General features: G+C 37.6%; 1 non-coding gene across 1 annotated transcript; it reads left to right on the top strand.

The window, feature by feature from the left end:
- Positions 1–50383: 50383 nt before the first annotated feature.
- Positions 50384–50444, top strand: LOC138985868 (U7 small nuclear RNA). The gene has a single exon (XR_011462832.1). It is a non-coding gene; the product is annotated as a U7 small nuclear RNA (small nuclear RNA).
- Positions 50445–72089: the final 21645 nt, after the last annotated feature.

The following is a 72089-nucleotide window of genomic DNA, read 5'->3' as shown; positions in this document are numbered from 1 at the left end:
CCTAAAAGCATCCAGGGTTAGGAGCAGAGCAGAGGGAGTCCTTTCTTACACTGATAGTCCTTAGCTCCTGGAGAATGACTAAGCATTCCCTTTGGAGCGATGACTACGGCTTATAGAAATGTGTGTAAAGTTAAACTTCCAAGATGAACAAAGTAGTTTTGTAATTACATTCAAGAAAAGAAAAGAGGCACTTGCGCCATATGACAGTATCTGGGAGGGCATATTCTTGTCCCCAGCCTTACCAGGCCATGAGGACCAGTGGTAAAGGGACTAATCAATATTTTTCCTGGCTGGTGGCACGGACAGTTTTTGGTTTCTCTCAGATAGGAACATATTCTTGGCTTGAAGGAAAAATTTCCCTGAAGTTTTGAATTTCATTCTCTTGGATTTGTAAAGATGAGGAATTTGTGACTGTGTTTTAACTGGAAGTCTGAGGGACATTAAAAATAACTCTGACCTAATAACATAGGTGCAAACTAAAGCCTCACGTTTACTAGATGGACAAGGCCACTGCCTACATTTTAAAATGATGGGGAAATTTAAGGGACAGCAGAAAGAAGACAGTACTGGGGAGTGCAAGAATAAGACATTAATAATTTTGATGAAAATTTGGGATTGATGCTTCCAAACTTAAAAGTTCATGTGGGAACAAAGAGCAGAGTAATTAGGAGATTTTGTGAAAACATGTAACGAAACAAACAGTTATGGGGAGTACCACTCATCCACTCACTCATTCTCTAGACATTTAATAATAAACTACTATGTCTCATACGGAGAAGGCAATGGCACCCCACTCCCGTACTCTTGCCTGGAAAATCCCATGGACTGAAGAGCCTGGTAGGCTGCAGTCCATGGGGTCTCGAAGAGTCGGGCACGACTGAGCAACTTCCCTTTCCCTTTCCCTTTCCTATATCTCAGGCACTGTCCTAGGTACTGCAGCTACAGACAAATTCAGGAAAAAGTGTCCTCATGGTATATAGTGAGCTAGTGACATTTGACAATAGGAAAGGTATGCAGGAGCCAGGTTACAACGGACATAGAGATTTAGGTTAAGTCATTTGTATGTTATTCTATGTGTAGTAATGTAGCATCAATTCACCTACAAATATTAGGATTCCCCAACTTAACTGACATTTCAAAGGAGGAAGACTCATTACCTTACATAGTGCATTCCAGAAGTAGGGCAGCTCCAGAAATGGTTAATTTAACACTTTGACAAACCCCTCCAAGAGCCAGGTATTTCACACTTCTCTGTTCTGTCATCGTCAGCACAGTGTTTTGTCTTCATGATTGCAAAATGGCTACCTAAGTTATATTCAGCAATTTGCAGATATGATTTAATGGTAATAATGAAGAGAAACCAAATAATAATGAATTAAAGAGACAGAAACTTACTTCTTTTTATGTAAAAGAAATCTGGAGTTAGAGTTGGTTCAGTGTCTCCATAAAGTTATCAGACTCAGGTTTCTCTTGGCTCTTTATCGCCATCATCTCTAGGATAAGACTGCACACTCAGAGACAAGTATGACTGTTGGAGCTCCAGCTACTTTATCCACATTCGAAGCAGTAACATGCAATAAGGAAGAAAGAAAATAGGTATACCTCATGTCATTTAAGGGGAGTTTCCAGAAGTACACTAAAAATCTCTATTCAATCTCATTGACTAAAGGAAATGGCAACCCACTCCAGTGTTCTTGCCTGGAGAATCCCAGGGACAGGGGAGCCTGGTAGGCTGCTGTCTATGGGGTCACACAGGGTTGGACACGACTGAAGTGACTTAGCAGCAGCAGCAGTATTAATCACAATGCCATACGTAACACCAAGAAAATCTGCGACAATGGTGGTCTGTGGTATTACAGTAGGATAGCATATCTCTAGTCAAAACCACAATGAGGTACCATTTCATGCCAGTCAGAATGGCTGCCATCCAAAAGTCTACAAACAGTAAATGCTGGAGAGGGTGTGGAGAAAAGGGAACCCTCTTACACTGTTGGTGGGAATGCAAACTAGCACAGCCACTATGGAGAACAGTGTGGAAATGCCTTAAAAAACTGGAAATAGAACTGCCATATGACCCAGCAATCCCACTGCTGGGCATACACACTGAGGAAACCAGAATTGAAAGAGACACGTGTACCCCAATGTTCATCACAGCACTGTTTATAATAGCCAGGACATGGAAGCAACCTAGATGTCCATCAGCAGATGAATGGATAAGAAAGCAGTGGTACATATACACAATGGAGTATTACTCAGCCATTAAAAAGAATACATTTGAACCAGTTCTAATGAGGTGGATGAAACTGGAGCCTATTATACAGAGTAAAGTAAGCCAGAAAGAAAAACACCAATACAGTATACTAATGCATATATATGGAATTGAGAAAGATGGTAACGACAACCCTGTATGCGAGACAGCAAAAGAGACACAGATGTATAAAGCAGTCTTTTGGACTCTGTGGGAGAGGGAGGGGGAGGATGATTTGGGAGAATGGCATTAAAACATGTATAATATCATATAAGAAACGAATCGCCCATCCAGATTCCATGCAGGATACAGGAAGCTTGGGGCTGGTGCACTGGGATGACCCAGAGGGATGGTATGGGGAGGAGGAGGTGGGAGGGGGTTCAGGATGGGGAACACGTGTACACCCATGGCAGATGCATGTTGATGTATGGCAAAACCAATACAATATTGTAAAGTTAAAAAAAATAATAATAATAAAAATTTTTTTAATTAGAAATTTATTAACAATAAAAGGAAGATGAATATTGAGGAAAAATAGGAAGTCTCTGGCACTTAGAATCATCTGCTATTCCTTATGTCTCAATTTGAGAGCAAGGAACATTTGCAAAAGCATCTTAAAGATAGCTTAGTTATGGAGGTTTTGAATTTAAGAGAGAGGTTTGTGGCTCAGATGGTAAAGACTCTGCCTGTAATGCAGGAGACCCAGGTTTGATCCTTGGGTCAGGAAGATCCCCTGGAAAAGGGAATGGCTACCCACTCCAGTATTCTTGCCAGGAGAATCCCATGCACAGAGGAGCTGGTAGGTTGCAGTTCAAGGGGTCCCAAAGACTCAGACATGACTGAGCGACTAACTCTTCATTTTGGAATGTAAAACCTGGTATTACAGTCCAGTTCTGCTATATATAAGCTTGATAAATTTATGCAAGTTAGTTTACCTCTCTGAGGTTCAATTTATAATATATAAAAGAGGATTCTAAGCTCTTAAGTTTATTGAGAATATTAAATGAAATTGTGTATTGCAACAGATGGTAAAGTGGAAAGTGCATTTCACTACTGGGACCATCCTAGTGACCAATAAAGTTCGTCAGTTGTTTTGATCTTTTGTTTGAAGATCAATGCTTGTGGATAAATTCTGTGACCAGATAGTAGAGAAGGGGCTTTGGCCTCACCAGCTCCTCAGTAGGCTATGTGTATGTGCGTGAGAACTTAGCTTTGAAACCATAGAACACATAGATTCTTTCTCCTGTAGCAACCATCAGTTTTTATCATTTGCCATTTTCCATCAAGGAAGACTCTAGGATATTTTAGAAATGTCTTAAGTAGGGACTCAGCTGCAAAATATAAACTTTCAGAACATATGGTGAGGAATACAACTAATGCGAAAGTTCCAAAAAGAAGATGAAAATACTAAAGGACTAAAAATACTTTCTTCAAACAACCTTTTTCAGTACATCAGTACAGCTGCTTCTTTGTTAAACCAGCTGTTAACTAACCCCCAAGGGTACTTCTCACAGGGGGCTTATTTTGTTGTTGTTTTGTTGTTTTTAAATGATTTAATTCTTATAGCTCAAACTGCATTCTGTTCTTAATGGTTTTACATTTCCCCCTCTGAAAGACAAGGAAAAAAGAGTGGAGAAATGAAAGAAATTAAAGGCTGGAGGAAGATTGATAAAGGGTGTGCATATCCAGTTCAAAGCATGGTAGGAGGGAGGGAGGAACTGGCAGAATAGCTGAGAAAATGAGGATGTGAAAAATGTAAGTAGTTCCTGATGAAGAAGAGCTACAGACCTAGCATGTTAGGATATGCTCAATACACAGAATATTAAATAACTTCTACACCGTACTGGCCAAAATACAGGAAAGCAACTGAATGTGGCATTGAAGATAATGTTCTTGGGAGAATAGTGGATTATAGAAACCCCAGTTCCTCTACTTACCAGTGGTGGGAACTTAGCCTTAGAAAAGTTACTTGGTGTCTTTGAACCTTAATATCCTCATTCTAAAGCAAATAATAATAATAATGTCACACATCAACATGCATTGTAAAGCAAAAAATAATAATAATAATTAAAAAAAATAATAATGTCTACCACATGGGATGATTCTCCATTAACTCAGGCAATGTGAATAAAAGCATTTATGATACTGCCTGGCACATCAGAGACCACAATGAATTTATTGAAAATTATTACAATTTTCTTTTTTCAGAAAAAGTTTATACTTGTTAAGAAAAAAAATCAATACACAAGAAACAGACTAAAATATACAAGAAAATATTCCCTTTCATCATGGACTCTTTCTATAAGAAAAAATGTCTTATAGCCATATTCTGTCCTCAAATGGGTCAACCTTTTTTTTTTTCCCCCCATACTCAAAACAGATTGTGTAATATTATTCAACCTTAAGAAGGAAGGAAATTTTGTCATATGCTATTACATGGATAAACCATGAGGATATTATGTTAAATGAAATAAACAATCAAAAAAGACAAATACTCCATAATTCCACTCATATGAGATATCTAATGACTCAAACTTATGGAAACAGAAAATAGACTAGTAGTTTTCAGGGACTTGAGGGAAAGGAAAGGGAGAGTTGTTGTTCAATGAGTACAGAGTTGCAATCATGCAAGAAGAAAAAGTTCAAGAGGTTTATTGTATAACAATGCACATATAGTTAACAGTATTATAATGTACCCTTAGAATCTGTTAGGGTAAATTTATACTATGTGATTTTTACTGCATTCATATACTATAGCAAGGACACACAGTAACCTTGAAGTAATTGTGCTGAGCAAAATGAGCCAGTTACATGGGGGCACATTCTATGTGGGGCCACTGGTGGCCTGCCGTCTATGGGGTCTCACAGAGTTGGACACGACTGAAGCGACTTAGCAGTAGCAGCAGAGTAAATTCATAGAGATAGAGAGTAGAATGGTAATTACCAGAGGGTGAGCGGAGGGAGGGATGAGGAGTCACTGTTGGATGAGTATGGAGTTTCAATTTGGAAAGATGAAACATTTCTAGAGCTAGATGGTGATTATGGTTGCCCAATAATGTGAATGCACTTGTTCGGTTGCTCAGTCGTGTCTGACTCTTTGCGACCCCATGGACTGTAGCACTCCAGGATTCCTTGTCCTCTACTATCTCCTCAAGTTTGCTTAATGCAATTGAACTGTACACTTAAAATGGTTAAGTGGTAAATTTCAAGTTATACGTTCTCAACCACAATTAAAACAGACAAACAAATTGACTTTTCTATAATGGGGTTTACCAGTATCTCTTTACAATTGAATTTGTCTGACAGTCATATGACGATAGGAACACTTAGCTGCCGTATTCAAGGGCTCAAGAGGGAATGAGGCCCTTCTTTCCCATGCAATGTGTGACATGCTATGTGCTGTTTTTCTTAGACAAAAATTTTCTGTGGAAGTCTCCTTGCCTGATTTAGCTTATGTAAGAACAAGAATCAAGGGTGTTTTTCCTTTCAGAAAAAATATATAATGTGGATACTTAAACTCAGGACTTTAAGAAGATGGCAAAAGGATTTACTGACAATGTTTCAAACCATTCTCTTCATCTCATAACCAATTTGTTAAATACACTCAGAGATGGCACATTTTAAAAGATAATATTTATTCATAGTTCTTCCCCAATAAAGAATTGGTGTCAATCCCTTAACAGAGAGGCAAAAGAGATGATTCTTGTCCAGATTTTACTCTCCTTTCTACAAACTCAGTGTTACTTTATTCTGTCTCATGAACAGAATAAAGAGTGTCACATATGGCTTCAGGGCTATTATTTATGAGTTCTTGAACTTATGTAGGTACTTGATTAAAGCAGAATCATTTTGTTCTGAGATTTTTTTGAACCAATTTCTATAGAAGGCTTTGCTTCCCCCCAAATAATCAATACTGTCCTGACTATACAATCTTTTTACACCCCTACCTGCTCTTCTGTGATGACCAACTTCTTGACTCTTTAAATGGGAGATGAATTTGAAACTGATTTTGGTGGAAAAGGTCACTTCTTGTTTAGATTAAAAGCTGGAAACTTGTACTCAGCATGGAGTACTTTCTAGTAAAATCTTTGTGTGTTATCTGGCCCCTGAATAAGCTGAAGTAATAAAGAAAGGTGGACCATTTGAGGACAGGATATGGCTATAAGACTTTTTTCCTTACAGAGTACATGATGAAAGAGAAAATTTTCTCATTTACTTTGTCTATTTCTTATATATTGATTTTGTAATAATTCAGAGCATTACAATTTGATTTCCAATGTACTATATCACTTTGATTGTATAAGGTGGGAGATCTTCTGAAGTGGAAGTTTATGAAAGATAAAGAGGCTCCTTCTTTAAATGTTTTCCCATGCAAAAATTTAAAATAAATAGCTTAAAAAACTGCAAAGCACTCATGAATGATAAGCACAAAGAATACATTTTAAAATTGTCTAAGTGAGCTCATGAGAAAGCAAGGGAAATCCCCAGGGGGCACAAACTAAGAGAAAGAAAGGCATTAAATTAATACTAATACTAAGATTGACTTGTGATTGGCTGGTGTTTGCAAAACCTATAACAAGGGTCTGGGTTTTCAGGAGCCACACAAAGATGTAAGATAGGGTTGAGTTCATATAAGGTAGAAAAATTGTTACTAAGACTCTTGGATAAAGCTGTGACCCTGTAACAGTAAACTCTGGGAGTTCGTGATGGACAGGGAGGCCTGGCGTGTTGCAGTCCATGGGGTCGCAAAGAGTTGGACATGACTGAGTGACTGAACTGAAGGGTAGGCCCTTAGTGAACAGAAGAATCAGAGAAAAGAAATCTACACATTTCAAAAGGAGATAGCATAAAACTCTTCTATTTCAGCATGGTCTTTGATAGAAAATATTCCTGTAACCATAAGCTTGTCCTCATACATAATTGAATGCCAATTTATTCTCCCTCTGTAGACAAGAATACTTTAACCTAAAAAATTAATTTAAAGTGTCCAGAGCTAACAGCAAACCAAGGAACTTGGCAAAGAAAATGCAAATCATGATTCAGGCTCATACCCATGAGGCAGGCCATCCGTAATTCTTTAAAAAAAAGTTTGACTAAGTAAAAGGATATAATTACAAATTACTTAATACAGTTAGAGCAAACCACCATGAGTGAGGGACAACAAATAAAATGATTAAACTTCCTAGTTTAATGTTCTGATTCAAGCATTAAAAGTAAAAGATAGTGTTTATGTTCAGCAATGGCATAGTAGTAGTGATCAGATAAATATTCCAGGATAATAACTATAAACTGGACAAAATACATAAATCAAACACCTGGAGGCACTTAAGACTGACAATAAACAGGTATAAATTGAAAGCAAATTAACACTTGGGATGGGCTTTCCTGGTGGCTCAGTGGTAAATAATCTGCCTGCAATGCAGGAGATGTGGGTTAGATCCCTGGGTTGGGAAGATCCCCTGGAGGAGGAAATGTCAACCCACTCCAGTATTCTTGATGGGAAAATCCCCCCAACAGATGAACCTCATGGGCTGTCTGTGAGGTTACAAAGACTTGGACATGACTGAGCATGCACACACACACACATTTGGAATATAGGAACAAAATTCTCTGAGATACTCAATGGCTTTTAGTCAAAGGGCTGGCCCCATTTATATCCAAGTAGTATAAATAAAACATGGATAAAAACTGGAAAGATTGTTGTCTTGGAGAGCTAGAAAATAGAAGTTGGGGGTGGCCACACCAGCTTTTAAGTGAGAAGGGGAATCCAGGAAAAGACAAAGTAATAGCAGAGAAGCCCAAAAATCTACATAAATACCCTGTGTAAATATCTGGCTAACTCCTGAGCTGCTCATGAACACACCAGAAACCAAGCAACAAAGCTGAGAACTAAAAAAAAAAAAAAAAAAATGGAGCAAGACACGAAAGCGACCTTAATGTCCATCAGCAGAAGAATGAATAAGATGTGGTATATATTCACAATGGAATACTACTCAGCCATACAAAGAATGAAATTATGCCATCTGTAGCAACATGGATGAACCTAGAAATTATCATACTAAGTGAAGCAAACCAGACAGAGAATGCAAATATCAAATGATATCACTTATATGTGGGATCTAAAAAAACTGATACTAGTGAACTTATTTACAAAATAGAAATATACTCACAGACCTAGAAAACAAACTTACAGTTATCAAAGAGGAAGGAGAGAGAGGGATGAATGAGGAGTGTGGGATTAAAATATACACACTATTATAGGACTATATTTAGAACAGATGACCAACAAGGACCTAGTGTATATCAAAGCGACTACACTCAATATCTTGCAGTTACCTATAATGGTAGAAAATGTAAAAAAAAAGAATATATATGTGTATAACTGAATCACTTTGCTGTACACCTGAAACTAACACAAAGTTGTAAATCACCTATATTTCATTAAAAAAATTTTTTTAAATGGGCAGAAGACCTGAATAGAGATTTTTCCAAAGAAGATATACAGATGGCCAATAGACACATGAACAATATTCAACATTGCTAATAATCCGAGAAATGTAAATCAAAACCAGAATGTGATATTACCTCACACCTGAGAGAATGGCTATCATCAAAAAGGCCACGAACAAAAAATGTTGACGAGAATATGGAGATAAAGGGAACCTTTGTACACTGTTGTTGGGAATGCAATTTTGTGCACCCACCATGGAAAACAGTACATAGGTTGCTCAAAAAACTAAAAATAAAATTATCATATGATCCAGCAATTCCAGTCCCGGGTATATATCCAAAGAAAGTGAAAATATTAAATTGAAAAGATACATGTACCATAATGTTCATAGCGGCACTGTTTATAATAGCCAAAATATGGAAGTAACCTAAATGTCCATCAGGAGATCAATGGATAAAGATGACATGGTATATATACAATGGAGTACTATTTAGCCATAGAAAGTGAAATTTTGTCATTTTTAACATGGACAGATCTGTACGGTATTATGCTTAGTAAAATAAGTCAGACAGAGAAAGTAACGTACTGTATGCTATTATCTCTATGTGAAATCTGAAAAATGAAACAAACGAATATAATTAAACAGAAAGAGACTTACAGATGTAGAGAATAAACTAGTGGTTATATAAAGGTAAGGGATTAAGGGGTACAACCACTGCATATAAAATAAATAAGCTACAAGGATATATTGTAGTGCACAGGGAAAATGGCCAATATTTTATAACTTTAAATGGAGTGTAATTTATAAAAAATATTAAATTATCCAATTAAAAAATCCAGTCCCTTTTAAGTGCTCAAAAGGGCAGGCAGCAAGATGGTCTTAGCTTCTGAATAACTGGCTGTAAAGAAGCCATAATTTTCTAATTCAACCAAATGTCACAATTTTGCCCCAAGTGGATATGTCTTGATTTGTTAAAAAACAAACTTGACTCTATTAAAAATATTAAATCATTTTGTTATACAACTTAAACTAATATTATAAATCATCTATACCCAATAAAAAATAAATAAGTAAATGAAAAAAATTAAGTAGATATTATTGCAAGTTGTCAGTTTTGTTATAAAATGTATGTAATATCATAATAGTATTGTCAATGTTTATAATTAGTTGCATTAGTTTCACTTTCTTACATAGTTTAAATAATTTTGTTAGTTAAAGTTGATGGTATACTTAATATAGTAGGACTTCCCATGGGGCTCAGATGGCAAAGTGCCTGCCTGCAATGCGGGAGACCCGGGTTTGATCCCTGGGTTGAGAAGATCCCCTGGAGAAGGAAATGGCCACTCACTCCAACACTCTTGCTTGTAAAATTCCATGGACAGAGGAGCCTGGTAGGCTACAGTCCATGGGGTCGCAAAGATTCAGACATGACTGAGTGACTTCATTTTCATACTTAGTATATGAGCAACATTTCTTTATATAAAAATATAGCTAGCTTACATTATACAATTATAATTATATAGTATAAATTGCTTACAAAATTTTGACAGTTTCATATTTCTATTGATCAGAGTGCAAATGCAAATATGAATTGTATCTGAACCACAACTGATTCCAAGTAGATTTCTACCAAAGAATAATATTTTTTTTTCAAAGAATAATATTTTTACAATGACTTGTGATCCACCAAAATCTATTATTTGGATACTTATTACAAAAAACTTTTATCTTCAGTTATTGTAAGTTGAACTTACAATAGCATGTATAATAATATCAAATGTTTTACTTTTGGCAGAGTAACCTTTTAAAAGCTTTATTTTTGATTTCAAAAGTTGTTGTTAAAAACCGAATGATTAGTACTGATTTAATACTGGCATCATTTAACTGTTAGGAAAATCATTGTTTTAAAAAAGCCAATGTAGTAACTAATATCACCTCAATTTTCTTAGACATTTAAGAACCCTTGATTTGAAAATGAGCAAAATTAACTTTAAAAAAAGCGTGAATTTGTTTACATAAAATGTGATGTTTCACAGTGGACAGCTGCTTGTGGTAAATCACCATCTTCAAGGACAGCCTCATTAAAACACTTCCATGTTGATGTATAGCAAAACCAATACACTACTGTAAAGTAATTAGCCTCCAATTAAAATAAATAAATTTATATTAAAAAAAAATCTACCAACAGTTAAAGTTAGTGCTATGCTTCTTCAGCAGACGTGTCTCTTCTGATTTTCACAAGCTATCAGATATTTCAGAAGGTATCTGATTTGCTATTATACCATGATATTGGGTAAATATCAATAAATATTTTATACATGGTCATCATCACCTTTCTTGAGAATGAAAAACAAAACTCAATCCTTATATTTTTATTAAATGTACACTTCTTTTTTGACTCATTGTTGTGTAAAGGGTTTATTATAAAATAAATACACATAACCAAAAAATAAATAGGTATAGCTTTATACCATATATCAAGTGGTAAACTGCTGTAGGAAGGTCAGACTACTATCTTTACACTCCTGGCAGAACTTCTCAGCCTCTTCCCATAAAGACTTCTTGTATATCTGACCTTCAGCTTCCCCTGTTAACTACTGACCTTGCCAACTGTGGCTTGGTACCTTTATGCTTCTTTCTGACCCACAGCTGGCCAGTAGGGGAATCTGCATTCTTTACATCTCTCACTACCACTCAGGACTAGAAACACTTACCCCAGATGCTAGTACCTGACAGTACTTTGTTTTTATTAGAGAATGCTCCACTTGCATTCTTGCCTAAAAAATTCCATGGACAGAGGAGCATGGTGGGCTACAGTCCAAGGAGCTGCAAAGAGTCAGACACGACTGAGCAACTGACCACACACATCACCACATGCATTGCATTTCCTTTCATCTGGACAGGTGAGAGAAAAAAGCCAATACTGAGCCTACTGTACTAAATGGAAACTTCTGGATGCTCATAAGGTATATCTTTAAAAATGTAAAAGTGTAGCTATAATATTTCACCTCAATTTAAAGTGTTAGCTATGTTTCTTTAGAAAGAGTAAAAATAATTCTTTCATTACGCTTCAAGTATGAAATTTAAAACCTGGTAGTTTCTTAATGGTTTCACAAATGCTTATTCCTACCTTGTCAATTCTATTATTAGAAGCACTTTTCTACATGCAAAACTAACTAGTAATTTGGCACACTTTTTGTACTTCGGTCATTGACTAATCAGTAATAGTAGAAATTCTAGCATCACTTAAATATTCCTTTCTTTTGCCAAGTAAACAGTCACTTTTTCATCACTGTGTATTTTGATTAATTTCTTAATTTAGGAACATGTTTCTGAAGAGCTCTCTCATTCACAGATTCTAAATCCATTCTGAACATATTAACGTTGCCTGTGAGTCTTCCCTAAATTCTTATCTCCATAACTTTCTTTCTCAGTCCCACTCTGCGGCCATTTGATTTCTACCTCTCTCAAAATGCTCAAGTTTCTCTTTATCTTAAATGTAAAAGGCGAACACAGGAACTGAAAACAAATAATTTCTGAGACTGCATGACAGTGACAACATACTAGCTTTTAAAATATGCTTTATGCCTGATTTTCTGCTGCTGCTGCCGCTAAGTCGCTTCAGTTGTGTCCGACTCTGTGCGACCCCACAGACAGCAGCCCACCAGGCTCCCCCATCCCTGGGATTCTCCAGGCGAGAACACTGGAGTGGGTTGTCATTTCCTCCTCCAATGCATGAAAGTGAAAAGTCAAAGTGAAGTTGCTCAGTCATGTCCGACTCTTCTCAACCCCATGGACTGCAGCCTACCAGGCTCCTCCATCCATGGGATTTTCCAGGCAAGGGTACTGGGGTGGGGTGCCATCGCCTTCTCCAGCTTGATTTTTTACTTCTCCTTTATTGCAGTGTGGAGGTTTTCATTTATTTAGCTTTTCATTTTATTTTTAGCTTTTCCCTCAGACACAAGGTAAATTTGATTTTAACTTTTGCCTTTATTTTTGTAAAATTTGATCCCATATTTGATGGATAATTTGGGGTTAGGTACATTCAGTTGTGGTCTTATATTCCACGTTGATAATCAAATTTGTATTTTAAAATTTAATGTAGAAGATGCCCATATACCCTTAATTGGTATATTTCCCTGGTCCTGCTGCTGCTGCTGCTGCTGCTAAGTCACTTCAGTTGTGTCCGACTCTGTGCGATCCCATAGACGGCAGCCCACCAGGCTCCCCCGTCCCTGGGATTCTCCAGGCAAGAACACTGGAGTGGGCTGCCATTTCCTTCTCTAATACATGAAAATGAAAAGGGAAAGTGAAGTTGCTCAGTTGTGTCCGACTCTTAGTGACTCCATGGACTGCAGCCTACCAGGCTCCTCCGTCCATGGGATTTTCCAGGCAAGAGTACTGGAGTGGGGTGCCATCACCTTTTCCGTCCCTGGTCCTAGGCACTGTGAAACAAGTATTCTCTTACTTTCCAACAGATACACATATGGTTTGATCATCACTGCTCAATCCCTCTGACTGATAGAGATCAGATCATTAAACAAAGATTCTTTTGGTGCTTCCTTCTCTATAAGGAAAAAAAAAAAATCCTAAATTGCTCTGATGTGATTTGCATTTAGAGCCTCTATACATAGCTTTCTCTGAAATTCAGCTGTAACCAACCACATTTTCCTCCTTTCCAGTTAAGCACCTCCAAGCATTTTACTAAGAAAGATTAAAGCTTTTGAAAATATAAACAGACTAGTGTTTTTTTTTTTTTTAAGTAAGTAAATTCAAATTGGAATTTTTGAAGACTTTCTATGGAACAAATGGGCTGAATAATCTAGTGAAATCGCAATCTGAATTTCTCCAAAGACCCTTAAAACTTAAATATTAATACCAGTAACTTTTATCTGAGACATGTGTTTAATAAGTCTGAAAATATATTATTGAGAATACAGTACTGTACCAAAGAGAAATGCCTCAGAGGTTAAGAGATTATTTTTTTTTTCTTCTGATTTAAACAATATGTTAGGGAATGGTTGTATAAAACTTGGAAACAGATCTGGAAAAAGCTTGGAAACACAGGAAGAAAAAAGATGGTGGTGATTATATGGTGGTAGTTATGGTTTCTCTACTTAGTTATGTATGGATGTGAGAGTTGGACCATAAAGAAGGCTGAGTATCAAAAAATGGTGGTGCTGGAGAACACTCTTGAGAGTCCTTTGGACAACAAGGAGATCAAACCAGTCAATCCTAAAGGAATCAACTCTGAATATTCATTGGAAGGACTGATGCTGAAGCTCCAATACTTTGGCCACCTGATGCAAACTGCTGACTCATTGGAAAAGACCCTGATGCTGGGAAAGACTGAGGACAGGGGGAGAAGTGGGAAACAGAGGATGAGATGGTCGGATGGCATCATTGACTCAATGGACATGAGTTTGAGCAAACTCTGGGAGATAGTGAAGGACAGGGAAGGCTGGCGTGCTGCAGTCCATAGGGTTGCATATAGTCAGATATGACTTAGAGACTAGACAACAACATCATATCATGCAGAAACGCAGATCATATGTAGATACTCTTCTCCATCTCTGAGCCTTGTTTTCCTCATCAGAAACAAGAGGAGAGTATTCTGCATGTAGAGTGATATACAGCTGCAATAAAGTATCATAAATGCTGTATGCCAAGATCATTAAAAATTTTGTGCAGAAACAAACAAACAAACAAAAAATGAGATCAATGCTACATCAAGAAAGAGGCCAAAATATCAGCCATAAACCAGGTAGAATGCCCTGTGAGTAGCTACCTGTGCCTACTTTTGTAGAGTATCCTTTCGGGAATTCTCTCTTGGCTTTTTCTCTGATCTATTGACTTTAAATCTTGGTTCTTTTTTTCCGTAATTTCCTCTCATGCCACCAAGAAGGTGACACATCAGGAACATGTCTCACAGGACAATATCAAAAGACAGCTGGTCTGAACTCTCTCTGTCCTAATATTTAGGGAGAAAAGGCCCATTCCTTCTTAAATAATCACAGTTAGACTTCCCTCAAGAGCCAAGGTTTGGGAGTGGATCAAAGACACAGAAGGAAAGGAGGGCTCTAAGCATAAAAGACAGATTAAGTCAGCAGGTCAAGAACTTCTATTTGAGAATTTAAGACCAAAGGGGTTCCAAACAGGAGTTTGGGGATGAATCCTGCTTTAATAATAGAGTACCATGTCCTGGGAACTCCCTCCTGTATATCTTTCTCATGAAACTACAGCAGCTAGAGTCTCAGGGTACCACTCAAACCCACCATCTTCACCCACAAAGCCTGTTGTACCTTATCATGGCTGAAAAATGGTACAAATGGTATAAATTTAAATCCAGGACTCTGAAATCAGAGTATCATATGATAGAGAAAGAATCTAATGATGAGTTTCTTCCTAGTCCCAGAGGAAGAGCAGGCCCTAGGACATATTTTAGTAAAGAATCTGCCACCCATGGAGCTTTGAAGGTGGCTCAGTGGGTAAAGAATCTGCCTGCAATGAAGGAGATACAGGAGACTTGGGTTTGATCCCTAAGTTGGTGAGATCCCCTGGAGGAAGGAATGGCAACCCACTCCAGTATTCTTCCCAGAAGAATCCCATGGACAGAATAGCCTGGTGGGCTACAGTCTATAGAGTTCTGAAGCAACTGAGTGCGCATGAACTACCTTGTATATTATCCTATTTTTCTCTTATATGGTCATTCTACCTCTTATAATCCTTCAGGAACCTCATGCCATCATAATGCCTTAAGACATTATAAACTAATACAATTATGTAAAGTTTAAAAATAAAATAAAATTAGAAAAAAAAAAAAAACCCAGTGTTCAAAAAACTAAAAAAAAAAGAAAAAAGACATTATGATACTGCGAGCTCCCAACTTGGCCTGCCCTACTTTTCAAAAGTCTGCAAGTTACTAATTTTCTATCTCCTACCTCCACCCCAAACCCTCATGTTTTCTATACAGCTGCTCAGACAGGGGTATGAAGGAAAGCAGATGATTAAGCCAATTCACAGAAAGATTTGAATGACTGATCTTTCACACACCCCCAGATATTTGCATTTTTGGAAGAGAAAGCTTGTTAACTCAAATAAATCTATCATCAGTGAAATTTTTAGATGACTTATCAAAGAGAAGAGAAAAAATAAATCAGGCTTTGACAGGAAAGGCAAGAGGAGGAGAAATGAATCTCAGTTTTGGTCTTACTGGGGTCTCACAAAACTCAACGTGCCAAGTTTAATAACAGTGGTTCTCGTGTAGCAATATAATTGCAGATGAAAATGTATGCATACACACACACGTGTGTATGTGTGTGTATTTGTGTGTGTGTAAGGGAAACAAGTTTATGATAGGGACAACAGTAGTGAATTACATGTAGATTGAGACCTGGCAACCACTGATGTCTGATGGTCGTTAAAAATAATTCTAGCATTCACACGAAAGGTCCTAAGTATGAAATAGATGTTTGTTTTGGATTGGCTCTAATGGCATCAGTCAGTAAGAGACTGACTGCACTGGGAAACATTTAGAATGACTACTGGTTAACCTTTGCTGAGCAACAAACACCCCAAAATATAGAAACTTAAAGCAATAATCATTTATCTTCTCATGATTCTGTGAGTCAGCAATTTAGGATGGGCTCAGCTGGAAGGTTCTTACATTGGCTTTGCCTGGACTCTCCTATGAGACAGCTGTTAAACAGGGTCTGAATGGCCTCACTAAATATGGCTTGCAGTAAATCAGTTTTTGGTTGGATGTCTCTCCACATATCTTTCACTCTCTTCCACATATCTTCTCCATGAGGCTGACTTAGACCCATTCACATGAAAATAGCACTCCAAGAAGGCAAGATGAAAACTTCAGAGCTGTTTGTGCCTAAGGCTCAGAATACACACCATGTCACTTGCTCACTTCCATCATATTCTATTGACCAAAGCAAGTAACAAGCCCAGCCAGAATCTAGGGCTAAGGAAATAGCCCCACTTTCTGAAGAGGACCACTGCAAAGAGCTACATTTTAATCAACTTATCAAGTCTTAAGAGTAGCACAAAAGATTTTAAATAATTTTCTATCTGAGGTGTTTTCTTTTTTCTTTCACTCTCTCCTTACTTAAGTCCAATGAGACTATTATTTTTGTTTTGGAGAAAAATCATACCGTGAGAGCTCATGTTCCATTTATAAACAAGGCCTATGAGAACAGAAATGTTAAGCTGCTGATTATTCTGTTTTAGGAAAAGTGAACAAAGGTAGATCTTACAGTTTTTAGAACATTTCAAAAATGACATGTAATCTTTTTCTTTTTCCCAATAAATGGCCTCTAGTGGCACTGTTTGGAAGAATTATAACACTAGAAAATTCACTGTATAGGTTCTCAAGTTTTTATTTTGAAGAGTTTTTATTTTATTTGTTAGAGCAGATGTGCTAAGATATTTAATTCACACATTTCCAAAATATTGACTTTTTAAAAGGGTGTGTTTAGCTTTTATCCCTTGAGACTTAGATTTATGTTTCCTGCCACTCATAATAAGAACTTAAAAGCTATTTTTTTTCTTCTGATTGAACATCTTATTTCCACTTTGTAAGCTAAAAGGAAAAACATTTAAGGAGACTATTTTCTTAGTTTGTAACGAGAACATTTATGACAGGCATTGATTTCTTGTGGTAAGTGTCTGGTCATGGTTTATGACAGAATGGAACAGGTGCTATTATATTTGGAGAAGCTGATATGGGAGTCTCAATATTGAGCTCTGTAAGTCACATAGCCTGTAAAGTAAGATGATCAAGGATTCTGTCTGAACCATCTTGGCACTAGATCCAAGCCAGCAATTTTGAAGAAGAACAAATATCTATTTTGAACATCACGTTCCAAGCAATGGAGAAAGTAGGTGTGATGGGAACAAGGTGCATGGTAAGGAAACAGAGGGAAGGAGCAACCTCTGGGCACAAGAGGGTCCTTGCACTTTCAGACTCTCTGATGTTGAACTCCAGGCTGCATCTCCATCTGTTCTTGTACTTTCTAAAATTCAATGTCTTTGGAGTAAGAGCTCTGATAGAAGATGTGGCAGTTTCTATTCCCCATAAGGTAAGACTTGTGATTATAATATAGTCTCCAAGGAATCTTTCACTCTATTTTGCTTCCAGATGAATTTTTATGTCTTGTCTTGTTTTTGCTCATTTCTATTTCAGCATTTTAGAACAATTGAACATACTTAATTTTGCAAAAAAGAAAAATTAACATTGTTTCTATGACTTGATTGGATTATAAAGGAAATCAGCCTGGCCACCTATTTTAGATCATTGATTCTTCCTGCAAGGATAATAAACATATAGTGTACCATTTGTAAGCCATATCTCAATGAAACAAAACCAAGGCAAAAAGAGTTTTCTACATTACATTTGATTTTTTTCTTACACAATTTAGCCCATTTGACAGAAACCATGAGCTCAAGAAATGTGAGTTCCTGCTGCCATTAAATGTATTTGTTTCTAATGTATGTTGCTACTAAGATAATTATATTGTCCAATGAAATTTCTATGACTCATTAGATATTATATACTCTAAAAAACTCTTTGCCAGGAGTGTGACTCTTTATAATAACTCAAATAAGATATTAAGCAATTAATAGATATCATTTTTTTAGGAGAAGTCCTAAAAAGTATTACAGCAAACAATGAGATTAAGTATATGCCATATAAAAACTGTTTTATCCTGATTTTAAGTTTTATTGTTTACATATTTCCCACTATGGATGATAATGACACACACATTCACCTCCTTTACTTTCTTTCCTTCATTTTTAAATTGCTATAGCTATGTAACTATTACAGCTAATCCTTTGGCATATTATGCTTACATCTCCTTTCTTATAAATTGGATTTTTTCTAGCTTTATTAAGGTATAATTGACAAATTAAAAGCTGTAAATACTTGAGGTATAAAATGTGGTGTTCTAAGTGACTGTGGTTGTAAAATGCAACTTTCAGTTAAAAATGAGTAAGTTCCAGTGGTCTAATATACAGCATGGTAACTATAGTTAATGTATTGTATACTTGAAATTTGCTGAGAGTAGATCTTAAGTGTCCTCACCACATACAGACCTAGAATGGTAACTATGTGAAATGATACGTTAACTAGCTTGATTGTGGTAATCATTATACAAGAAATTTTCCCTCCCCTGCTTCTATCCCTAATTTACTTTTTCTTCTAGTCCCTCTTCTATTTTTCATATTCAGTAAGGACCTCATACTACTAAATCCAGTGTTCATTTTTTCATCCTTGTGTTATTTGACTTATAAGCAGCAGTTGATATCACTGATCACATCTTCTTTTGGAAATTCATTTTCTTGGTTTCTGGGATGCATTTTCTCCTGGACTTTTATTCTCAGACCCCTTTGCTAACTCAAGTATTTCTGCTTAAACTCTACTTGAACTTCCCAAGTTCAGTCCTGGAATTCCTTTCTTGTCTATCTATCTCCACTTTCTCTACATGCTGCTGCTGCTAAGTCGCTTCAGTCGTGTCTGACTCTGTGTGACCCCATAGATGGCAGCCCACCGGCTCCCCCGTCCCTGGGGTTCTCCAGGCAAGAACACTGGCGTGGGTTGATATTTCCTTCTCCAATGCATAAAAGTGAAAACTGAAAGTGAAATCGCTCAGTTGTGTCCGACTCTTAGCGACCTCATGGACTGCAGCCTACCAGGCTCCTCCGTCCATGGGATTTTCCAGGCAAGAGTACTGGAGTGGGGTGCCATTGCCTTCTCTACATAGTCTTACTCATATTCATGATATTAAGTGCCAGCTATGCTCTGGCTTACAAAGAGCTGTGAAAAGAAGAGAAGCGAAAAGCAAAGGAGAAAAGGAAAGATATAAACATCTGAATGCAGAGTTCCAAAGAATAGCAAGAACAGATACGAAAGCCTTCTTCAGCGATCAATGCAAAGAAATAGAGGAAAACAACAGAATGGGAAAGACTAGGGATCTCTTCAAGAAAATCAGAGATACCAAAGGAATATTTCATGCAAAGATGAGCTCGATAAAGGACAGAAATGGTATGGACCTAACAGAAGCAGAAGATATTAAGAAGAGATGGCAAGAATACACAGAAGAACTGTACAAAAAAGATCTTCACGACCCAGATAATCATGATGGTGTGATCACTGACCTAGAGCCAGACATCCTGGAATGTGAAGTCAAGTGGGCCTTAGAAAGAATCACTACGAACAAAGCTAGTGGAGGTGACGGAATTCCAGTTGAGCTATTCCAAATCCTGAAAGATGATGCTGTGAAAGTGCTGCACTCAATATGCCAGCAAATTTGGAAAACTCAGCAGTGGCCACAGGACTGGAAAAGGGCAGTTTTCATTCCAATCCCAAAGAAAGACAATGCCAAAGAATGCTCAAACTACCGCACAATTGCATTCATCTCACACGCTAGTAAAGTAATGCTCAAAATTCTCCAAGCCAGGCTTCAGCAATATGTGAACCGTGAACTTCCTGATGTTCAAGCTGGTTTTAGAAAAGGCAGAGGAACCAGAGATCAAATTGCCCACATCCACTGGATCATGGAAAAAGCAAGAGAGTTCCAGAAAAACATCTATTTCTGCTTTATTGACTATGCCAAAGCCTTTGACTGTGTGGATCACAATAAACTGTAGAAAATTCTTCAAGAGATGGGAATACCAGACCACCTGATCTGCCTCTTGAGAAATTCGTATGCAGGTCAGGAAGCAACAGTTAGAACTGGACATGGAACAACAGACTGGTTCCAAATAGGAAAAGGAGTTTGCCAAGGCTGTATATTGTCACCCTGTTTATTTAACTTATATGCAGAGTACATCATGAGAAACACTGGACGAGAAGAAACACAAGCTGGAATCAAGATTGCCGGGAGAAATATCAATAACCTCAGATATGCAGATGACACCACCCTTATGGTAGAAAGTTAAGAGGAACTCAAAAGCCTCTTGATGAAAGTGAAAGAGGAGAGTGAAAAAGTTGGCTTAAAGCTCAACGTTCAGAAAACGAAGATCATGGCGTCCGGTCCCACCACTTCATGGGAAATAGATGGGGAAACAGTGGAAACAGTGTCAGACTTTATTTTTCTGGGCTCCAAAATCACTACAGATGGTGACTGCAGCCCTGAAATTAAAAGATGCTTACTCCTTGGAAGGAAAGTTATGACCAACCTAGATAGCATATTCAAAAGCAGAGACATTACTTTGCCAACAAAAGTTCGTTTAGTCAAGGCTATGGTTTTTCCTGTGGTCATGTATGGATGTGAGAGTTGGACTGTGAAGAAGGCTGAGCACCGAAGAATTGACGCTTTGAACTGTGGTGTTGGAGAAGACTTTTGAGAGTCCCTTGGACTGCAAGGAGATCCAACCAGTCCATTCTGAAGGAGATCAGCCCTGGGATTTCTTTGGAAGGAATGATGCTAAAGCTGAAACTCCAGTACTTTGGCCATCTCATGCGAAGAGTTGACTCACTGGAAAAGACTCTGATGCTGGGAGGGATTGGGGGCAGGAGGAGAAGGGGACGACAGAGGATGCGATGGCTGGATGGCATCACTGACTCGATGGACGTGAGTCTGAGTGAACTCCGGGAGTTGGTGATGGACAGGGAGGCCTGGTGTGCTGTGATTCATGGGGTTGCAAAGAGTTGGACATGACTGAGCAACTGATCTGATCTGATGCTCTGTCTTTGAAATTTTTACTGCCAGTCTTCATATAATTCTGGAATTAGATTGGAATAGCCAATTATCTACATACAATTTCCATTAGGATGTCTAATAGCAATCTTAAACCTCACAAGATCAAAACAGAACTATTGACTTTGACTCCAACCTCTTCCTCAGTCTGCTTTTCCCAATTCAAAACAGTAAGATCATTCTCCCAATTTACTCAAACCAAAAATCTGGGTACCATTATTTCCCACCTCAAATTAATCCGATAGCAAACCCCACTTATTTTATCTCCAACATGTATTCAGAATCCATCCAGTCTTCTCATCTCAACTCTTCTACCCAAGTCCTATCTACTATCCCTCTTCTAAACTTCCACGTTAGCCTTTCCCCCATATTCCATGACTTAATATGGGTTTTGTTGTTTATATTTTAACTTAATACTAGATAAATTTTTAAACATATACAAAACTATGGAAAATATTATAATGCATCGATCCCTAATGAAAACTTCATTTAGTTTCAATAGTTAACATCCTGCTAGTTTTGTTTCATCTATCATCTACCATTTCTCCTCCTCCAATCAATGAAATACTTTAGATGAAAGCATGGACATCATTTAATTTCACTATAAATAATCCAGTATTAGTAGCAGAAAGTGACTTATGTTGTTAACATAACATCAGTAGACAACCAACCAAAAAGAAAAAAAACTCCAATAATTTTGTTACATCATCCAATATTCAGTCCACTTGAAAATTTTCCTAGATTTTAGGAAAATTTTCAGCAAGGCTTGAAAGACTTTTGGACTAATAAGCTCAATAGAAAAAAAAATGACAAAAAGCACAAAGGTTTTAAGCCACAAAATGTCAAAAATGCCTTCTTATGGTTGTTCCATTTGAATAATACTCCAAACAAGGTCTACACTGCATATGCCTTTTTTAATCTGTAAAATCCTTGTTTATTTCATGTCATCCATTTGTCAAAGAAAGCAATTTACACATTCTGGATTGGCTGGTTGCATCTTCATAGTTCTTTAAACATATTTGCCTCTTCACATTTTTCCTTAGATTGTTAGACCTCGAGACTTGATTATTTTCAGGTCCAATTTTATTCTGTTAAAGATAATTTCACTTTGTAAGTGATATGCTGTGTGCTTCTAATTGCACCATATCAGGAGTATCTAACATCTGGTTGCCCCAGTTTAAGTGATAATGAGATTAATCTATGGGCTCAGGTGATGTCAGATTGGCCCATTCATTATATAATTCTCAAACAACTTTTTGCTCTTCTGTTCTAGAAACCATGGTGACCACTGTCTAGATCCATTATTTCAATATAGGTCACAAAAGGCGATTTTAAAAAATTCTGTCCTTCTACCTGCAGACACTGGCTGAAACATAAAGAACATATCATCAGCAGCTATTTTCTTACCCTGAAGCCCACTTTATACAGGAAAGACAGAATTTATGTTAGATCTCTGCCCTTAGTTTACCAGTTTTCAGGATAATGAGCCAGTGCTTTGGAAACTTACAAAAATTTTAAAATTACTGTTTAGTTCTGTTTTTATTGTCCTTATGAATTTTCATGTATTTGATGAGTATGAGTCCACAAAATAGTCTTCAAATTATTCACCCCATTACAAAGATATTCTTACGATATTTTCACTACACTGCAGTCAGTGTGATCTTTGAAAAACCCAGATCACATGACACCATCTGTCACTTAATACCTTCCAGTGTCTCCTCATTACATTAGAATATTCCCCAAATGGTTTAGTAACGTCTTCATAATCTGGCCCTGCCTCCTCCTCTGATTTCAGTCCACACACATCTCCTTCACCATCGCCGCTGTCCTGCTTCTCAGAGGCCTGTCATCCAGGGGCAGTGCTCTGTCTACTCCCTCTGTCAGCGGTGCTGCTATTCCTGGGCTTTGCATATGTCCTTCTACAGCTGGTCAGTTATTTTACACCAAATCTCCCACCAGGCTTTTATTCTTGGTTTTTAATGTTACTAATTTATTACTTTATTGTGTTTGTTTTTATTTTACTCTCTCCTCTGAAATATACATCCTACTGAGAACAAAGATCTTGCCTATCTGGTCCATCACTGAATCTTCAGTGCCTAAAACAAGATTAGCACTAGCAGACTTTCACTGCCTCTGTGAATATAACTGAATAAGTGCATGAAGGGCTCACCCAATTTAAGACTGAATCTCCCCAGGAAGAGTGCCCTTGAGATAAACATATACACTACAGACTTCTTGGTGGAAGATATAGCTCTCATATTGCTGAGATGACTGTAGTTTCTCTCACCCTAGGATGGCAGGTTTCAACTTACAAATAAATAAAGGAGAAAAAAAATCCTTTGAGCAATTTTCATTGAAAGAAAAATTAAAAGTCAACACAATTTACTTTAAAATCTTTGTTAGTCTTTCGCAGCAGAAGTATGAACTTCAGTTAATAGTAGTAGGATTTGATTTAAGTTTTCCAGTTCAAAATTTGTTTCATATTGTTGACAGTGTCATACAACTTATGAAAAGTATATTATATTGTGGAGTAACACACACAGATATTCTTTTGGTGTTTCTTATTTTTGACCACATAAAATTTTGTATGCAAGACCGAAAGACTTTTGGACTAATAAGCTCAGTAGAAAAAAAATATGACAAAATACACAAAGTTTCTAAGCTACAAGAAGTACTAGGCTCTAATTGCTAAACTTTTGAATAATATACTATCAATAATTTTTTTGAGGTAACTATAAAGTCTCATTTCATATATTGATATTATTCCATCTCAATTACATGCCACTTTAATGTCAAAAATCTGGGTGTAACTCTAGTCAGTATAGATTTTTGAAATTGTACACATATTTAATTTCTGATTTCAAAATATTGCTAAAAATTTTATGGTAACCTATAACCTATAATATTTTAAAAAATTAAAAGCATATGAAATGATTTTTATTGTTTTAATTAAAAATATGAACATAAACATCAACCTTTAAATATTAAATATATTTTAATAAAAAAAAGTATTTGTGTTTTCTACTGCAACAACTATTGAAATATAATTTTGCCCAGTTATTTATTTTTGAGGAAGCAATAGATTCTAAATATTAATAACTTATTTTCATTAAAATACACCAAAGCAAAGTGAAAAAGTTATAATTTGGAAGAAGACTTTACAATACAACTAACTAATAAAAGATTAGACTAGTATCCCAAACATATATTAAAAAATTAACTTTTTAAAGTAAAATGGGCAATGAGGTATATTAAGAGCAGATTTTTTCACAGAGAAGAAAACATGAACAGTAAACCAGCACATAAATACCTGTTGGCTCTCAGTAGCAACCAGAGGAAAATAAGACCACAATGATCACAATTTGGATGCACTCTATCAGCAAAATATTAGAAATTTGATGATACCAAGTATTAGTGAATATGTAAATCAAAGAGAATGCATAATCAACTGTTCATGAGTATGTAAAAATGATATACCAACTGTGAAAGACAACCAGGTATTATCTTAAAAGGCTGAAAATGTTCATACAGCCTTCCACAAACATCCCATTCCTAGTTGAACACATTACAGAACCTCTTGATGATCGATATGAGACATGTAAAAGAATAATCAGAGCAACTTGTAATTTTTTTGAAAAGCAGAGATTCAAACCATAAATGCCCAGTAAAAAGAAAACATATATTTGAAACATACATACATACCTACACACACACACACACACATATATATGAATAAAAGAATTATGTCTATTCATGATAACATGGATAAATCTCAGAGCCACCATACTTAAGGAAAATCTCAGGTCTCAAAAGACTATCAGATCAGATCAGTCGCTCAGTCGTGTCCGACTCTTTGCGACCCCATGAATCGCAGCACACCAGGCCTCCCTGTCCATCACCAACTCCGAAAGTATATATACTTATAAAGTTTAAAGCAAGCAAAAACAAACAATATATTGCTTATGAGTATGCAGAGTAAAATGAATTTTAAACAAGGGAATTCAGGATTATGGTTACTTCTGAGTGATTGACAAGACAACATAGGCTATAGGTAGTTTCAGTTACATTAGTAATAGTCTAAGAATGGTGATGAATTCATAGCCACCATTTTATTATTTTACTTCAAATTTATGATGTTATGTTCTGTTGCTAGCTAACTGGGTTGATTAGGACCAACTTTTCATGAGAAAAACTACAGAAGCTGTCCATAATGTGCATACCATCTGATCTAAGTTATTGGAGAGCTACAAAGAAGGTGAGAATTTTCAGGCCATAGCCTGTAAAAATAGTGAAACTAAGAGAAGTATTTACATATTTAGAATACCACTTACTTGCTGGGTGATTCTGGATGCTACAAAAAGCAGTGAATGAAAAGGTGAAAAGCTGAGCACAGTTTTTTATTAGTCTGTGGAACTAGGGGGAAAAAAAAAAAGAAAGCGAGACTCAAGGAGAAGAAATGTCACAGGTTAATGTTCCTATTTCAAAATCTGATTCTGAAGGGTACACTCTGCAGTTTATAATGAATAGCAAATAGAATGGCTCTCAGAAGGACTGAAGCACATCTTTAAATTATCTCAAATCAGTTCATATGGCTTCCTTCTACCCTAGCTGCCTACCAGAAGCAAAATATATTGTTTCTGGAGGAAAATACTATCAGACATAACTTTAAATTATTTCTGTAATTTTTTACATGCACCTTTAAGCCCTTAGTAAAAAATAGTGAGACTTACAAGTACACAGAATTGATAAAAAGTCAAAGGAGACATAAAAATTAGAACTAGAGACCCAAAAGATAAAGATACTTAAAATTTTAAGGCACATACTTAATAAAAACACAAAACTATGCTTAATATGATCAAAAAATTAAAATACAAGTAGAGAATTTAAAAAAAAACCAAAAAAATAAATAGTATATAGCTAAGGAAAAAAAAAACAAAACTGAAACTGAGAACTCATAGAGTGAGTGTAAAAGCATATTGGACACAGAAGAAGAATAAAATGGAAGGTAGGACTGATAAAAATCTAGCCTGAAATATGAAGAGGAAAAATCTGGAAAATACAAGAAACAAACAAACAAAACCCACCACACTGCCTTAATAGGAGCATTGGTAAGATTAACAGTGATTTCTCAACAGAAATAATGAAGACAAAAGATAGTGGAATAGCATTAATGTCTTCAAAGTAAACAGCGACGATGCCTGGTAACCTAGAATTCTGAATCAACAAATATAACCTTTAAAAGTGAAAGAAATATAAAGAAATTTTAAACAAGCAGAAGCTCAGGTTTTATAATCAAACTGATACTAAAGAAAATATTAAAGTGTATTCTTCAAACAGAAGACAAATTATTCAGAATGAAAACAAAGTTCTACAAGAATAAAAGAACAAAGAAGAGGATAAATATGTGGTAAAAATAAAATGAATGTTGACTACATAATACAATAATAATACAATGCATGTGAGATTTAATATATAAGTTAAAACCAGGCAATAATAGCACAAAATCCAGTGGTTAGCTGGGTGAAAAGAATTAAATTGTTCTTTGATCTTTGTATTTTTCTGGAAGATGGTAAATTTCTAATTTTATGAAACATTAATAAATCACAGACATATGCCATAATCTCTATGGTAACTACCAAAAGAATAGTAAAATAATGTATAATTATAAGAAAGGACCATAACAGAAACAGACACACACATAAAATCAGGAATAAAACTATAAGTAAGAATAAAAGAAATCATAAAACAGGAGAGATAAATAGAAAATGAATATTTAGATGACAAATTTAAACTCTAGTACAAAAAATATGTAATAAATATTTTGTTTAAAAATAGCAATTATCAACTTGAATAAAAGCAAATATATACTTTATAAAAGACATAAATATAAGACTACACAAAGATTTAACAGAACAAAAAAGTTATAAAAATTACCAAAATAACATCTATTGTGGCATGATATGATAAATTTACTTTAAAGCAATAAATAATATTAGAAATAAAAATGGATTTTTCATAATGAAAAGTCAATACACTAGGAAGATGTAATAATGACAGGGCCTCAATACCTATGAAATAAAAACTTACAGGAGTAAAAATGAACAAAGTTGATAAACTTCTGGAAAGATTGACAAAGAACAAAAGAAGAGATAAATAGCTAATTCAGGAATAAAAATGATAGAGGACACTCAGATTACTTATGATACTGGATTTGAAAATATAAAGTGGAGACAAGAGGAAACAGAATATCTGAATAGTCATGTAAGCTATTAAAAGAATTGAATCATTTCAATTCTTTAAAGAAATAGTAAAAGAACTTGTAAAAGGATTAGTGAAAATCTCCTAACAAAGAAAACCCCCAGTCCACATGATCTCATTGATAGATTCTACCAAACATTTACAGAATAACACAATTTTGCCCAAACTCTTCCAGGTAATAGAAAAATAGGTAACATGTTCCAACTCACTCTATGACACCAGTACCTTCAGAGAATTAATTTCTATAATTAAAATTATATATATAATATAATACATACATACATATATATATATATATATATATGAAGGCAATGGCAACCCACTCCAGTACTCTTGCCTGGAAAACCCCATGGACGGAGGAGCCTGGTAGGCTGCAGTCCATGGGGTCGTGCAGAGTCGGACACGACTGAGTGACTTCACTTTCACTTTCCAGTTTCATGCACTGGAGAAGGAAATGGCAACCCACTCCAGTGTTCTTGCCTGGAGAATCCCAGGGACGGGGGAGCCTGGTGGGCTGCCGTCTATGGGGTCGCACAGAGTCGGACACGACTGAAGTGACTTAGCAGCTTAGCAGCATGTGTATATATATATATATATATATACACACACACACATATATATACACGCACACACACACACGCTTATTTAGGTAAAAGACATTTCTGGAAGGAGTCACAAGAAACTACAAACAAGTAGTTTGCCTTCAAGAGAAGAGCTGAAACACAGTGTAGGAGACAGATTTACTCTTCATTATATACTTCTCGGTAATATTTGAATGTACATGTATAGATGCATATGTTTATAACAGACACATTTAATTTTTAAAAATCAAAGGGTAAAAAAAGGAAAAAAGGGGATTGCCAGTTTTCAGACTAGGACATAAGCCTCTTGGAAGTCACTACTTCATCCTAACAACAAATAAAAAGCTGAAAAGTCAACAGCTCTCTCAGATCTGTAACAGAAGAGAGGTCATAGGCCCAATCTCTGCCTCTGAAATTGAAGACTGGAAGGCAAATTCAGAGAATCATAATTTACCAGATTAGAAACCTCCACAGGAGCTAGAACTGGGGTAGGGAAAGCTCAACTGCAATTAAGCAATTTCTGGAGGCTCAGAGAGGACAACTCTGAGAGTTAAAAAAACAAACAAAAAAAACCCAGGTAGGGTATCACAGCATTCAGCCCTTCTTTACAAACTCTACCCTGGGAGGAAACTCTTCAACCAGAGCCTAATCTGCTGAGATTTTTTCAGACCATGATGCTGGGGAAGATTGAAGGTAAAAGGAGAAGGGAGAGTAGAGGATAAGATGGTTATATCACTGACTCAATGGACATGAATTTGAGCAAATTCTGGAAGATAGTGGAGGAGAGAAGAGCCTAGTGTGCTGCAGTCCATGGGATACCAAAGAGTCGGAGGTGACTTAGCAACAGAATAAGAACGAACTTGAAGGAAAGAAGATACCCCTCTGGCCCACATTAGCCATCCTGTTCCACCTAACAGGGTGAGGTGACTGAGGAACATGTGTGAATTTCATAGTCTGGAGGCATACGCTCCCCGAAAGAGTGACCTCTTATGCGATGACAGAATGCTTCCCTTCACCCCACACCTCACCGCCACATTACTAAGGCCTATTTGCAACAGTAAACGATGGACTTTGAGTGATAGGGACGTGTCACTGTAGGTTCATTCATCTTTGTAACAAATGTCGGGGTTGTTGATAATGGAGGAGGCTATGCATGTGTGAGGACAGGGAGTATATGGAAGGTCTCTCTACCTTCTCCTCAATTTTGCTATGAACCTAAAACTTCCCTAAAAAGTAAATCTATTAAAAACAAAGTAAAAAGGGGCCCTGTTGGCCTTTTTACCTACCTTCAGTTATGTAAAATTTTGAGAGACTGACTTATGACTATGGGCTTTGCTGGAGGGAGAGGGTTCCTGGACACTTGAAAGAGGGTGGCTATAGTGAATTGGTTGGTAGCCTCAGCTGTAATCTTGAAAATGGAAAAGGCCAAGGGAATATAAATTATCCACAAACCTCAAGGCCAGATTAGAGACTTGAGACGTGGCCATGCCAAATGCTTCTGTGACCTACTACTTGATGTGTGCTATGGTGACAAAGCCTCTCAATGCACCAGTCTGCACGTTGGTTGATGTTAAATTCTCACCTGCTCCTTAAACAGGAGCTTAAGAAACCGCTGAAGCTTGTCCTGTGTCATCATACAATGAATCTGGCTTATATCCCTGATCAATACAGTGGTGTGTTAACTCCCTCATGATTCAGATGGGAGAAAAATAGAAATGAAGATCAATGAATTGTTTTTATAAGCACCATTTTGAACTCAATCATTTTGTGCTTCCAAGATGCTGCCTCAGAGTGACTAATTCACAGAGTTCGTTTCATCACCTCTTCTATCTCCATTGCTAATACTGTTTTTGGCAACTGACCAATTGTTTGGCATTCAGTTGCATTGACAGCTGATAAAAGTAATAAAAACGTGTTGGTTGAATGATAACTAGTGTCACTGGATTTAGATTTTGAACTATAGAAATAGGGGAGGTTAATAGTCTGGAAATGTGAAATGTGGAGGGGGAGGGAAGGCACAGGGCATAAAAATGACTAACAGACTTCAGGAGGAGGGGACAGACTGTCACATATGTGACAAAAGTAATATTGAGAATGCAGCAAAAACTCAGGAGGAGGGGTGTGTGAAGGGGTAGACTCATAGAAGTCCAAAGGGGTGTTTCAAATTGTTACATATTAAAACGTTTGTTTTGTTTTTAGGAGAGCTTCAGGTCTATAACCTCACATTTTGTATAAAAATCATTGCTACCCAGTGTAAAAGCATAAAATGAATGTGAACAGGGTACATAGAACTTCCTTTAGCAGATATCTTACAAAAAGAGTGGGCTGACTAAAAAATGAAAGTGAAAGTTTTAATCACTCAATCATGTCTCTTTGTGATTGCCAGGCTCCTCCCTCTGTCCATTGAATTCTCCAGGCAAGAATATTGGAGTTGTTGCCATACCATTCTCCAGGGCAATCTTCCCAACCCAGTGATCGAATCCAGGTCTCCTGCACTGTGAGTTACATTAAAAAATGATGGGTAAAAGCAAACACATGAGCATTCAATATCAACTAACTTCAGGCTATTTAGTAAGGAGATGAGACGATTTGGGCCAAGCATCACTTCATGGCAAATAGATGCGGAAACAGTGGCTGACTTTATTTTTCTGGGTTCCAAAATCACTGCAGATGGTAATTAGCAGCCATGAAATTAAAAGACACTTATTCCTTGGAAGGAAAATTATGACTAATGTCTCTGCTTATTAAAAAGCAGAGACATTACTCTGTCAACAAAGGTCTGTCTAGTCAAGGCTATGGTTTTTCCAGTGGTCATGCATGGATGTGAGAGTTGGACTATAAAGAAAGCTGAGCGCCGAAGAATTGATGCTTTTGAACTGTGGTGTTAGAGAAGACTCTTGAGAGTCCCTTGGACTGCAAGGAGATCAAACCAGTCCATCCTAAAGGAGATCAGTCCTAGGTGTTCATTGGAAGGACTGATGCAAAAGCTGAAACTCCAATACTTGGCCACCTGATGCAAAGAGCTGACTTATTTGAAAAGACCCTGATGCTGGGAAAGATTGAGGGCAGGAGGAGAAGGGGATGACAGAGGATGAGATGGTTGGATGGCATCACCGACTCAATGGACATGGGTTTGGTTGGACTCTGGGAGTTGGTGGTAGACAGGGAGGCCTGGTGTGCTGTGGTTCGTGGGGTTGCAAAGAGTTGGACATGACTGAGTGACTGAACTGACGGATCATTGTTTTGAAGCTGCCAGAATTACTGATTCTGAGTCCATCAAGAAAAATAAACAAATTCTATATACCATAACCTATTAAAAGCAATAACATGAAATTCATTTTAGAAATATTTCCACTTTCAGAATAATTCAAATATGGAAGACTTGTCACTGTAGACCCACTCTTTCTAAAAAAGAAAAAACAAAGATAGCTACATGTATCCAACACCTACTTTGTGCCAAGTAACTGATACATTAATGCTAATCCCCAATAATTTTGCAATGTGTTTATTATTATCCACTTTAAAGATAAACAGAGGTTCAGAGAAGCTGTAGCTTCTCTATAGCTTGTGAATGATCAAGATAGAATTCAGTCTCAGGGCTATTTGGCTCCCTGATCATCCAGCTTCTCAACTAGAATATCCCTAAAGCGTCCTCAGGGTTGAAATCTTCCAGTAAGTGATCCAAAAATAAGTGTAGATTGTGGACAGCACATTTTCTTTGTCTTTCATGTGAGTATATGTGAGTGAGTGGTGAGAGTAGTCTCATGCCAGCCCACCTGCGTGGGGCTACCTGTCGTACTTTATGCCAATGTGATCTGGTACAGTAACTGTTCCAAATCCCAGTGTCTCTCTCCACCACCACAATGTACAATAACATCCATCTTATAGAGACTGGAAGAGATTCTCCATGTGACATACTAATTGGCACCATTAAAACAGGATATTAGAAAGCAGAGACATTACTTTACCAACAAAGGTCTGTCTAGTCAAAGCTATCGCTAATCCAGTAGTCACGTATGGATGTGAGAGTTGGACTATAAAGAAAGCTGAGCACTGAAGAGTTGATGCTTTTGAACTGTGGTGTAGGAGAAGACTCTTGAGAGTCTCTTGGACTACAAGGAGATCCAACCAGTCCATCCTAAAGGAAATTAGTCCTGAATATGCATTGGGAGGACTGATGCTGCAGCTGAAACTCCAATACTTTGGCCACTTGATGTGAAGAACTGACTCATTGGAAAAGACCCTGGTGCTGGGAAAGATTGAAGGCAGGAGGAGAAGGGGACAACAGAGGATGAGGTGATTGGATGGCATCATCGATGCAATGGACGTGAGTTTGAGTAGGCTCTGGGAGTTGGTGTTGGACAGGGAAGCCTGGTGTGCTGCAGTCCACGGGGTTGCAAAGAATCATGACTGAGCAACTGAACTGAACTGAAGATTTTAATAAGCCTTAGCTAATAATACTTTACTATTGAACACACATAGTTGAACACCTACTTCCTTCTGGACAATTTTCTTAATCAAACAGGGATGATTAAAGCTTCCAACCCTTAAGTAGCTGATAATATAATGGAGAAGAAATGCAAACAAATAAGAAATTTTATTAAAAGAGGTATAATAAATGTTTATACATATGAGAGAGAGAAAGACTCAAAACATATTTAGTTTTTTGTATTTACCCAAGAAGGCCTTCCAGAGAAGAATGCTTTTCCATGTTGAAAAGTGACATGTGGTATCTAAATAAAGCAGCCCTTTTAGGGCATATGTGCTGTTGTCTGCTTCAAATGCATTTTTTTTTTGGAACAGTTCGCATATGGATGAAGTTATTGCTTCTATTAAAATCCCTCAAAGTCCTTTTCCCATTATCGTGGAGCACTGAAACACATTTTTTGCTATCTGGCTACTTATTTTCAGGGAACAAAATAGCAGGAGACGATTAGTTGGAACTCCTGTATTTCCCAGTTATAGTTCTTGGGAATCTGCAGCAAAAGCAGAGTCAGGGTTTATTTCTCAATTCACGCAGAAGCAAGAGGAAAGGTCGGAAAGGACTGCGTACAGCCTGGAGCCCTACTTTCACAGAAAAGCAGATGCTGCTTGTCCGTGGTCACAGTAAAGTGATAAGCACAAGCTTTTGAGATGAGCAGCCATCACTCTCAACCTGAGGAGCAGGTGGCTAGCCATCCAGGACTTGGTCCTTTCACACATGTCCTCTGTCACTCAGGGCAGCCCTGGTTAGAGAGGGCTGATGAACTGACCGACCCTGGCCCTAGAATGCACTGTTTGCACTGAGTCATCTACTCTGCCTTTTTACCTTGATCAAAATCACTAAATATTGCCCCCACCCCTTCCTTTTGCACTAAATCCCCTTTGAGATAAATGTCAAAGCAAGGAAAAGGAACTCACAACACTAGAGTGGGATCAGAGACCGGAAGGAAGGGCACCTTCCTTAGTGGGGGCTGTGTACCCCATTTAACCTTAAATAAAATGTCCTCATTGAGGCCAAATGAAAAATACTATGTCAGCAGGGTCATACTACAAAGGCAACCACCACTCACATTTTAAAAGAGAAATTTACAAAAAAAATCTAAACTTCAGATCTGATTTCATAGTTTCAGTATCCATAACCTGCATACTTTAGAGCAGTTCCCGTACCTTTAAACATCTATAAAATTAGATTCTTTTTACATATATTTTACAACATTCATACATATACTTTTTTCTGGTTAAAATAGTAGTAAATATTCATTGTTCAAAAATTGAAAAATAGAGAAAATGTATAAAGAAGAAAAAGTCATCCACAATTCCACTCCCCAGAGAGAATCATACTTAAGAGTTGTGGCCTTAGAAATTTTGAAAAATGATTTCAAATAGTCAATTTATTTAAAGAAATAATAGTATGGTTTGATTTTCTGCTTCACTTCCACTGGAATAAAAATCAAATAAGAACTTCCCAAAATCCATAACACTTAGGGGAAGAAAGGAATGAAAATCAACAAATATCAAACTTCAGTGAATATATGAAAAATCCCTATTTATGTTTTACTTCAATTTTTCCACCACTTGAAGGCCCAAATGCTTTCTGGCTGATTGTTCAAATTAACTAGCCAAAGAACAGGTGGGAGCTGAGTGGCAGATACATTTCTTTCCTGTGTCCAAAATGGGCTTTTTTTTTTTTTTTTTAAGTTTTTGCACCAGCTTACTTTATTTATTTTTTTAATATAAATTTATTTATTGTAATTGAAGGCTAATTACTTTTTTTAAAAGGCCATCTTTTAGTATCTAGTAACTGTAGGAACTATACAAACTGGAATAAAGAAATCAGATCAGTTTCCCCTCAAAAAAAAAAAAAAAAAGGACAAGATGTGAATAGATTTTTCATTATCTTTGAGAAACAACTGTGAGAAAAGGCTGCAAGGAAATATCATGGAAAATATTCTTTTCCTTGCTTTAGGAATAGGCTATGATTGTACATCGTCACATGGACTTAGTTCTTTGCCTGTCTTGTTCTAAGGTATGTTTATAGGTAGTCTCTTAGGTTATAGTTCACCAAGTATCTAAAGTTAAAACCCCAAATTCTGGGCCGTGTGCTTTTTGAGGTAGGAGTGTTTTAGTGTGTATCTGAAAAGTTCTATTCGATTCTGAAAGAGCTTCCTGACCAGGAAACCACAACAACTCAGATGTTAGACGGTTTGAGGTATAGAGATGGTGTGGGATGCAGGGCAAAAAGAGCCTGGCAGACTTGGATTCAAATTCTGTACTTCTATTTGTTGACTTTTAGAAAATTATTATTTTATTATTTTTTTTGTTTTTACTTTATAATATTGTATTGGTTTTGCCATACATCAACTAAACTCTGAGTGTTTTTCCTTACATATATAACAAGTATAATACTACTACTTTCACAGAATGTGGTGAGAATTAGAAATAACACACAGTGGTTAATGAAGCAGATATTCAACAAGGAAAAGTATATTAGCATCCCTTATGTAGACATTTACAGTCAGAGAAAACACTGATCATTGTCTGTGGAAGAAAGCAAGTTACTATAATAGAAAATCTCTAACAACAAAATATCTTTTCCTGTGAATCCTCCCTTACCTCTCATCTCTTCCTGAAACCATTAATGAGGCTTCTGCTGGTCTATTGGGGGTTCTCAGTGACCCATAGAAGGATGCCAGTGATGAAGAGGGTAACCCTGTGAGCAGAATCAGAGCCTGAGAAGAATGAAGGGGTCATGCATGGGGGGTCAGTGCTGATAAGTGTCTTTGGGGAAAGAAAAAGTTCCTTGACACAGTATGTCCAGGAAATGCTAAGGTCTACAGGTTTGTCTTCTGTTCATCTATTCAGAGCCTTTAGTACGCTAAATAAATCTAAACTCTCTAGTAGTCTTGGCCATGGAACTCTTTTAATAAAAAATATTCTCTTATAACCACTTATCTATGATGATGGAACCAGTTTTTATTTATAGATTTATTTACAAATCTATCATGAACTGAGACTTTTGCAAAAGTGAATTAGTAAAAAACTGAAATAATAAAACAAAGACTTCAGTTCACACCTCCAGTACTTATGAGAGTCTAGATACATAGAATTATTCTGTCAAATTGTACTGAATGTTTTTAAATGCCCATTCTTTGGGCATTTGAACTTGTCAGGACCAAAATTGGACCGTCTGCACTTGGGCACTGAACCATACTTTGAGAAAGCCTGTTACAGGTCACACCCAGTCCCCATGGTTTACAAGTGTGGAAACTGGGGCACAGAGAGACAAAATGACCGATCTGAGGACAAACAACTACGGAGAGAATAGCCAATACTACCCCGGGACTCCGGGCTAAAATAAGAATGCGCTCTAATATTCTTTGTGTTTTGATAATAATCTCCAGAAGACAGGGACCAAATGTGTCTTGACATCTTATCAATACTTATTAGTATAATGCTTGACTGTGGTAGATTCTTAAATATTAAATGAAAGCATAAGTAAGTGTCCAAATGAATGTTCAAACCACTAACTTTATTAACTGCTTGACTTTAAATTCACTAACTAATGTTACTATTTCTCTACACAGGTTTATCAGTGCACAGGGAGCCTCATGTGTCAAGGCATGTGGAATGGTACCTTCATTCATAGCTTCTATATACCTGTTATAAGACAGGTTTAGGTGGATAACAATGTTCAGCTGAAATCCAAACATGTAAAGTTAGCAAAAGGGAAGGGAGGGTGATCTGGGAGATAGATCATAGGCACAACTACTGTGTTTGTACTTTTTGAGGCTTTTGAAATCAAATCAGTATTAGGGAAACTTAATTAAACTCTTTCCCCTCCTCTGACCTGAAACCAGGTGGCTGCTTTCAGATAAGAGCAACAGACAGAAACAGTTCCATCAAAGGGAGAGCTGCTTTCCAAGAGTTCAAAGCCTTGTCCAAGGAATAATTAACACTTTTTTCATAAGCTGAAAAGGAACTCACTCATTGCCCCTCCCCCAAATTAGCCTATTTATGAGACTAGCTAGCCAAGGGGGGAAAAGTTAGATATTAGTCTAACAAATACAAATATTTCTATGAGTTTTATTACTCAATACAAACATGAGGGATTTTTGAGTTAAAGAACAGAAGATCACATAGAAATTCTTCTAAACACCACACTTTTTTCTGCTTTTAGCATCAGCAAACTGTTCAGTCACTAAGTCGTCTCTGACTCCTTATGACCCCATGAACTGCAGCACACCAAGATCTCCTGTCCTTCACCATCTCCCAGAGTTTGTGCAAATTCATGTCCATTGAGTTGGTGATGCTATCCAGCCATCTCATCCTCTGCCACCCTCTTCTCCTTTTGCCTTCAATCTTTCCTAGCATCAGGGTGTTTTCCAATGAGTCAGCTCTTTGCATCATGTGGCCAAAGTATTGAGCTTCAGCATCAGTCCTTCCAATGAATATTCAGGGTTGATTTCCTTTAGGATTGACTGGTTTGATCTCCTTGCAGTCCAAGGGACTCTCCTGCTAAACACTGACTTCCCTTATAGCCTCACTCCTTTTCCAAATGAGAAACAGACAATTCTCCTGAGTTCATTCATCTCTGACACGATAGATGGCACACAAATTCTTCTGAAATATGGAAACCCCAGCATGTCAGTGAGGAAATATCTGTTTTGCTTAGTTACGCGGTTTATAAAATTGCAGGGAACAGTTTTTCCTTTTCCAAGTATATTTTTAGCTAAAGATAAATGTTATCACTCTGGACTCGCTGTTAAGGGTTGATGCCTTTGCATATCCTTTCTCAAGCACTTTTTTCCTCTCTTCTGGTTTTTCTCTCCCTGTCTCTTCTCCATTCCAGTCACTACTCTGAGGCCCAGGGACTCAAAAAATACTGTTAGGATGATAACAACTAATTCCAAGTAGATTGCCAAAAACTATATGAATATCCACTCTTGGAGGGTGTTTTGTAGATGAAGCTATTAATATTATATTATAAGACTTAGATAAAACTTCCTCTTAATATTTTCTACTGTTAAAGTTTTAGGCTCAGTGGTTTCTGAAGTGCCCCCCCAACTCTAAAATATGACAACTCAGTGGGGTATGTTACACCCACTTATTCATAAGTCAAGTTTTTTGGAAACAGTATGATATGCAAACTTTGGCAGAAATAGACTCTGAGTGCTAAAATAATTGTCATTTTCACCAAGTCTCTAGTTTCCATCTAGGTAATTTGGTTCCTTAAGTCTTTTTCCCTCAATTACCACAAAATTCTTTAAAATGTACTTATATTTTTTTAATCATTCTGTGTGCTAGGCACTCGGTGTAGTTTATTTAATTCTCCTAGTTCTATGGGAGAGGTATTCTACAATAAATAAAATGATGCTCAGAGAGGTGTTCTAATTTTACAAGGTCATTTAGTGGTAATTTAACCAAGATGACATCTACCTTGTACTGACAGAACTTAGATTCAAAATCAATAAAGCATACTGAAATATGACATCAATTATTTTTTAAATTATAAAGTAAGTACATGGTCATTGCAGAAATTTGGGAAAATTACTTAAAAGAAGAAAATAAAATTTAAAACACTCTAGCAATCCAGAGAAAACTCCTACTACATTAAGATGTATTTCCTTCCAGATATAAACATACAAATAGGCTTTTTTTGTGGAGAAGGAAATGGCAACCCACTCCAGTGTTCTTGCCTGGAGAATCCCAGGGACGGTTGAGCCTGGTGGGCTGCCGTCTATGGGGTCGCACAGAGTCAGACACGACTGAAGTGACTTAGCAGGCTTTTTTTGTTGTTGTTTAAGTTCAATCAATAATCTTTCCCCTACAAACTATGCTTCCTGAGTTGGCTTGTTTTTCACTATCATATTAGAAAGAGAAAACTGCAAAAAAAAAATGGAGGAAACAATTAAAGGTGGACAAATTGAAAGAAGAATAAATATCAGCATGATATTAAAGGATTAAAAGAAAGGGAAAGTGGGAGAAAGAAGCTAATCTCTGCACAGAAAAGTCACCTTCATGCGTATTGATGTCTTGGAGGTATCAAGAAAAGATTAAATTGTGTTTTTTGTAAAAGGAGAGAAATGTGTATAATTTTTTTAAAGAAACATCACGGAGTGGAGGGGAAGGGGGAGAATGAGATGAATTGTGAGATTAGGATTGGCATATATACACTACCACGTATAAAATAGGCAGCTAGTGGAAAGCTACTGTATAGCACAGGGAGCTCAGCTCAGTGCTCTGTGATGACCTGGGGTGAGATAAAGGGGTGTGGGAGGAGGTTCTAGAGGGAAGGGATATTTGTATACATATAGCTGATTTGCTTTGCTGTACTGTAGAAACTAATGTGTGCTTAGTCACTCAGTTGTGTCCAACTCTTGCAGCCCCATAGACTGTAGCCTGCCAGGTTCCTCTGTCCATGGGATTCTCCAGGCAAGAATAGTGGAGTGGATTACTGTTTCCTTCTCCAGGGGATCTTCCCAACCCAGGAATTGAACCTATGTCTCTTGCATTGCAGGCAGATTCTTTACTGACTGAGCTATGAGGGAAGCCTAATTCAACATTGTAAAGCAATTATACTTCAATTTAAAAAAGTAAAAAAAAAAAAAAGAAGAAGAAGAACATTTAGGGGAAACATCATCATTTTGAGGTTTAGCATAAGGAAATCGGAAACATTTTTTCTCCTGGTCCACCTCATCTTCTAAAAAGTGACAGTTTTCCCCATAGCCTTGTACAGGGTCTTTATTTTAGAGAAGTGAAGGTCTATTATCTCTTGTCACCTTAAATCCCACATCACTCATCTATAGCCCACACTAAGTCAGGGCTTAGGGAGCAAATTACGAAATAGCAAAACAGCTTAGGAAAACAGCAACTTCCGTTGTTGAAGGCAGAAGTGAAGGTGGGGATGTATGCTGTAACATACAATCTCTGGACATATTGAATTGATTCAGGCATTCCACTAAACTATCTCTTTCTAATTCATGAGCCAGAAAAATAACACCTTTAACCATTGTAAGTCTACTCTAAAATGGTAGAAATCTACACCAAATAGCCTGGGACCCCCATTTCTTCATTTCAATAGCTGATCTCTAACATCTCAATTTGAAGAATCCAGATATTAGTCTTTGTGAATTCCAGCACATCAGAAGGTTACTGATGTATCTGAACTACAGCACTGGAATTGAAATTTTCTTTGGATAGTCAGCAAATCCTCTCGGACTGCTCAAGTCTTCTGACTTGGAAGACCCTTATATAGGTGTTATGTTTAGATTTCCTGAAACTCTATGCCAAAAGGAAAGCTATAAATCCACAGCTGGGTTCATAAATGCCTTAGAGATATAGGCATACCTCATTTCTCATTAGAGATATGCTTTTAAAATTTAATTATAATTTGGACACTATACAAAATCATATATGAGGCTTGTAAAAGGTAAATCACTTCTTAGTGTTATTAGCATTCCTAAAAATAATTATTTCACAATAACAACAAATGCTTTTGTAATGCAAATAATCACTCTTATTATTTTCATTTACCCTTCAAAAATAAATCCAAATGTTTATATTCAGGGTTTGTTTAGAGGACACTTGACTTTCTTATCGGTCATATTTTAGCTAGCTCTTAGGAGCCAGTTGTATTCCAGTAAATGTTACTAAAAACATTTGCTTTTCAACACGCAGACTGTCGCCGTCACCATGTGTACTCCAGAAAGGCTAGTTGTAAGAACATGGTGTGTGTATGCTCATGTGCTTAGTCACTCAGTCGTGTCTGTCTCTTTGCGACCTCATGGACTGTAGGCCACCAGGCTGTCTGTCCATGGGGATTCTCCAGGCAAGAATACTGGAGTAAGTTGCCATGCCCTCCTCCAGGGATCTTCCCAACCCAGGGATCAAACCCAGATCTCCCGCATTGCAGGTGGATTCTTTGCCATCTGAGTCATCAGGGAAAAACATGGGGATCACAAGCTATATCCAGAAAAATGCTTCCTACTGCTCCAAGGTGTTTTTTTTTTTTTTTTCATTTGTGAAGGTTTCTCTCTTTAAGCTGAATCTCACACCCTGTCAGGTTACCCAAAATCCTTTAAGAAACAGGAGATTCAAATCACAAACTTTAAATAACAGAGATGAAAGATAACTCTTAAAATGTGGAAGTTTAAATTCTGGCTGTTTAAAATTAGAAACTGAGGTCCAGGGAGATGAAGATAGTGTCCATTTTTATACTGGGAGTTATCAAAAGAGCCATGACAAAATCTAGGACTTCTGATACTAAAATACATGCTCTTCCTAATATAAAATGCTGCCACATCTGCAGTACTTGAATCCCTGTAAATGATATCCATTTCTAAGCCTAATTTGTAAGTAACAAATATGATTAGAAAAAGATGACAGAGTCAAATACTAGCTCATATTTTTTCCTTTGAGTGTGTTTTCTAGGTTCTGAAATAAAACAGAAGGATATTTTTAAAAGCTTTTTCCTATTCATAAAACTGTGAATTCATTCTTAAAAATGATGTTCACATTCTAAGTAGATTCCAAATACAGAGATAACTAAGATGGAGAAATTTCAAACATAAAGATCTTGTAATTGAGAATACTTTTCAACCAAATGACTTCCATCAGACTAGTGCTTCTGAGGTCTGGATCTAAGGGAATATTTTCAAAGATGAGCATGAAACTGAAAGGCATTACAGACCTCCTCTTATCTACCTGGAGCTTTAAAGTCATGAAAACCTTGTGTGCAGCTTTGAAAAACTGCACTGGAACATGGAATACTGTCTCTTCTTCCCAGAGCTGAAGCTGGCTTCTTCCAACCTCAGCTTTAGTATTTCTCCGGATGGCCAGTTAAATGAAACCATCCTTTCAGAAAGTCTGAATGAGCCCAAGAGCCTCCCCAGCCACAAACTGCATGCATGCTAAGTCACTTCAGTCATGTCAGACTCTTTGCAACCCCATGGACTGTAGTCCATCAGGTTCCTCTGTCCATGGGATTGTTCAGCCAAGAATACTGGAGTGGGTTACCATTCCCTCCTCCAGGAGCTCTTTCTGACCTAGGGATTCAACCCATGTCTATTATGTCTCCTGCATTGGCAGGTAGGTTCTTTACCACTGGCACCACTTGCAAAGCCTAACAACAAACTAGGTAGAAAGAACGTAACCTCCAGTGGTGAGTATCATGTAAAGATTTGGTTCCCAAACTTGGCTGCTAGTCGAAATAATCCACAGAAATTTAAAGGTATGAGCTGCTTGCAAAGGTTGCAAATATTCAGTGGTGTAATGGAAATTTACATTAATATGTTTCAAAAATTTTGATCTATAGATTGAGTTTCTGTTTGATTAATTGATTTGTAAAAACCTATGTCCCTTTTATGACTCCTTTTCTGCCTTTTAGGGTTGGAGTTCCATTAAGTTTAACCAGATCTTGATGCACAGATACTACTTGATGATATTGAATGGATTTCCTCTACTATGTAATATTCCTCAACACTGTACATTGAGAAGCATTTTGGGAGCTTAAGAGGAAAAATAAAGCAAGTGCCCAATCCTCAAAGACTCTGAGTTAATAGATCTGAGGTTGAACCAGGGCTTAAATACTTTTTAAAAGCTTCCTGTAGTAGCCAGCCTTCTGGGTGGTCCCCAATGAATGTCACCTACCAGTACTTGTATCTTTATAAAGCATTCCTACATTGTGCCAAGGGCTGTTCTACATGACCAATAAAATAGTGCATAACTGATGATATAATTAGGTTATAAAAGATGCTGCAGTTTCCATCTTAGTTGTTTTATCTCTCTCGCAGATTTTTGCTCTGGGGAAGCCAATCACCATAAGCAGCCCTATGGAGAAGTCTATGTGGCAAGGAACTGAGGCCTCTTGCCACTAACCACATGAGTGAGTTTGCAAACTGATTCTCCAGCCCTGTCATGCCTTTCCCTGGTGGCTCAGATAGTAAAGAACCCACCTGCAATGTAGGAGATCTGGGTTCGATGCCTGAGTTAGGAAGATCCCCTGGAGGAGGGCATGGCAACCTATTCCAGTATTCTTGCCTGGAGAATTTCCCATGTACAGAGCAACCTAGTGGGCTACAGTCCATGGGGTTGCAAAGAGTCGGACACGACTGAGAGATTAAGCACAATACAGCCAAGACTATCAATGACTGTAATGGTCCACATCTTGACTGCAGCCTCATGAAAGACCCTGAGCCAGACTCACCCCGTTCAATGGCTCCCAGCCCCTCAAAAATTGTAAGAAAACAATTTCTTTTTCTTTTAAGGTGCTGAATTTGAGTAATTTGTCATACAGCAATAAATAGCTAATATACTCCTCACATGCTTTAATTAGCAGAAAAGAAAAAGTCAGGAAAAAGACTGAAGTTTCTGGATAACTATTATTACTGGCATCTAATTTAGTTCTATTATGATAAGAAGATATATGTGAAAAATTTCATTAAAAACTTTATTGAGTTCTTTTATGGCCCCCAAATGATACATCTTGTTGAAATTCCATGTGCACTTTAAAAGAATGTGTCTATTTTGCATTTGCTGTGTGTATTGTACTGTAAATATCAGTTAGATGATGCTAATTGACAGTATTTTCCAGATATGTGTTTTTACTCTCTTTCTGCCTAGTCTGTCAATTTCTGAGAGAGGACTATTAAATCCTCCAACTATGATAATGGGTTTATCTATTATTTTTTTAATTCTGTCAATTTTTGCTTCCTATATTTTGATACTCTATTATTAGGTACAAGAATATTTGTGATTGCTATATCCTATGAATTCACTATTTTTTCTTATTAGATATCCAAATATCCTTCCTTGTCTCTGGTATTTTGACTTAAACCATCAGGCAGAATGGTAAGTATAGTAGTAGGAATCCTGGCTCGAGTCTTGATATCTCTCCAACTGCCTTGTATTGTCCATATAGTGCTTATGATTTTCCTCCCTCTGATCATAGAGTAAGATTGTATTTCCAAATTGCACAAGACCTATGATTTCCTTTGACTGATAAAATGTTGGCATTTGACTTCAAATTATGTGAATGGTCCTTCCCTGAACCCTGCTATACTCCAGAGAGTGAAGCCTCCATCAACCTGAGATACCCTACATCCAAAGACAAAAAGAAGCCACAGTGAGATGCTAGGAGGCAGCACAACCACGATCAAATCAAATCTCCTACATGCCAGGTGGGTGACCTACAAACTGGAAAATAATTATGCCACAGAGGATCTCCCACAGGAGGGAAAGTTCTGAGCCCCATATCAGGCTCCCCAACCTGGAGGTCTGGTGACTGAAGGAGCCCTCAGAGAATATGACTTTGAAGACAAGTGGGGTTTGAGAACAGTAAATCTGCAGGGCTGGGGGAAACAAACTCCACTCTTGGATGGCACACACAAGGTTTCACACATAAAGACTCAGGGAAAAAAGCAGTGACTTCAAAGAGACTGGGCCAGATGGCCTGAAAGTAATGGAGGGTCTCTTACAGATGCGGGGGATGGCTGTGGCTCACTGCAGAGGCAAAGACACTGGTGGAAACAGTTCTGGGAGGTCCTCATTGGCCTCTTGAAGGTTACCACTTTCTTACCAACACTTGGCACCACTCAACAGCCTGTAGTTTCCAGTGCTGGGATGCCTCAGGCCGATCAACAGGGCTGAAACACAGCCCAATCATAAGCAGACAGGCTGCTTAAAGTCTTACTGAGCCCACGGCCCTCTAGACATGCCCTTTGATATGGCCCTGCCTCCTGGAAGGACAAAACCCAGCTCCACCCACCAGTGGGCAGGAACCAGTCCCTCCAACCAAGAAGCCTGCACAAACTTCTTAGCCTCATCCACCAGGTAGTAGACAGCAGAAGCAAGAACTACAGCCTTGCAGCCTGCAGAACGGAAATCACAATCACAGAAAGTTAGACAAAATGAGATGCAGGAGGAATATGTCCCAAATAAAGGAACAACATAAAATTCCAGAACAACTAAGTGAAGTGAAGATATGCAATCCACTCCCCAACAAAGACCATATATAACAATAGTGAAAGTCACTCAGTTGAGTCCAATTGTTTGTGACCCCATGGACTCTACAGTCCATGGAATTCTCCAGACCAGAATACTGAGGTGGGTAGCCTTTCCCTTCTCCAGGGGATCTTCCCAATCCAGGGATTGAACCCAGGTTTCCCACATTGCAAGTGGATTGTTTACTGGCTGAGCCACCAGGGAAGCCCAAGAACACTAAGTGGCTAAGCTATCTTTTCTCTAGTGAATCTTCCCAACTCAGGAAAATCAAACCAGGTTCTCCTGCACTGCAGCTGGATTCTTTACCAACTGAGCTATCAGGGAAGCCCATATATAACAAAGGCCACAGCTAACATCATACTGAGCTGTGAAAGGCTGAAATTTTTACTCTAAATTGGGAACAAGACAAAGATGCCCACTCTCAGCACTCTTACTCAACATAGTTCAGGAAGTTCCTGTCAGAGCAATCAAAGAAAGATAAATAAATAAAAGGCATCCAAATTGTCAAGGAAAAAGTAAAATTATGATTTTTTACAGATAATACGATCTTACATATACAAAATACTAAAGACTCAAATAAAAAAGTGTTGAAACTAATTAACAAGTTCAGTAAAGCTGCAGAATATAAATTAATATAGAGAAATCAGTTGCATTTCTATATGCTAATAATCAAATATCTTAAAAAGAAGTGAAAAACAATGCCATTCATAGTAGCATCAAAACCAATAAAAAACTCATAAATAAATTTAACCAAAGTAGTAAAAGACCTGTATAATGAAAACTATAAGACTTTGATGAAAGAAATTAAAGAAGATATAAACAAATTGAAAAATAGCTATTGTTTATGTATAGAAGAATTAGTGTTACTAAAGAGTACATTTTACTCAAAGCCATCTACAGTTTCAATGCAATCTCTATCAGAATTCCAGTGACATTTTTACAGAAACAGAAAAAAACAATTTTAAAATTTGTATAGAATCACAAAAGATCCCTTTGTATATTGTCATCCTGCTTATTTAACTTATATGCAGAGTACATCATGAGAAATGCTAGGCTGGATGAAGCACAAGCTGGAATCAAGATTGCCAGGAAAAATATCAATAACCTCAGATATGAAGATGACACAACCCTTATGGCAGAAAGTGAAGAGGAACTCAAAAGCCTCTTGATGAAAGTGAAAGACGAGGGTAAAAAACTTGGCTTAAAGCTCAACATTCAGAAAGCTAAGATCATGGCATCCGGTCCCATCACTTCATGGCAAACAGATAGGGAAACGGTGAGAACAGTGGCTGACTTTATTTTTCTGGGCTCCAAAATCACTGCAGATGATGACTGCAGCCATGAAACTAAAAGATGTTTGCTCCTTGGAAGAAAAGCTATGACCAACCTAGACAGCATATTCAAAAGCAGAGACATTACTTTGCCAACAAAGGTCCATCTAGTCAAGGCTATGGTTTTTCCGGTGGTCATGTACGGATGTGAGAGTTGGACTATAAAGAAGGGTGAGTGCTGAAGAATTGATGCTTTTAAACTATGGCGTTGGAGAAGACTCTTGAGAGTCCCTTGGACTGCAAGGAGATTCAACCAGTCCATCCTAAAGGAGATCAGTCCTGAGCATTGAAGGGTTCACTGGAAGGACTGATGTTGAAGCTGAAACTCTAATGAAAGGTTGTTGCTGAATGAAAAGACGCTGGGATTCTTGGCCTCTGGAGAAGAAGAATTCAATCTGGGGCCAGAGACGAGGTTTGATCGCTCAGAGCTTTTGTGTAATACAGTTTTATTGAAGTATAAAGGAGATATAGAAAGATTCTGACATAGGCATCAGAAGGAGGCAGAAAGAGTACCCCCCTGCTAGTCTTCAGCTGGATGTTATATAGTCACTGCTGCTGCTGCTGCTAAGTCACTTCAGTGGTGTCTGACTCTGTGCAACCCCACAGACAGCAGCCCACCAGGCTCCCCCGTCCCTGGGATTCTCCAGGAAAGAACACTGGAGTGGGTTGCCATTTCCTTCTCCAATGCATGAAAGTGAAAAGTGAAAGTGAAATCGCTCAGTCGTGTCTGACTCCTAGCGATCCCATGGACTGCAGCCTACCAGCCTCCTCCATCCATGGGATTTTCCAGGCAAGAGTACTGGAGTGGGGTGCCATTGCCTTTTCCTATGTAGTCACTAGCAGTCTGTTAATGAAAGAAAGGAATGTCTTAAAACTCAGAATGGCACCAGGACCCTCACCCATAAGATTTATTTTGGGATAATCTTGATACCAGACGATTCATCCCGGGCCATAAAATGATTAACTTGAATCTTGTAGAAAGGCAGATTACCATATACATAGTTTTGTTTACATAGATTATGGGAACAATATCTGAGTATAACATATTGGTTTGTCAAGTAGGTTCTGAGCCCTTAGGTGGAACCGACTTGAAGACAGAGTTTGGGGTAAATGCACAGTACATTAATGTAGCTTAAGACAAACATCTCCATAAGAAAAATGTATTGGTTAACTCAAGGTTTGAGAATAGTTAACTTCAGGTGGAACCATTGCCACTTAAGAGAGACAAAAATGTCTGACACTTGCAGGCTATTTCCTCCGTTTGGAGACCCCTGGCCTTCCTGCCTGTTACCCTCTCACTAATACTTTGACCACCTAATGCAAAGAGCTGACTCATTTGAAGACACTGATGCTGGGAAATATTGAAGTCAGGAGAAGAAGGGGACGACAGAGGATGAGATGTTTGTGTGGCATCACCAACTCAATGGACATGAGTTTGGGTAAACTCTGGGAGTTGGTGATGGACACGGAGGTCTGGCATGCTGCAGTCCATGGGGTCTTGAAGAGTCGGACATGACTGACTGGACTGAACTGAGCTGAACAGAAGATCCCAAATAGCCAAATTAATCTTGAGACAGAAGAACAAAGCTGGAAGCATTAAACTTTCTGATTTCAAACTATAGTAAAAGGCTATAGCAATAAAAACAGTATACTAACTTGGCATAAAAATAGAACTGTACAAACATGGAACAAAATAGAGATAAAAAAATAAGCCTATGTATATGATCAACTAATAGTTAACAACAGAGCCAAGAATACTCAATGGGGAAAGATTAGTCTCTTCAATAAATGGTGTTAAAAAAACTGGATAGTCACATGAAGAAAAGTGAAATTGGACTCCAATATTACATTAGTCACAAAAATTAGTTCAAAATTGATTAGAGGCTTCAACAAAATATCTGAAATTGTAAAAACCCTAGAAGAAAGCATAGGGGAAAATCTTCATGTTGCTGTTGGCACTGATTTTTTTTGGATATGATGCCAAAAGCACAGTAACAAAATAAAAAATAAACAAATGGGAGATTTGTTATTTGTTAATAAACAAAAAATAAACAAATAAACAAACCATCAAACTATAAATCTTCGGCACAGCAAAGAAACAACCAACCAATGAAAAGGTGACCTGCCTCTTGAGAAATCTGTATGCAGGTCAGGAAGCAATAGGTACAACTGGACATGGAACAACAGACTGGTTCCAAATAGGAAAAGGAGTACATCAAGGCTGTATATTGTCACCCTGTTTATTTAACTTATATACAGAGTACATCATGAGAAATGCTGGACTGGAAGAAACACAAGCTGGAATCAAGATTGCCGGGAGAAATATCAATAACCTCAGATATGCAGATGACACCACCCTTATGGCAGAAAGTGAAGAGGAACTCAAAAGCCTCTTGATGAAGTGGAGAGTGAAAAAGTTGGCTTAAAGCTCAACATTCAGAAAACGAAGATCATGGCATCTGGTCCCATTACTTCATGGGAAATAGATGGGGAAACAGTGGAAACAGTGTCAGACTTTATTTTTCTGGGCTCCAAAATCACTGCAGATGGTGACTTCAGCCATGAAATCAAAAGACGCTTACTCCTTGGAAGGAAAGTTATGTCCAACCTAGATAGCATATTCAAAAGCAGAGACATTACTTTGCCAACAAAGGTCCGTCTAGTCAAGGCTATGGTTTTTCCTGTGGTCATGTATGGATGTGAGAGTTGGACTGTGAAGAAGGCTGAGTGCCGAAGAATTGATGTTTTTGAACTGTGGTGTTGGAGAAGACTCTTGAGAGTCCCTTGGACTGCAAGGAGATCCAACCAGTCCATTCTGAAGGAGATCAGCCCTGGGATTTCTTTGGAAGGAATGATGCTAAAGCTGAAACTCCAGTACTTTGGCCACCTCATGCGAAGAGTTGACTCATTGGAAAAGACTCTGCTGCTGGGAGGGATTGGGGCCAGGAGGAGAAGGGGATGACAGAGGATGAGATGGCTGGATGGCAACACTGACTCGATGGATGTGAGTCTGAGTGAACTCCGGGAGTTGGTGATGGACAGGGAGGCCTGGCGTGCTGCGATTCATGGGGTCGCAAAGAGTCGGACATGACTGAGCGACTGAACTGAACTGAAATGAACCTTTGGATGGGAGAAAATATGTGTAAACCATATAGTGGATAAAGGATTCATATCCAAAGTGTAAAGAACTCATACAATTCAATAATAATAATCAATTAAAATGGACAGAAGAATGAATAGAAATTTTTCTAAAGAATACATACAAGTGGATAACAGGTACATAGATAAGATTCTCAGCATCACTCATCATCAGATAAATGCAAATCAAAACCACCATAAGATATCACCTAACACCCATTAGGCTGACTATCATTAAGAAGACAAGATTTAAGGAGTAAGGATGTGGAGAATTGTGCACTATTTTTATATAAATATAAATTGGTTCAGCTACTATGGAGAAAAGAATGAAAGTTTTTTAAAATACTTAAAATGGAACTATTAATGCCATTTGACTGGCAATCCCACTTATGAGTATATATCCAAAGGAAATGAAATCAGGATATTGAAAAGATATATACAGTCTCACAGCAGCATTATTCACAATAACCAAGCTATAGAAACAACCTAAATCTCCATAAATCCATTGGATGTACAAAGAAGATCTATGTATACACCTATGTATAGCTTCTGTATTTATATCTATTTTCCCATAAAATGAAATATTATTCAGCCATGAGAAAGAAATTCTGTTTCTGATCACACAGATTTTGAAAGCATTATGCTAAGTGAGATAAATCAGAGAGAACAATAAATACTCTATGACAGCCTGTATACGTGTAACCTAAAAGCCAAACTTCTAGAAGCAGAGAGTAGAATAATGGTTATCAGGGGTTGTGGATTACTCAGTTTGGGGAGATGTTCATTAAAAGGTACAGACTTCCAGTTAGAAGATCAGTAAGTTCTGGAGATCTCTCTAATCTAGTGATTATAGTTAACAATATTGTATTATACACCTCAATGGTTTTAGATCTTAAATGGTCTCTCAACAAAAAAGAAATAACTATGCAACATGAGAAAGATAATAGTTAATGCTATGGTGGTATTCATATTGCAGTATATAAAGGTATAAAATCAACAGATCGTATATATTAAATTCACACAATTTTATATGTCAATTATGTCTCAATAAAAATAAAAGAAATGTTTTAAGATGATAGATTTTATATATGTAATCATTTTTCAAAGATTTGGTTGGTATGTTTCAGAGATTTTTTTTCCCCTCAACACAAAGTACATGAAACTAATTTAAAATACTCTGTGGAAGTGTTATAGCTCTTTTAGAATTTGTCTAGCAGGTTTTCTGGGCCTCGCCAGAAACCATTAGTTAGCATGCGTGCTCACTGGGTCTGACTCTTTGCACCCCCATGGACTGTAGCCCACCAGGCTCTTCTGTCCATGGAATATTTCAAGGGAAGAATACTGGAATGGGCTGCCATTTCCTCCTCTAGGGCATCTTCCTGACCTAGGGATCAAACCAGTGTCTTCTGGTCTCCTGGATTAGTAGGTGGATTCTTTACCACTGAGCCACCTGGGAAGACCCACCAGAGACCACTCCTGCTCAAAATAATCTGTGGAAACATATATGCTGATATTCATAAACAAGAATGCCTGTATAGCAAACTTTTTACTTTTTGAGAAGAGGAGACTGATACAAAACATCTGGCCACATATTAGGAACATAACTCAACCCCAGTGAGACCAAATCTATGATATAAACATGTTTTACTACTCACGCTTTTTAAACAACAATACAACCTTATGATGGGCATTTTCCAGGATTTCTATTTAGCAGAATTGGTCACCATGGTAACAATGTGAACACAATGATTGCTATGCTTTCTCATGAAGGTTGAATGACCCAAGTAAGCCACTTGGGAGCTGAGGTTTTCAGTTATAGCAACACATACTCCCCACAGAGTTCATAACATTGCTTCTCAGTCAATCTGAATCAATTGACATGGTAGTCAAAATGGCTGGCTGGTGTTGCTGAAAATCCTGATATTTCCGGCATCTAACCCACCAGAGTTGACCAATCTGACTTTATAGTTTTCAAAGTGGCAGAGCACTGGCTATGCCCACAAGTCTTACATGGTGATTGGTTGCGAGCTAGATAATGGATAAAGTCATGTAGTTTATTAAACAGGCATCTAGATAAAAACTAAAAATGATTAAAAACATGTGGATAATAAATTCAGTTCAGTTCAGTTCAGTTCATTTGCTCAGTTGTGTCCGACTCATCACGACCCAAAGGACCACAGCACTCCAGGCCTCCCTGTCCATCACCAACTCCCAGAGGCTACTCAACTCATCTCCATTGAGTCGGTGATGCCATCCAACCATCTCATCCTCTGTTGTCCCCTTATCCTCCTGCCCTCAATCTTTCCCAGCATCAAGGTCTTTTCAAATGAGTCAGCTCTTCGCATCAGGTGGCTAAAGTATTGGAGTTTCAGCTTCAATATCAGTCCTTCCAATGAACACTAGGACTGATCTCCTTTAGGATGGGCTGGTTTGATCTGCTTGCAGTCCAAAGGACTCTCAAGAATCTTCTCCAATACCACAGTTCAAAAGGATCGATTCTTCGGCACTCAGCCTTCTTTATAGTCCAACTCTCACATCCGTACACGACTACTGGAAAAACCATAGCCTTGACTAGATGGACCTTTGTTGGCAAAGTAATGTCTCTGCTTTTTAATACGCTGTCTAATTTGGTCATAGCTTTTCTTCCAAGGAGCAAACGTCTTTTAATTTCATGGCTGCAATCACCATCTGCAGTGATTTTGGAGCCCAGAAAAATAAAGTCAGCCCCTGTTTTTACTGTTTCCCCATCTATTTGCCATGAAGTGATGGGACCAGATGCCATGATCTTCATTTTCTGAATGTTGAGCTTTAAGCCAACTTTTTCACTCTCCTCTTTCACCTTCATCAAGAGGCTCTTTAATTCTTTTTCACCTTCTTCCATAAGGGTAGTGTCACCTGCATATCTGAGGTTATTGATATTTCTCCCAGCCATCTTGATTCCAGCTTGTGTTCATCCAGCCCAGTGTTTCTCATGATGAATCTGCATATAAGTTAAATAAGCAGGATGACAATATACAGCCTTGATGTACTCCTTTTCCTATTTGGAACCAGTCTGTTGTTCCATGTCCAGTTCTAACTGTTGCTTCGTGACCTGCATACAGATTTCTCAAGAAGCAGGTCAGGTGCTCTGGTATTCCCATCTCTTTCAGATTTTTCCACAGTGTATTGTGATCCACACAGTCAAAGGCTTTGGCATAGTCAATAAAGCAAAAATAGATGCTTTTCTGGAACTCTCTTGTTTTTTCAATGATCCAACGGCTGTTGGCAATTTGATCTCTGGTTCCTCTGCCTTTTCTAAAACCAGCTTGGACATCTGGAAGTTCACAGTTCACATATTGCTGAAGCCTGGCTTGGAGAATTTTGTGCATTACTTTACTAGTGTGTGAGATGAGTGCAATCGTGTGGTAGTTTGAGCATTCTTTGGCATTGCCTTTCTTTGGGATTGGAATGAAAACTGACCTTTTCCAGTCCTGTGGCCACTGCTGAGTTTTCCAAATTTGCTGGCATGTTGAGTGTAGCACTTTCACAGCATCATCTTTCAGGATTTGAAATAGCTCCACTGGAATTCCATCACCTCCACTAGCTTTGTTCATAGTGATGCCTCCCAAGGCCCACTTGATATCACATTCCAGGATGTCTGACTCTAAGTGAGTAATCACACCATCGTGATTATCTGGGTCATGAAGATCTTTTTTGTACAGTTCTTCTGTGTATTCTTGCCATCTCTTCTTAATATCTTCTGCTTCTGTTAGGTCCGTACCAATAAAGATGGGCTTTATTGAGCCCATCTTTGCATGAAATGTTTCCTTGGTATCTCTAATTTTCTTGAAAAGATCTCTAGTCTTTCCCATTCTATCATTTTCCTCTATTTCTTTGCACTGATCACTGAGAAGGCTTTCTTATCTCACCTGGCTATTCTTTGGAACTCTGCATTCAAATGGGCATATCTTTCCTTTTCTCCTTTGCTTTTCACTTCTCTTATTTGCACAGTTATTTGTAAGTCTTCCTCGACAGCCATTTTGCTTTTTTTGCATTTCTTTTCCATGGGGATGATCTTGATCCCTGTCTCCTGTACAACGTCACAAACCTCCATCCATAGTTCTTCAGGCATTCTGTCTATCAGATATAGTCCCTTAAATCTATTTCTCTATACTTCCACTATATAATCATAAGGGATTTGATTTAGGTCATACCTGAATGGTCTAGTGGTTTCCCCTACTTTCTTCAATTTAAATCTGAATTTGGCAATAAGAAGTTCATGATCTGAGCCACAGTCATCTCCCAGTCTTGTTTTTGCTGACTGTATAGAGCTTCTCCATCTTTGGCTGCAAAGAATATAACCAATCTGATTTCGATGTTGGCCATCTGGTAATGTTGAATCTTGCAGAGACACAAAGTAAATCTTTCAATTATAGCAATTTCAAAAGTAGAATGATAACTGTTGCTTTTCTTTTTTCACCTAAGCTGGATCTAAAATTTACTCTGAGGAAGAGAACAGAGATTTTTATGAGTGAAATTGGCTAATGTTAGCTGATCAGTGTGTATTAGTTTAATAAATGAATAGAAAACTAGTGCCTGTCAGTATTTTTAACAGGGAATCCTGATAGAAAAATCAATAAAGAACATTAATTAAAATGTGTTTATAATTTTCTAGTTTGTAAAGTATAATCACAATAATTTAATTTTTAGTCTAGTGAGACAGTTTATAATTACTCCAGTTTTATAGATGAATAAATATAAGGTTAATAATGATTATGCAACTGAAATATACATAACAGGTAAGTGGCAGATTAAAATTAAGTAAGGCCTTCTAAAGGTACCGCTCATATCTTTCATTAATATAACTCAATAAGGAACTCAAATAGAGTAGATAAATTCAAAATGATGCTAAGGATAACAATGAGTTGACTTTTATTTATTTTATTACTGTTTCTGTAGACTTTGGAGGAGTTTGAATAAATATAGTCCCAAATGTCAAAAACAAAATTTTAATAATTTAAGAACAAAACATAGGAAACTGTCTTTTACACAAGGATAGAAAAGAAGCCTTTAAGTAAAACACGCAAAAAAGAACAAACCACGAATAAAAGATTGGTAACTTTATTGTATTAAAATTTAAATTGTATCTATTACAAAGAACCAATGATGAATAAACTCAAAAGGTGAGTCAAAGACCAAAAAATGTTATTTGCAATGTATATGACAAAAAAGAATTGTTACTCTGAATTTGCAGGAAAACTCTACAACCGAATAACCCTACAGAAGAGTGAAGAAAGGAACAGGTATATGAAACTATGGTCAACTTTGCTAGAAGTGCAAGGTAAATAACACAAAGACATGCAGATTTAACCAATAAAATGCAGTTTCACATAGGCTATCTCGGAAGAGTTATAACGCTTGGGAGGAGCACTAACCAACAGACGGTGGCTTTGAAGGCAGCCGATTCAAGACAACCTTTCAGAGAGACAGCCAAGAGAAATAGATGCACTCACTTCACTCCTTCACTTCCCTACTTCATTCTGATCTCCTGCCAGAGATCCCTATTGGCTGAAACAAAACAGAAACTAGAGGGATATGGATATGTTGATATAGTCCATATGGCCAGAGTGTCAGCACAGGTAGGGGTGAGGCAGGGTAGTGAGTATATCTGGAAGGATAGATGAAAGATACGTGACACAGAGCCTCTGATGTTGGGGTCCCCTGCACCAAATGACAAATGTCTTCAAATATTGCATTTAAGAAATGTACAATATGCATACCTGAGAAAACTAAATTTTTAAAATGGGGAATGGAGAACATCTTTTACATTATTATTTTTAAAAGTCTAGATTTAAACAGTGTATTAAAATCCCTCTGTTGATTCAAGTGCATACATTATCTTTCTCCTGGGAACATGCTTTACAAAACAATCTATTGTCTAGATAGATTACAAAACTAGAGCATTTTAGTCTATAATGCTGATTTCAAATAGTACATTTTGATGCTTTACAAAAAAGAGTCCTTGAGGGATCAATTTAAAAAAATAATTTCCTAGAAACAGTATAGAGTAGAGAACTATATTTATTCTCACTGTTCTACAAGATTTTTTTATGTTCTTTAAGGCATGACTTGGAGAAATTGCAGGTTCGTTCCAGACTACTACAATAAAGTCAGTATTGCAGTAATGTAAGTCATGAGTTTTTTGATTTCCCAGTGCCTATAAAAGTTATGTGTAGACTACACTGTAGCCTATTAAGTATGTAATAGCATTATGTCTAAAAAATAATGCACAATACCTTAATCAAAAAATAATACTGTTGGAAAAATGGCAGTGATAGATTTGTTCTTTGTAGGGTCTCTGCAAACCTTTAGTTTGAAAAAAAATGCAATATCTGCAAAGAACAATCAATTGAAGTATGCTTGTAACTTGTTTTTATTTTACAAAGTTTTGGCCTTTGCTAGCAATAATCTAAAATGTGAGAGCTCATTTTACGCACTTGACTACTTCTTTTAATTATACCCTATGGCACTGAATGAGCATCTACATAGCCTGGTTCTCCCTGGATTTAGACAGAAGCATATAAATTGTAATCCAGTGAAAGTATCTCCAACAGCTTTCAACTGAGTTTGAAAATGGTTTTCTTTACCATGTGAGCCAGGGTAGTATCTGTATTAGTGAAGGTAATCCAAACAAAACAAATTTTTAGTTATTAGTAGTATAATGAAATTCAACAATTCCGCCAACGTATCCAACACTTGAGCACCTTCTAAGTGTTCTAGATGTTTGAGCTACATCACTGAATTACAGAGAAATATTTCTGTGCTACAGAAACTCATGTTCTAGCAATAGAGACAAGCAATACGTAATATACATAATAAGTTTATAAACTGCATAGTATGTTAGAAAAGGATATATGCTACAGAGAAAATAACAAGTAGAGCAAGATAAGGGAGACTAGACTGTGGGGTGTATTACAGAGTTAGGATTAGCTTCATTGATAAGGTAATATTTATATCAAGGTTTGAAATAAGCATGCGAGGTAACCAAGCATATAGCTGAAGGAAGAGCTTTCCAGAGAGAAAAACATCGTATGTATGTGTGTGTGTGTGTGTGTGTGTATATGTGTGTGTATATATATATATATATATATATATAAAAAGAGTGTGTGTTCTGAAATTAAAAATGTAAATAGGGTTAACTTAGTTGGCATACCACCTTTTTCCTTAATCTCTCCTTTATCACATCTAAAACACCATACTTTTTACCAAGAGTTATGCTTCTCACCTACGGTGGTGACAATAGAAGAATAATCTCATAATTGCCCATTTACTTTACTTCTAATTATGTATGTAACACCTATTCTATTACCACCAATTATGGTAACTGAAAACAATTAAGAAATGTTTTTGGTTGTTTCCATTTCCCTTATGTGTGTGTGTGTGTGTGGCTTTTTGCATAGCATATTTGCGTAGAAGGGCATATAGCCATTACACACTATATTTTCTCCCTTCTACATTCACTATTAATTCTATTCATTGTTGTTCAGTCACTAAGTCATATGTAACTCTTAGCAGTCCTATGGACTGCAGCATGCCAGACTTCACTGTTCTTGACTATATCCTGGAGTTTGCTCAGATTCATGTTCATTGAGTCAGATGCCATCCAACCATCTAATCATCTGTTGCCCCCTTCTCCTCTTGCCCTCAGTTTTTCTCAACATTAGGGTCTTTTCCACTGTGTCAGTTCTTCATATCAGTGGCCAGAATATTGGCATTTCAGCTTCAGCATTGGTCTTCCCAATGAATATTGATTTCCTTTAGGATTGACTGGTTTGATCTCCTTGCTGTCCAAGGGACTCTCAGAAGTCTTCTGCAACACCACAATTTGAAGGCATCAATTCTTCAGCACTCTGCCTTCTTCATCCATACATGACTACTGGAATTAATTAATTCTATTAGTTATAGAACTATAACTATTAATTCTATAAGTAAGTATATTTGGTGCTCACCACCAGTCTTATTGATGTATCTCTCTACATGTGGATTTTCTGAATTTGCTATTTAATTCCTCAGGGAGCATGGCAAGAGCATGCTACTTCTTGTATGCCAATAACACATGTGCTATTCTATACTTGCAAGTCAGCTTTGCTGGATATAAAGTCCTTTCCTATATATTAAGCCAATTTTATATGGTATAAAATTTTTGTTGTTCAGTCGCCAAGTTGTGTCTGACTCTTTGTGACCCCATGGACTGCAGCATGCAAGGCTTCCCCATCCCTTACCATCTCCTGGAGTGTGACCAAGTTCATCCATTGAATTGGTGATGCCATCCAACCATCTCATCCTCTGTGGCCCTCTTCTCCTCCTGCCTTCAATTTTTCCCAGCATTGGTACTACTGTCTAATAGCTTGAAGATAACCTAGTATTATTTCTTATTTACTATTTTTGTCTAGATAACCAAATACTCTATTTTTAGGGTTGACACTAAAAAGTACCTTTCTGTTGATTGTTCTAGGTTGATTTTCATAGGTACACAGTATACTCTTTCAAATTATAAAGATATTTCATTTTTAATTCAGAAAAGCTTTCTTGAATTATAGTTTTTCATATTTTCCCCCTTGCTTTGGCATTTTCTTCAGGAATGCATATTACTTTTGTGTTGGATTGTCTTTGTCTATCTTCAGTACTGGTTATTTTCTCTTGAATTCTTTTCACCTCATTTCCTTTTTATTTATATTAAGACATTATTTACTGTGTTTATTCATCTTTCTCCACTATATTTTTTAGTCCAGTCTAAATTTCTAAAATTATTTCCCCCCTTATTTCTAATTCTTCTTTTAGTTCTGTCATTCCATTTCTAAGTTTTTCTAATTCTTATTTACATTTCTCTTTAAATCATACATTTATATTTTTGTTTTGAAGCAGTAAGTTACAGTTTAAATTTTCTTATGGGATGCCTATCTGGTATGCTTTGGTTATCCATAAGGATGTTATTTTTCTCCATATTCTTTTCTGTAGTAATTTTGTGTGGGATTTGTTCCTAATACAGTAGATGCTGGTCAATTCTATTTGCAGCTAGATTCCTTGGACTTTCAGAAGGCAGAATTAAGGATCTTTTTTTGTTGTTGTTTTAGTCTAACAAGTCCCCTGTGTTCTCTATTGTTTTCATATAGTGTGCAAGAATTTGGCGACTTGCTTTCTGAAGCTTTCTAGCTGTTTCCCTCTCAATTTTTATCTTGGTCTTCTCGGTCTTTTGTCTCCATTGCCCATACCCTATTCAATTTTGATTCCACTCCCACTAATTTGTCTTCACTGTTGAATCCTCTCTTGGAAGGGAGTCCTGCTCAGTGTCAAAGTTCACAGGGCCCAAACTGCTCAATTTCTTTAGACTTTGCTGTGGGTCCCTCTTGTGTCTCTACTTTTGAAGTGGTCAAAACCATTCTCAGCTTTAGATGTTCTGAAGTTGGCCTTCCATGCTTTTCAGTGAGTTCCTGGGTTGAGATTCTATATTCTTTGGTGGTGGTGGTGGTTTAGTAGCTAAGTTGTGTCCAACTCTTATGACCCCATGGACCATAGCCCACCAATATCCTCTGTCCATGGGATTTCTTAGGCAAGAATATTGGAGCAGGTTGCCATTTCCTTCTCCAGGGATCAAATTCGCATCTCCTACATTGCAGGTATATTCTTTACCACTGAGCCACCACTGAAGCTCCCTATATTCTTTAGGTCACTCCATTTTTTAGTTACTCCATTTATGCTTCCTCCTTCAGAAATTATAACACTAGGAAGTTCTAGAAGTTGGCAGATTTTTTTGTCACAGACTTGTACTTTGGGGTTAGAAAGAGTGCTATTTTTGTTATGCATAGGCTTTTAGTTTTGCTGTCTAGTTCTATCTATGGGGATTGGGAAATTACTTCAACTATACTTCCTCTTCTGCCTTCCTAGAGTCTCCCTCATCTTACCTTTTAAGATTAAAATGTATCTGTTTAAGTTTTCGCCTCATGGAAGACTTGAAAACATTATCTCATTTTTTCCATGGACCCTTGGAGTCCATAAATTGCCATAAGAATTGTCATAACAATTATCTAGAATGACCTATAAGATAATGAGCTATCCTGTTTAGTGGATCATTTTCAGTAATTTTTCTTAGCTGAATTCTTGCTAAGATTCAGCCCTTTCAAAAGCTGGAAACTGGGATAAATGCCAAATTTTCTTCAGGTGGAGGCAGCAACTTTTCTACTATGTACCCAGAATCATCTTTCTCAAAACTTGTGTCTTTCAGTAGAAAAACATGATCATGATTTTCCTTTCAGTAGTTATCACTGATCCCATCTGGACCTGAGTAAGCTAAAGATATTTTGGTAGTTGGCATATGTCCACATCTTCTAATGGGTCATATACCAGGGTTTCATTTTCAAGTTCCCCACAATCATATGAGAGGTGAGAGTTTGATATTTTAATATAGCTTTTTAAAAATAATCAGTGAATCATCATAGTCAGCCAATTATTTACTTTTATATTACCCACACAGTTTTTACTCATGATGTTATTTTTTGGGAACCAATCAGTCCCAATGTCTGACTTGTCTAAGATACAGACAGTCTTATTAATGAGTCATTGCCTGACACCCTGCATGATTCAAGAATATCTTAAAACAACAGTTATCAGGATTTCCAAATCCAGGAAGAAGATTAAAGGACATTCTTTAAATAGATACAGTCAGCACCACAGCACCTAATTAAACAGATTTCTATTAGGGGGTGAAAATGTCATTAAATTGGCTGTGTGCTGCTGTGATTCAATTTATTCAAGTAAATCTGTAAAGCCAAATGAATGTTCAAGCAGTCATGAGCTTTCTAATAATGCATCTATTTTAAATTTTTCCCCCAGAAATCAACATCAATTTTGTTAAGCAGTGTTCAGAATCCATTACATTCTACTTTCTCAAAAACTCAGAAAACATCAGCACCATTATTGTATCCATTACTCTTTGCAAAATACTAGCTAGTTAGAATTTGTCAGAGTATACCAGAAGTGGTTCTTTCAGAAGTGACATGGTTCAAATCTTCAATGCCTTCTCAAATGAAGGGAAATATGGCACTCTCACAGATTGTTGTGTGATATAACAAGTATTCTGGAGGGTGATTTGGAATTAGGTATCAAAAAGTCTAAAGAGAATGTTCCCTTTAATTCAGTAATCCCACTTTCAGGAATACATGTATTCTGAAGAATCAATGATAGCTTTACACCAAAGGTTATGTGAAACCTATTCTTAGGTGGCTCAGTGGTAAAGAATCTGCTGCCAAGCAGGAGATGCGGGTTCAACCCTGGGTCAGGAAAATCTGGAGAAAGAAATGGCAACCCACTCCAGTATTCTTGCCTGGGAAATCCCACGGACAGAGGAGTCTGGCAGGCTAAAGTTCAGGGAGTCTCAAAAAATCGGACACAACTTAGTGGCTAAATAGCAATAGCACCATGCTATTTAGTCGCTAAAGACTTAAATTAGGGGAATCTAGAAACAACCATGTTCCACCGCCATTAAGGGAACTGATCAAGTATACAACAGCTACACAGATGGTGGAAAACCATGCAGCCATAAAATACCATGTTTGGGAATACCTGGAACTAGAAAATGATCATTATGTTTAATTTTTTAAAAGCAAGTTAAAATTGGTAAATTATGAATTTAAATTTGTTTTATGTACATGGACACTGCATCTGCCCATGTGTTCAGGGAGAGAGGGGAGACAGAGAAAGACAAAGAGAGACCCACAGAGAAAGAATTTTAGACCCCACATGAGGCTATAGGAAATGATGCATTCCTAGATCTCTTTAATTATTTAATGTCCTTCAATCCCCTACTCACACACTGTCATTCTTAGGGCCTCATTCTACCTCAAGGAACTTAAAAATAATATTGGATTTAATAGTTACAGAATATAGATGTAGGAATAAAGTTATTAATCTACAATAATTATCATTTTTTCAGGGCTCCTCAGCTACAGGATATTCCTATCAAGTATGGCCCTTACCATTTGTCTTTTGCTCATTTATCTCTCTGCTTCTGGAAACTTCAGGGATATTTCTCACAGTGGTCCTGCACACTGATACACATTTGGAACCTGATAACTACTTTCCAGTCTAGAGATCTTTCTTCCCTGCTCCCTAGTTCAGGGGGAAGCATTAAAATTCCCCTGGCTCTTTGCTTCTGACTCTTTCCTCTCAGACTCTTCAGGGACCCATTGAATCCTCATAAAGGGAATTAAGCCCTAAAGTTCTCAGCTTTCACAATGGTTGGGAGGAGATAAAAGAGAAACCAATTCTCTTTTCTATTGGTGGAAATGGGAAAAAGTGATGTGAATACACATTTATTTCTTAGTCACCCTGTTACCTGAACAAGCAGAAAAAATTTAAAAGCGGGAAGGCATATAACAAAACAATGTTCATCATTGGGTACAAGGATAATGAGTGGCATTTTTATTTATTTTGCTTTCGTTTTTAGTTTTAGCTATTTTTCTGATTTTCTATAATGAGCATGTAGAACTACCTAAAATTATGATCAGAAAAATAAGCATTTCATAGTTAAAACAGAAAAAAAGTCATCCTAAAATGACTGATAATTGGTCCCACTGAGAAGAATCATCAGGCATATTTGGTATAAAAATATGCTAAATGGACAGGGGCTCTGTAACAATCTAGAAAGGTGGGATGGGGAAGGAGATGGGAGGGAGGTTCCAGAGGGAGGAGACATATGTATACCTATGGCTGATTCTTGTTGATGTTTGACAGAAAACAACAGAATTCTGTAAAGCAATTATCCTTCAGTTAAAAATACTACATTTAAAAAAATGCTAAATGTTTTTATTATTCAAGAATTATTGATGAAGAACCAATGTGACAAGACTAACTGGAACAATAAATATAGAATTCCAAATATTGTATATGAGCAGAGAGAAAGAATATGTAGAACTATGGAATATGTGAGCTGAAACTGAGAAGATCAAAAATGTAGGAATGAGGATGAAGAGACAAGATGGTTGGAAGTGAACAAACCAGACTTTGATCCTATTATGAAAAGCCTACCTGTGAACCCTTAAGAGATAGATAGCAAAAAAGGAAAAGAAAGTTGTTTGGAAGTAGAGAAGCATCTGTTGGCCTTTTGTCCAGTGCCGTTACCCGAAAAGAAAAAACACTCAAATAATTACAACAGATTCTGTGCTATCAGTTTTCCCCTAGCATATTAAGTTAGCAACATATTAATCTCTTAAGGGTTTTCCTTCAAAAAATGCCTCATGAACCACCCTAATTAAGGTTTTTATCAATACCTACCTTGACAATTCATTCATATAGCCGATGGTTTCTGAAGGTCTTACACATGCCGAAAGAGTCAGTACAGAATAAGAGAACAGAGAGTAGAGAGTAAAGGGGAAAGATGATTTAAATATGGCAGAAAGGATGGGTGTTTCAGAAGACCTAGAAATGCAGAATATCTTGAGAAAGAAGAATGGAACTGGAGGAATCAACCTACCTGACTTCAGGCTCTATTACAAAGCCAGTTATCAAGACAGTATGGTACTGGCACAAAGACAGAAATATTTATCAATGGAACAAAATAGAAAGCCCAGAGATAAATCCACGCACATACGGACACCTTATCTTTGACAAAGGAGGCAAGAATATACAATGGATTAAAGACAATCTCTTTAACAAGTGGTGCTGGGAAAACTGATCAACCACTTGTAAAAGAATGAAACTAGAACACTTTCTAACACCATACACAAAAATAAACTCAAAATGGATTAAAGATCTCAATGTAAGACCAGAATCTATAAAACTCCTAGAGGAGAACATAGGCAAAACACTCTCCGACATACATCACAGCAGGATCCTCTATGACCCACCTCCCAGAATATTGGAAATAAAAGCAAAAATAAACAAATGGGACCTAATTAAACTTAAAAACTTCTGCACAACAAAGGAAACTATTAGCAAGGTGAAAAGGCAACCTTCAGAATGGGAGAAAATAATAGCAAATGAAGCAACTGACAAACAACTAATCTCAAAAATATACAAGCAACTCCTACAGCTCAACTCCAGAAAAATAAATGACCCAATCAAAAAATGGACCAAAGAACTAAATAGACATTTCTCCAAAGAAGACATACAGATGGCTAACAAACACATGAAAAGATGCTCAACATCACTCATTATCAGAGAAATGCAAATCAAAACCACTATGAGGTACCATTTCACGCCAGTCAGAATGGCTGTGATCCAAACGTCTACAAGCAATAAATGCTGGAGAGGGTGCAGAGAAAAGGGAACTCTCTTACACTGTTGGTGGGAATGCAAACTAGTACAGCTACTATGGAGAACAGTGTGGAGATTCCTTAAAAAACTGGAAATAGAACTGCCTTATGATCCAGCAATCCCACTGCTGGGCATACACACTGAGGAAATCAGAAGGGAAAGAGACACATGTACCCCAATGTTCATCGCAGCACTGTTTATAATAGCCAGGACATGGAAGCAACCTAGATGCCCATCAGCAGATGAATGGATAAGAAAGCAGTGGTACATATACACAATGGAGTATTACTCAGCCTTTAAAAAGAATACATTTGAATCAGTTCTAATGAGATGGATGAAACTGGAGCCTATTATACAGAGTGAAGTAATCCAGAAGGAAAAACACCAATACAGTATACTAATGCATATATATGGAATTTAGAAAGATGGTAACAATAACCCTGTGTACGAGACAGCAAAAGAGACACTGATGTATAGATCAGTCTTATGGACTCTGTGGGAGAGAGAGAGGGTGGAGAGATTTGGGAGAATGGCATTGAAACATGTATAATATCATGTATGAAACGAGTCGCCAGTCCAGGTTCAATGCACGATACTGGATGCTTGGGGCTGGTGCACTGGGACGACCCAGAGGGAGGGTATGGGGAGGGAGGAGGGAGGAGGGTTCAGGATGGGGAACACAGGTATGCCTGTGGTGGATTCATTTCGATATTTGGCAAAACTAATACAATATTGTAAAGTTAAAAAAAAAAAAAGAAACATTTTTTTCTAGTGTTACCAATAGTAAGCAGCCATGACTGGTTTTGTGCAAAGGAATGGAAATGTCAACGTGTGGTTCCCAGTAACATGAATTTAGCAGCAGGAAATACTGGGGCAAAAGTAAAATAAGAAAACACAGTTAAGTGGATATATGATGTTGGTTTCTGTGTAGAAATAAGGGCCAACCAAATATATCTCCTCTCATTTTGGTGAATTTAGCACTCCATCTAACACTTGGATTCTCAGTTTGTAGTCTCCTCACTTCTAAGTATCCCTTCCTCCACCACCTCTCTGCCACCTGCTCACTTACATTCTAAATTTTATCATTACAAAAAATGGCATCAACCTGTAAGGGTCACTGTCACCTCACTGGTCAGCAGGCTTGATTCCATTTCTCTGGCTGGACAGGTGGGAGTCCTGCCATCCTTCTCCACTAAAGTGCGTAATTCTCCTTGGCGAAGAAGACGATTCCCTCATCAAGAATCACCGATCAGCACAGTGCCATGTAGAAACAAGCATGTCAGATCAAGAACTCAGTTCCTCTCACTACTATTTTGTTTTGTTCAGTTTTGTTTCCTCCTAAATGAGCACATAATGAGAGAATGCAGACTTTTGACTCTCATTTCCCATGACTCAACTTTTCCTTGGGGTTTATAACCAAGTCTATTGATTTTGGACAGTAAGTTCAAAGGAAAGAGCTTCAAGACCACAATAAGCTCTCTCATCAGTTTTTGCCATCAGTTCCCCAGAGATGTGGGCTGTATCTCTGTCAGTGATAAATAGATCAAAGTCTCTCATTTTAATTATAATTGATACAAAAAAGCATTTTTTTCCCTGAAGTTGTACTAATTCAATTCTGATCACTTAGAGCACGGTGAAGTGACATTAAATCTTCCCAGCTAAGTTTAAAATTCTATATTTTTATGTTCTTAAAATGTTTCTTTCTCTATCAAGTAAATTTTAAAGGACATATTTTGTTACATGCTTGTCAAGACAGACCATGAGTCAAATCTAAATTTCTTTTTAGACTAACACTATAAATCAATAACATCTGTTGATAAGAACTTTCAATGAATATGAAATGTTAAAAAATATTCTTCATTATAAATGACAATTGCAGTCCTATTTGAGAAGTGATTGAGGCTCCTTGAATGTGTCTTTCTCTTTTATGTAAGATGAAAAATAAATATATTTTAAATTAGAATGCTTTTTCTATAGGAAATTATCACTATTCTTGAGAAGTGGGCAGAGAAGGCGATGGCACCCCACTCCAGTACTCTTGCCTGGAAAATCCCATGGATGGAGGAGCCTGGTAGGCTGCAGTCCATGGGGTCGCTGAGGGTCGGACACGACTGAGTGACTTCACTTTCACTTTTCACGTTCACGCATTGGAGAAGGAAATGGCAACCCACTCCAGTGTTCTTGCCTGGAGAATCCCAGGGACGGGGGAGCCTGGTGGGCTGCCGTCTATGGGGTCGCACAGAGTCGGACACGACTGAAGTGACTTAGCAGCTTGAGAAGTGGAAGAAGCTTCTTCAGAATGTTTAAGCCATTTCTTTGTCTAAAATCATAAAAGGGTTGGATGGCAAATTGCAGGATAAAGAGAAGCAATATATAGTTTCAGAACAGGCTCAAGAGCCAACTCCAATTTAGTGGGGTTTGCATCTACCTCTGTGACAACCTAGATGGATAGGATGGGATGGGAGGTGGGAGGGAGGTTCAACAGGGAGGATATAGACTTCCCTGGTGGCTCAGATGGTAAAGCATCTGTCTATAATGCAGGAGACCCGGGTTTGATCCCTGGGTTGGGAAGATCCCCTGGAGAAGGAAATGGCAATCCACTCCAGGACTATTGCCTGGAAAATCCCATGGACAGAGGAGCCTAGTAGGCTACAGTCCATGGGGTCGCAAAGAGTCGGACACGACTGAGCAACTTCATTATATGGCTGATTTATGTTGTTGTATGGCAGAAACCAACACAATATTGTAAAGCAATTATTCTCCAATTAAAAATAAATAAATCATAAAATAAAATTATTCAAGTCTGTATAACCATTTGAATAAAGAGGTGTTTATTTGGGGTTTGTTAGGACTGCAGCCTGGAAGACAGATTCAAGAAGTACTTGAATTGTGTTCCTCTGGACTATAAAATGGAGGAGGCTTATACAGGCAAAAACTGCAAAGCCACGTTAGTTACATGAATTGTGTATCAAGAATTATGATTGGAGCTGGTAAAAAAAGTAAGGGTGCTTGTTAAGCGAGAACGGGTTGAAGTCTGAAATGATTGCATTGTTAAAAGGGGGAAGGACCTTGAAATACAAGGTTGCAGTTAGCAGATATTGTTTTGAAAGCTGCTGGTGTCCTTGGGTTAAGTATAGAGTAAGATTAACTTGAATTTTCTCAGTGGTACAAGGATGTGCATGAGGCCAGTTTCTCAATGTCCACCTGACTCGGTTTTTGTATACCTGAAGGGTGATTACTCCATTCTAATTTCAATTTGTCATCAATAATGATAACAGTGAACATTTGCTCTGTACTTACTGTATACCAAAGTTCTGAGTACCTTTTGCTCATTAACTGATAAGAGGACAAAAGAAGTTATGTGACTTCCTGAGACCTGGAAGCTTGTATACAGAAGAGGCTGGATTGGAATTCATCTTTTCAACAGCAAAACTCTTTCATTGCATTATGTTATCTTTCAGCAAAAAAAAAAAAAAAAAAATCTGCTAACTGATGGTAAAGTGCAACATTTTTATATTGCTTAAAAGCACCTTAATCAAATTTTTTCTATTCTCTGGCTTTTATCTTTTGAGATTTCTACTCAGGAGATGCTAATCAGCTCAAAGCTTCCTCAGACACTCTCTAAGGGACTTTCAAGGCTATTTTACAAGCAGAAGTTGTAACTGTCTCAGATTTTTCTATTTACCAAACCCACTGAAACCAATAACCTGGAGTACTGGTCTACACAAAACAGAGGAAAAATAGATGGGAGTAAAGAAAAAAAAATTCATTCTGTGAGACAAAAGCAAAGTATTGATAAATAAACAACTCAGAGAATAATAATGAAGTTGCCTTCCATTATAAAAGCCACTGATCCTGTTTTTAACAATTGCCTTTTTTTTTCTATACGTGGGCTTCTCTGGTGGCTCAGTCAGTAAAGTGTCTGCCTACAATGCGGGACATCCAGCTTCAATCCCTGGGTTGGGAAGATCCCCTGGAGAAGGAAATGGCAACCCACTCCAGTACTCTTGCCTGGAAAATCCCATGGATGGAGGAGCCTAGTAGGCTATAGTCCATGTGGTTGAAAAGAGTCGAACATGACTGACTGGCTTCACTTTCACCTTTTTCTATACATACCAGAATTAATCCTCCAGAAAGTTTAGTATTTCATGATCTTTCTGATTTTCATATCGGTCGCATTTCAGCTGTTCTGTGTAAACAGATTTAGGCTCTCCCCGATATCTGATGAAACTTTCATTTTACTTTTTAAAACCATTAAAACTGGAATCCTAATCACCATCCAAGTTTCTCTGCCTACTCCTCAAATCCCCTGCCATGAAACAAAATCCAGCAGATCTCACTGAAGTTGAATTCCCTTACATGCTAAAAAATAAAATATGGTGTTTAAATGCAGTCGCCAAAATAACACTTAGTTTTGTACTTGCCAGGGCACCATATATAAGCCGGAAATGCCCAGATAAAGCATATGATGGAAAAGACTGAGAGATTTGAAATTGAAAGCCTTTGATTGTGGAGCTGCTTCTGGCTGATACCAATCTGTACAAAAATTCACCATTCTGAGACTCAGATTTCTCATTTGTAAAATGCAAATAATGATATACATGTGTTAAGGTTGTGGTGAAGATTAACTAGATAATATATATGCTTCACTACTCTCCTCCATCCAACAGAAACTAGCCCACTGGTCTTGGTGCTATATTTCCTTCCAACCCACTGATGAGCCTTCCCTCTCTAGGGAAGTGAGGGCAAAGTTTGGAGCTGCACTTAACCTTGTGCCCACATGAGGTCAACAGTGGCCTGCCTCTGCCACTCACAGCTAGTGGTCTTCAGGATCCCCATCAAGTTAACTCAGAATTCTGAGACTTCAGACAGAAAGTAGAAATTCTGCAAAAGTGGTATTATGCAAAGGAGAGAGGAAAGGGAAGAGCAATGTGAGATTTATGTAAAAAATGTGTGTGAGCAGAGAGGGAAAGCAGGTGCCACCTTAAAGGAATAAAGACTTAAGGATATGGTTTTTATATCTTACTAGTATCCTTCATTGATTGTCTGGATATCAACTTTATTTTTTTTTAATAAACAGGAATGAAGAGAGCATAATTTATGCAAAGTGTCCCCAAGTTCTCTGTTTCCATTGAAAGACTGCTGTGCAGGGATGAAGAAACACAGATACTTCTAGACTTTGGAATATCATATATTTAGAGTGCCAACAATTATTTGATTGAAGGCAGGAGGAGAAGGGGATGACAGAGGATGAGATGGTTAGATGGCATCACTGACTAATGGACATGAGTTTGAGCAAGCTCTGGGAGTTGGTGGTGGGTTACAAAGACAAGTGTCTACTTCTCACTCATGTAGAGGGTGATAGGGAAATATCTTTGACTGTGTCTCATATCTCCTTTATTCCAGGACCCAGACTGAAGGAGTAGCTCTGTCTCATTTGCATGGGAGAGGTGAAAGGGCAATGGTGGAACCACATATAGCTCTTAAAGCTTTGGCTGGGACTTAGGGTACATTGTACCAGCCACATTTCTTTGGCTAAAGCAAGTCATATGTTCAAGTCTATTTTTAGAAGAGTGTGTGTTTGTGCTCAACTGCTCAGTCATGTCTGATTCTTTGTGACTCTATGGACTGTATAGCCTGCGAGACTCCTCTGTCCATGGAATTTTCCAAGTAAGAATATTGGAGTGGGTTGCCATTTCCTTCTCCAGAGGATCTTTCTGACCAGGGATTGGACCTCTCTATCCTGCATTGGCAGGCAGATTCTTTATCACTGAGCCACCCAGGAAGCCCCATTTTTATGAGTAGAGGGACTATAATTCTTTTATAGGGAACAGAGAGGAAAACAGGACAAAAACATGCACAGAGAGGAAGTATTAGAGGTGAAATTAAAGCTGAGATTCTTCTGATCCTTAAGTGCAGTACTGTTATACTCGGCATGCTCCAGTGGTGAATGGACACAGTTGGCACTGGAAACTCACCTGACGATGAGCAAATGAAGGAAAGAAAGAAGAATGAATTAAAGTCATCTATGCATTTGTCCTTCCTTATGTGAGGATTCTCCTGGATAATTATTGAGATTTTGATCACCAGAAATCTTAAATGTCTACACATAACTCATAACTGTGTTGGATTGGGCCAAGGAGACTGGGACAAATGCCAAAGGCATACCAAACAGAATCTAAAAGAAACACAGTGATGGGAGAGTTTGTCTACAGGATAAAAAGCACCACTACACTTCAAGAGCAGTCTTTGAATAAAAGTTAAAGATGAACAATTGTTACCAGTAGGACACTGAGAATAATAGACATGAGGTTCATCATGACTAAAGGTTCTGATTCTGATTCCTGCACAGATATGCTCACAAGAATGAAAGATTTGGCTTTAAAGGGAAAGAAAGTGAAAAAGAAAGTTGCTCAGTGGTATCCAACTCTTTGCGACCCCATGGACTATACAGTCCATGGAATTATCCAGATCAGACTACTTGAGTGGGTAGACATTCCCTTCTTCAGGGGAATCTTCCCAACCCAAGGTTCAAATCCAGGTCTCCTGCATCGCAGGTGGATTCTTTACCAGCTGAGCCACTAGGGAAGCCCAAGAATACTGGAGTGGGTAGCCTATCCCTTCTCTAGCGGATCTTCCCAACGCAGGAATCGAATCAGGTCTCCTGCATTGTGGGCAGATTCTTTACTAGCTGAGCTATGAGGGAATCCCAATTTTAAAGTGGACTGTCAATAACATGCACCTATGCACATTGAAATTAAAAGATTCTTGCTTCTTGGAAGAAAATCTATGACAACACAGACAACATACTAAAAAGCAGAGACATCACTTTGTCAGCAAAGGTCTGCATAGTCAAAGCTATGGTTTTTCCAGTAGTCATGTATGGGTGTGAGAGTTGGGCCCCAAAGAAGACTGAGTGCCAAAGAATTGATGCTTTTGAACTGTGGTGTTGGAGAAGACTCTCGAGGGTCACTTGGATAGCAAGGAGATCAAAACAGTTAATCCTAAAGGAAATCAACCCTGAACATTCATTGGAAGGACTGATGCTGAAACTTAAGCTCCAATACTTTGGCCACCTGATGCAAAGAGCCAACTCACTGGAAAAGAGATTGATGTTGCTAAAGACTGAAGGCAAAAGGAGAAGGGGGCAGCAGAGGATGAGATGGTTAGAATGCATCACTGACTCAATGGATGTTAATTTGAGCAAACTCCAGGAGACAGCGAAGGACAGGGAAACCTAATGTGCTGCAGTCCATGGGGTTGCAAAGAGCTGGACACGACATAGCAACTGAACAACAATGCAGGTTGAAATTCACAGATCATCATTTCAATTCAGTTTCCCCCCCATCCAACTGCCTTCTTAGTTATTCAGCAAGTACTTATTGTGAGTCAGTTAGATGCCAGAAATGATTTAAGGTACAGAGGATATAAATTGAAAAGGGAATAAAAATTTCCTCTTCACATGAACCTTCTTTGCTAGTGCAATAAACATAATGATTTCTCTCTCTGCACATGTAAGAAAATAAAATATGTGGACTGTCAGATGGTAATAAATTCTACATAAAAAATGAAGAAAGGGAATAAGTAATCTCAGAGGAAGAGACTGGTAGTGGGAATTGTAATTTAATAGAAGATTTTGAGAAGATGACCCTTGAACAGTATGCAGTGAGGAAGCAAATGAGGCAGATCTAGGTAAGAATGTTCCAAGCAGAGGAAACAGTCAGGGGAGAACCTTGAAGTGGGACAGTATCCAGCAGGTCTGAGAAAAAGTGAGCAGCCAGTGTGGCTGGAAGTGAGTCAGCAAAGAGAATAAAAGGAAAAAAATAGGTCAGAAAGGGTAACGGAAGGGATGTAATGTAATGCATGTAATACTGCAAGTCGTTATAAGCACTTTGACTTTTCCTCTAAGATGGGAAAATCATTAGAGACTTTTGACAGAGTAGTGTCATCATCTCACTTAAAATGTAAAGTGATCATTCTGGTTTTGTTTGCAAGGAGAGAAACAGGGAGCTCAATTAGGCAGCTATTTCAGTAATCTAGATGCTGCTACTGCTAACTGCTATGTCATTTCAGTCGTGTCAGACTCTGTGCGACCCCACAGACGGCAGCCCACCAGGCTCCCCCATCCCTGGGATTCTCCAGGCGAGAACACTGGAGTGGGTTGCCATTTCCTTCTCCAATGCATGAAAGTGAAAAGTGAAAGTGAAGTCGCTCAGTCGTGTCCGACTCTTAGTGACCACATGGACTCAGCCCACCAGGCTCCTCCGTCCATGGGATTTTCCAGGCAAGAGTACTGTAGTGGGGTGCCATTGCCTTCTCCGAATCTAGATGAGAGATAATAATAACTTGTACCAGGTTTGGCAGTGGTCAAGATGGAAAAAAATGAAGCTTTCTTGATGTATTTTGAAGGTAGAGATGATATAATTTACTGCTGGGTTGGACTTTGGGTATAAGAGAACAAGAGGAATGAAGGAAGTTTCAAGATTTAACTTCAGCTACTAGAAAGATGATGTTACCATTACAGAGATAAGAAAGACTATCAGAGGGTGAGATATGATAGAAAAATGAGAAATTTGATTTCTAGAAGGTTAATAATAAAA

The sequence above is a fragment of the Bos mutus genome, chromosome 26 (genome assembly GCF_027580195.1).
Source record: "Bos mutus isolate GX-2022 chromosome 26, NWIPB_WYAK_1.1, whole genome shotgun sequence".
Taxonomy (NCBI): domain Eukaryota; kingdom Metazoa; phylum Chordata; class Mammalia; order Artiodactyla; family Bovidae; genus Bos; species Bos mutus.
The sequence above is the reverse complement of the archived record's forward strand: the minus strand, read 5'-3'. Positions and strand labels throughout refer to the sequence as shown.